Raw genomic sequence first — 72,089 nt, 5'->3', positions numbered from 1 at the left:
AGTCCTATTTAAATTTTAATAGTATTGTACCTATTTTCAAGAGAATTTATAATGAAAAATCCAATTTTTTTCTCTCTCTTTTTCTCTTTAAATCTTTTTTGGATTTCTACACAACTTTCATCCTCATCTTTAAATTTAAATTTAATAAAATAAAATAAAGGAAAGTTTGTAGTATCCATGGTAGCATGACCATGGTAGTGCTGCAGTCATGCACCATGACCATGGTGACCATCGTGGCCATGATACCACGGTAACTACTCTACGATTATGGTGTGACCACGATGGCGTTATCTCTCTCTTTTTCTCCCACCCTTTGTTTTTTTGTTTGTTTGTTTGTTTGTTTGTTTTTTTTTTTTTTTTTTTTTTTTTTTTTTTTTTTTTTTGTTGGGAGTGTGGAGTGTTGGGAGAAAGACAACGAAGTAGGAAGGGTAAGAATAGATGAAAATTGGTTAAGTTTGATATTTGGGTGGTTAGGAATGCAGGATTATGGTGTGGCCACAATGGCTCTCTCTTTCTCTCTTTAGTTTTTTTAGCAAGAGTACAACAAAGTCCGAAGGGTAAGAATTGATGAAAATTGGTTAGGTTTGATATTTAGGTGGATAAGGATGGAGGATTGTGGTGTGGCCACCATAGTGCTCTCTCTCTCTCTTTTTGTTTTGGCTTTGTTTTGTTTTTTTGTTTGTTTGTCTTTTTTTTTTTTTTTAATTTTATTTAGGAGTGGGGAGTGTTGGGAGGAAGACAACGAAGTAAGAAGTGTAATAATAGATGAAAATTGGTTAGGTTTGATATTTGGGTGGCACCATGGCTCTCTCTCTCTTTGGTTTTTTTTTAATTTTTTTTTAATTTTTTTATTTTTTATGGGAGTGGAGAGTGTTGGGAGGAAGACAACAAAGTAGAAAAGGTAAGAATAAATGAAAATTAGTTAGGTTTGATATTTGGGTGACCAAGGATGGAAGTAAAAGATGAGTACATTTCCATAAATTCTAGTATCCTTTTTTGTTTTAAAAACATAAGGACAAACGGGATATAAAAAGGGGTTTCTTAAGTACCTACACATATAATTACCTTGTCATTATTCGATCATTTGAAAGTTTTGCTGTCATACCTCTACGATCCATCCAACAATATCAATAAGACTCTGCTTTTTAATGAGAATTTAAATATTCCCTTAGTTTGGCCGCTTAGAATTAGGGTGAAACCTTTTAGTATTAATTTGGAAATCGAGCCAGTATGAAGCTTTGAATACAAAATACTCATTTTCCCTTCATTTTTTTTTTTTTTTTTTTGGAATTTTCTTGAAGTTTGTCTTTGTACCGACTTAGACCATGTATGACACCAAAACACGTAGAGCCTTGTTTTGCTTGGGTATATATAATAGTAAAAGATAATATCTATATATAATATTTGATAAAAAAAAGTGTATAAAATTTTAATTATTTTAAATAGATTTATGAAGTTTAAATTTTATAAACTTTGGTTCCCATTTTGTGATTTTTCTTTCTTTTTTCTTTTTTTTTTTGTGAATTTGTTTACATTAATTATTTTAGATATTGATACTTTGGTTTTTTATTGTCATGCTCCTTCCTTTCCTCCTACAACTACTCTTATATATTGTGAGTTTGTCATGGTTTTTGATTGTCATGCTGCTTCCTTTCCTCCTACAACTAAATATTAATATATTTAGTTACTATATATTTATTATTTAATTAGTATATCTCTTATTCATTTACTTATTATATTAGAATTATGTTCTTTCTTTTTAAAAGTAAGGGTAAATTAATCTTTATTTTTTTATTAGTCCTATTTAAATTTTAATAGTATTGTACCTATTTTCAAGAGAATTTATAATGAAAAATCCAATTTTTTTTCTCTCTCTTTTTCTCTTTAAATCTTTTTTGGATTTCTACACAACTTTCATCCTCATCTTTAAATTTAAATTTAATAAAATCAAATAAAGGAAAGTTTGTAGTATCCATGGCAGCATGACCATGGTAGTGCTGCAGTCATGCACCACGACCATGGTGACCATCGTGGCTATGATACCACGGTAACTACTCTATGATTATGGTGTGGCCACGATGGCGCTATCTCTCTCTTTTTCTCCCACCCTTTGTTTTTTGTTTGTTGTTTTTTTTTTTTTTTTTTTTTTTTTTTTTTTTTTTTTGTGGGAGTGTGGAGTGTTGGGAGAAAGACAACGAAGTAGGAAGGGTAAGAATAGATGAAAATTGGTTAAGTTTGATATTTGGGTGGCTAGGAATGCAGGATTATGGTGTGGCCACAATGGTTCTCTCTCTTTCTCTCTTTGGTTTTTTTAGCAAGAGTACAACAAAGTCCGAAGGGTAAGAATTGATGAAAATTGGTTAGGTTTGATATTTAGGTGGATAAGGATGGAGGATTGTGGTGTGGCCACCATAGTGCTCTCTCTCTCTCTCTTTTTGTTTTGGCTTTGTTTTGTTTTTTGTTTGTTTGTCTTTTTTTTTTTTTTAATTTTATTTAGGAGTCACTACAAGAAAATTTATTTTTTGTGACAAAAATTTAAGGGCAAATTCTACTTTTGTCACTAAAAGTAACTTTTACCGATGAAATTTAAGATGTTGTCAATAATGCCAATTTTCTACAAACTTTTCCTAACGAATTTGAAATTTTTGTCGTTGAAAGATGTGGCGGGAAAATTTGACGTTCTTTTTTTTGGCGCAAACACTTTTGTGACGAAAATAAACTATTTCCTTATGAAAATATTTATTACTAATTATAATTTTTGGTGATGAAAATAATTTCCTCACTGAAAGTTACAACTTTTTATCTATTTTTGCTTACAAAATGGTTTCATTGGTAATTATATTATTTCTTGACAAATTGAGTAATTTTGTCACCAAATAATGTTATTAAATTGTGATATTAATAAAGAATATTAATAAATAAGTAGATGATTTATACTATGAAATAATATAATATATATTTGTTGACACTTAATATTTATACTATAATATTTTATTTATATAAATAATAATAAAAATTAAGGATCCATAAAATTAAATACTAGAATGTAGATTTATTTAAATTTAAATGTTCTATTATGTAATAATAGTATTGTTATGAAATAACAAAAATGTAAATTATTTAAGCAATTAATATTTATAGTGTAATATGTTATTTATATTTTTATGTATATAAATAATAACAATAGATAATTCAAGATATGTAAGATTACATCCTATGATATAAATTTATTTAAATTTCAATATTATTATATGGTGCTACACATACATAAATACTACTAAATGATTTTTATTATATTAGGTAAAAGTTATCCATACAAGTCCAATGTAGTATTAAATTTATGTTAGCTATGAATATAGTCCTCTAATTTGTTATCATTCAAAATCATACCTTATCCACTCAATAAGTAAATTTATACTAACATTTAGTTACCTAGTTTAAATTAATAGATTTTTTTTTTAATTATTACTTGGTTTTTAAATAATTGGTCAAAATTAAATTTCTCAAATAAATTGTCTAGTGTCTATAAAAACATTCTACCAACATAAAATTCCAAATATTATTTATGTGTACGAAGATATCATATATTAATAATAAATAAATAAGTATAATTTAAATATTATATGATATAATATATTGCAAGTACTATATGTCTAGCTCTATTTTCATATTTACAAAATAAAAAATGTCTAATATATATAGCACATGTGAAATTCTATATAAATATAAAGTTTTTTTTAAAAGTTTTCAACCACATCTTTATTAATAATTGGTTATTTTATTTTTTATTAATCAATTATATATTTATTATTTTTAATTATTAATTACCAATTTATCAAAATTGATTAGTTATTAAGAATAAAATCTTAAATTATACCGCAAAATAGTAACTTCTATGGCTACTAACTTGTAAAGGAGTTTTTATACTTGTATGCACTTTTAATCAAATATTTAAAACAAATATAGTTATAAAAATAATTGAAATATATCATAAATTATTATATGATTTATATTTATAGTGTTTCATTATGTTTGATATTTTTGTTTGGAATAGATGAGAAAGGGAAAGAAAAAAAAAATGATGTAGAATCCTAATTTCATTTTGATCATTATTTTATTAATGTCAATATGAGTATTACACTTTGGCATTCTCCTAACATTGTCTTTCAATTGTACTTTTATTTTATATTTCAAATTTATCACTTTAATCCATAAGTCTGGAATTGAATTTATTCTAGCTATTAATAAACTATAGTCCTCTAATTTGTTCTCATTCAACATTAAGTTTGTTTAGAGGTGACAAAATTTGATATGACTTGTCTATATGACTTCAATCTAACACCATTTCATGATTTGGGGTTGAGTATAATTGAGTTCAAGTCAAATTCATGTCGACTTGCATACCTTATTTAATAAATAAATAGTGTTGGCCGTATGAGGGGGCCAATGACCACCCTAATGGACTATGGAGAGTGAACTTAAATAATATAAGGTCTCTGTTTTGATCACCAATTGGTTTTTAGAACAAATGAGGGTCTTGTCATAAAATACTTTGTGGTTAAGCATGTTGTAGCCAAAGAAATCTTAGGATGGGTGACCCACTGGGAAGTACAAAGCACCTCGATCAACAAGTGATATCACAATCTGGTCGTATGTTTGACGGGTGAGCTAGCACTGTGGGAGAATGGCGAAAGCCTGAGGACGTGGCCAAGTCAACTAACAGAATAGAGACAGTAGGCTATCACCAACGAAATTGATTTGTTACCAAAAATATTTGGCAACAAAAATAAAATTCATCGGCATTAAATATTGACGACTTTTGGGACAAATTTTATTTTTTTCGTGACAAAAATTCTTACTTTTGTTGATGAAATATTTCATTGGAAAACACCTTCAATGACAAAATTTTATTTCATCAAGGAAAACTTTGGGCGACGAAATAAGATTTTTGTCACGAAATTTTTAGCGACGGGTCTAGGGCAACGAACAAGGCACGAAAGAATTTTCGTTGGGGAATGTTTTTGTAGACAAAATTTAGACTTTTAGTGACAAGTCAATTTTCTTGTAGTGAGTGGGGAGTGTTGGGAGGAAGACAACGAAGTAGGAAGTGTAATAGTAGATGAAAATTGGTTAGGTTTGATATTTGGGTGGCACCATGGCTCTCTCTCTCTTTGGTTTTTTTTCAAATTTTTTTAAATTTTTTTATTTTTTATGGGAGTGGAGAGTGTTGGGAGGAAGACAACAAAGTAGAAAAGGTAAGAATAAATGAAAATTAGTTAGATTGGATATTTGGCTGACCAAGGATGGAAGTAAAAGATGAGTACATTTCCATAAATTCAAGTATCCTTTTATTGTTTTAAAAACACAAGGAAAGGCGGGATACAAAAAGGGATTTCTTAAGTACCTACATATATAATTACCTTGTCATTATTTGATCATTTGAAAGTTTTGTTGTCATACCTCTACGATCCATCCAACAATATCAATAAGACTCTGCCTTTTAATGAGAATTTAAATATTCCCTTAGTTTGGCCGCTTAGAATTAGGGTGAAACCTTTTAGTATTAATTTGGAAATCGAGACAGTATGAAGCTTTGAATACAAAACACTCATTTTCCCTTCATTTTTTTTTTTTTTTTTGGAATTTTCTTGAAGTTTGTCTTTGTACCGACTTAGACCACTGTATGACACCAAAACACGTAGAGCCTTGATTTGCTTGGTAATATATAATAGTAAAAGATAATATTTATATCATTAAAAGACAATACTTGAATGGTCAAATATTATATTTGATGAAAATAAGTGTATAAAATTTTAATTATTTTAAATAGATGTATGAAGTTTAAATTTTATAAACTTTGGTTCCCATTTTGTATTTTTTTTTTCAATAAGTGAGTGAAAACATACTTTTCACAAATTTAAAAAATAAAATAAAAATTGAAGACCCAAATTTATTGACAATGCTATATAACCCTTAGTGGAGAAGAGCCTGGCCCGAGTTCAAACACCACCCAAAAAATTGGGCTCTAAGGGTGGGCTATTGGTGGACACAACTGCCGCTGATTTACAATCATTTTGGATAGTGTATATGGTAGGCTATGCTCAAGACTGGGTTTATATTTTTTTCACGTGCATAGAAGAAGATCGGTTTAGATCCCAAAAGAGAAAAGGGCAAAAAGAAGTGAAAAAAAATATATATCGTAGGTGCACATGTAAATATATAATAATAGCTAGCCAAATATTTCCTATAAATGGAACCCACTTATATCAGTCGTTGGAAAGTTGTTAACCTTAGCTGTTTAAAGAACCAAATTATATATATAGCTTCTAGAGAATTAATCCACACACGTCACCAGCACCATCCTTGTAAATACTAATCAAATCCTTAAAGAATCTGGCTTTTCATAATAATATAATATATAAACTCTTCTTAATTACTATAACAACTATCACTACTATTCATGTATAGCAGTTGATAACCCTATATATCTATTGATAATGATCACATGGGACAATTGTGTTTTGGACCGGTTGAGTTCAAAAATTAAGTTTTAGTTCATATAAGTTCATTGTTTAAGTTTAAAACTAGAGGAAGTGTGAAAATTGAGAAGAAGAATATTAGTTTTTTATCTTTTTTACAAAATAACCTTTGCTCACTAGGAAAAAAAAAAAGGAGTAGAAAAGTATTAATTTAAATTTTATTCTTTTGTAAACCTTAATAAAATTTAGTAATTTGGAAAAAAAATACATCATTTTCAAAAAAAAAAAAAAAAATAAATTATTATTATTATTTAAAAATCAAACATCTTGGAAAATATATATATTTAAAATTGTGTATATAAAAAATAACTAAAAATATGTCAAATTTATTTTTTTTAAATGATATATTTTTATAATAATTTTTTTTTTAAATTTAGTTTTCTAAAAATAATAAATTTTCAGAGTAATTATTAAAAAAAGATTTAATATAAAAAAAGTTTGTGAAACATTGTGGTAGAAAATAGTTTTGAAGGATATATTGGTCTTTTCATATTTTATATCCTCCCCATCAATTATGTAATTTATATAGACGAAAACTTTATTTTTGGGTCCAATCGATTAAAAGGCAATTGTCCTTGATCACATTACTAGTTATGATGAGAGTGATTTCAGTAGAGAGAAGTTGGACCACACATTAGATAGCCTCATAAGTCGCTTTTCCTCATCAATGCACGATGCCCAATGGAAAAGTGGCATATCCAGAAGAATTATGTCAAATTTAGCAATCATTTTGGTGTAGAAACTGTCATTCGATCTTATGAAATCTGATTTTTGTCATTTCTTTTTGGAAAGTCGATCGATTCCTTCTAGTCCTTGGGGTTCCAGCAAAGATGTGTATTAGGCCAATCAATTTTATTCTTTTAATGAGTTGGGCACAATGAAAATAATGGGAATTCAGTTAGAAACTTAGATCTGTAAGCTCTATTGCTCCCAGCTTTTCTTTGTAATGGAACAAGACAGGTTATTCAAGAAAAGATGAAATCAAAAGTGGTGAGGGTGATGATTATCATCAGTATAATAATGAGAAGATATTTGCAAGCATTTCCTCTGAACGTGGCCCATCTACAAGAATGATGTCAACCATGTGGCTGACTATCTCCAAAGCAAACAATTGTGACTTTCAAAAACTAATTGGGCATCTCCTAAAAAATATAGCCTATCACAAGAACAATATTTCAAATTTGTGTCTAACTTGAATGCAAAAAATTGAGATCATTTGTGAACCCCAAGATACTTAGGAATTTTCAACTTCCTTGATCTAGCAAAGTCTACCCTAACAAATGGATTGTCATTTTATATATTTTCTCACCTTTATAAAGGCGTTGCTACCAAGCATTAAGGAGGGCCTAAGAAAGTTGGAGAAAGCTGTATACAGAAGTGAAGAAGCCCATTTGATGCCTGGGAAGCATTTCTAGGAATGTTGATAAATGAAAGGGAAACAAACGAGGACTATTGTTTAAGAGAAGTAGGTGAAACTCAACGGCTTCCTCTGGGCAATCGTTATAAAAGTACAGCTAAAAGAGTCTTGGTTAGAAGGACACACTAAGCCAGAGTGGTCCTGGAGAATCATTTTGTGGTCCTTGTCCTACAAAAGCAACTTCCACTGTTGAGACACTTGGATATGAGAAAGGAAAGAGAAAGCAAAATCCACTCAAAACTCACAAGCATGTGTCTTTGTGTATTTATGGGGTCCTTTTATGAGCATATGAATTATAGGTATGTATTGGGACACTTTTAAAAGCATGAAACCAACATTGAACCCTTCACGGATAATGTTATTGCTTGTTACCTATAATTCATGATGATATTTTCTCATATATGAACCTAATAAACCATGGATACCGTCAAATTAAATGCACTCATCAATGATGTTTCTGACTATTCAATTTTACCCTAGCTATTAGCTTTTCTTTTTTAAGAGACAAGACCGATAATAAATGTTCATGTTTTATTTTGTCCCTTTTTCTTTGGATGAAAATTTAGAGCGTCTTTAGCCGTGATAACATTTCTAATATTTCAAAAATAAAAATTTTTAAGTGTTATAAAAACTAAAAATACTTATAATCACTATCAAACACAATCTTAATGTCATATGAAATGAGTAGTTAGAATATGTTTAGTACAAATTGAAAGTGTTTCTAACCTTTTGATATAATAACTAATGGACTTACATGAATAAAAGGCCTGAGTGAGAATTAAAATGGGCTATTTTTGTATGTCTTATATACTTAGTACAATTATTTTATACATTCGGTGCAAATATCTTGTATATAATATGAAAATGGAAACAAATTGAAGATAAAATGTGAATAGATCAATGTGCAAATACTATTCACACTATACGATATCTAATCAAGTTTCATGGACGAAAGGCCCAAGTATGACTCAAAATAGGCTACCTTGTATAATCAATGTAGTTGCCTTGTATTAATATAAAAGCTTAGTATAAATATTTATATTTAACTTTAAACATAAGAAATAATATGACTTAATATATAAAATACATTGATTAATAAATGATAAGTATTAAACTTTCATAAACCACTCATATTTTATTTTAATTTTTATTAATTGTGACGCTATTTGTATTTTATTTGAGGTATTAGTAATTGTGATATCTTATGTGCATGAGAGATAATCATTAAATAAAAGGTTTCATCATTTTCAACTGCTTTATATTTAGTTATTTGAAAAAATATAATTTACTAAAAATTGAGGATGAAAAGACTAAGCAAGATCTTTATGAAGTGTTTAAGAAATCTATTGTTAAGCCGGAAGTTAAGAAGACTATAAATCCTTATAACCTTAATGAAATCTTAAACAGGTTTGACCAACAATCTCCCAAAGAGGTAAGCATTAAAGATCTTCATGAAGAAGTAAGGCAGTATAGGAAGGAAATCAAGGAGTTAAGGCAATTCACAAGTTTAGGTTTCTCGGACCTCCAAGGACAAATCAATAGAATTGTCAATAACTAGGAAAATCTTGTGGATATTCTAGAATCTTCACAAGTTAATGATGATGAGACAAATGTTTTTTTGAATACTGTTAGTAGGGTGATCTTCCAGAGGTGGGAAGTCTCCCTTACTATATTAGTTAAAGATAAATTTGTCTTTGACATTGTTGCTTTGATTGATTCAGGTGCAGCCGAGAATTGCTTTCAAGAAGGTCTTGTACCTATTCAATTTTGTGAAGAGACTAGTCAGTCTCTATTTGGAGCCAATGGCAAAAGGCTTGCCATTAAGTAAAAATTAACAGATGTTCATATCCGTAACCATGACATCTATATTAAACAAACTTTCATTCTTGTTAAGGACCTTAAGGAAAAAGCCCTTCTAGGAATCCCCTTTTTAAACTCTATTTATCCCATGTGGGTAGATAACCAAGGTATAAGAACAAAACTCTTTGATAAAGAAATTCTTTTTGAATTTGCCAATCTACATGTTATAAACATCATTCCTTGTGATCAAGAAATTAATCTTCTTGGAATAGGTGTTCCACCTAAGATAATAGGTACCCAACTCATTCATAATCTCATTGAAAAAGATATTTTAAACACTCCTTTATGTATTTCAAAATTTCAAATTGATATTTTGAACCAAGGATTTTTATTAAGAGTTATTTTCACATCTGCAAAAAGAAATAAGTATATAGCAAATTATTTTAAACTCTAATTTTCAAATTAAGTTTATTAAAGGAGAAAATTTCATTCCTGATTACTCAACTTGTTGACTCCAAAGCATTTTATGGAGAGAATGAACTTGACTAGATTGGGCTTTCTGTGGGTTCCACCTAAGATAATAGGTACCCAACTCATTCATGATCTTGGATGGCTTTGAGCTATTCAACAGTTCTTTTGTTATCCCCAGAGAACTTTCAGCTTTTCCACCTTTATTATTCTTTTTTAGTAAATTTGGCTTTGCTTGGATAGTCTAGTGGGACTACATTATCATTTCAGATGAATCAGCAGTCTTTCCAACTCTTGGAAGGACTTTTAAAACTAAATGGTGGGACGCTTTGAAAAATGATGCATCCCTAGAAGCAATCAAGCAATATTTCCTCAAGCATCCTACACAAGCTTCAACTGGTGATGATATGTCACAGTTTCTTCTCAAGAAACAACAGCTCCAAGTCATGCTCGCAACAGCAAAAACCCCTCAAGAATTCCAGAAAATCCTTGATGAAGGAAGCTCAAGTTTTTCCCAAGAAAACTCTTATGCAAAATCTGATGATTCAACAAGCTATCTTCCCAATAATGGTGATAACTGTGAAAGTATTCTTTCTCCGATAAGAAAATCCAAGTAATCTTTAGTTTCATGACTTCAAGATTGTTCCCTCCATCAAGCTCATTTAAGCACCAAAAGCAGTTTTGTCTTCCAGCATGTGTGTCCACAGTTCAATGAATGACCTGCCAGCCATTATTTCCAGCCGAAAGCAAGATTCTTTGCCGAAAAGTCTAAAGTGTTACAGTAAAATGGTACTATTCACTTTTACTATTCATGTACGGGTTAACTATTCACAACAGTTGGTCAAAAAGCAAATAGTGCTTTGTCTCTTGATTGGTACTATTTAGTATTCTCTTTTTGGCTATTTAAGGAGGTTTGATCCTCATTTGTAAGCACGACTCATTACCTCTCATTTTTTACTTCCAACTTATGCTCTCTCTTCTCTCTTCTTTCTCTCTCGTCATGTAAACCTTCCAAGCTCAAAGATTTCCTCCTTTCTCCCATTGTAAGACATTCATCTCCTTATATAACTATGTTTTATGTTATATCTCCTATTATGGATGGTTTTTAAGCTATGTAATTATACAAGTACGTTCTATGTTTTCATTTTACCTCCTATCATGGATGGTTTTCAATTTATGTAATTGAAAGTTTGTGGTTCCTTTTCTTTAAATTTCTTGTTAAATATCTTGTATATTTTCTTATTTCTCTTCTTTGTTTTGAATTTTGGCATAATTCATGTTTTCATTACATATAACCTTGTCCTGCGTGTCTATGGTGTATATATACATAGGATAATAGAACACAATTAACTTTTTATAGTGGGATGTTGAGTTATTTTAGAGGAGCTAGTGTTTTTTTTTATGTTCCAATGGTCCCTACTTGAGTTTGTATTCCTTAATGACATTATTTGTGAGGGTTATATGAGTTTTTAGTTCACTTATGTGTATATAGGCATTTTGATAAATATTCAAGTTGTACAAGAGTTTGTAAGCAACCTCTTTGGATCGAGTTAATTCATTAATTGAAATCCAATTGGGCTAGTTAATCAATTAGGACCATTTTAAGCTAGGTTAAATGACCTAAACCCATGGTGGGCTCAAGCCACTTAAGCCCATAGGAAGCCTATAAATGCCCTTCTTAAGGATTAGGGTTTGAGTCTTACTTCTTGTTCACTTAAAGGGAGAGAACTCTAGACTCCACCCTCTATGAGATTTTCACCATCTTAGTGTACTTTAGATTCAGGGAGGAGATAAAAGGAAAAAAGCTATTGTGTTTACAAATTTTATTTCGTTTTTGGCACATATTCACAAACTATAATTGATTTAGAATTAGATCTATTGTTGTTGATGACTTTTATTTCCATGTTTTCCACTATGCTTAGGTCAAAAGAGCCCTAGAAATAGTTTTTCATGCATTCCAACAATTTAGAGCCAAGAATAGAAAGATCCAAGGATTCCTTACACTTTGCATTTTATCAAATCTAGAAGAATTTGATATAACTAACTTGCTCTATCAAGGTAAACAATGATGCTTCAGCTCACTACAATGTCATATGGATAATCTATTAAAGAACTAAAAGTTTCTTTATCCATTGATTAGTCTATCTATACCCCAAAGAGTAGTATAACATGTTATGCAAAATTTTATTTTAATAAAACAATTTTACCATTGTTAATGGGAGGAAAAAGTCAATTCTAGAAGAAAAGTTTAAAATTTTGAATATGAATTGATGTTTCTAAAGAACAATTAACCAATACTATAACAAATAAATCTCAAATACATTTGAAGTGTGATAAATTAATCTCCTAGTGGGACAATTAGCCACTATAGTGGCAATTAATTAGTCTAAGAAAAGCTTGAAGCATGGAAACTACAACAAGAAAGGATACATAGAAAGACATGCATGCAAAGATTGACGTTCTTAAAGAAGCCATAAAAAATGGCTGATCAATCCAAAATTGATGAATACATAGCCGCAAAGAGGCATAAAGAAAAAAGAAATAGATCATAACAAGTACAAATTAAATATATGGCCCCTAAAGAGACACAAATGCCTCAAAATAGCGACATCACTATAAATCATATTAGACAAAAAAAAAAAAAAAAAAGGATTGAAATAATATTGTTATAAACAATATTTCCTCTTTCAAAGTAATATTTCACATCTAAAAAATGATGAGGATCCCAAACCACGAAATATGGTAGAATGTTGATACAAAAATGGTTGACCAAAATAGAAAGAAGTAATGTAGGTAGAGCTAAATTTGTTAGTGAAACAAGAAGTATTTAAACCTATAATTTAAGCGCTTGAAGATGTAAACATTGTTATAAATTAATGAACTTAAAGTATTAACAATCATTGGATACCAATGGATTATTATATAAAAGTGTATTTGAGATAAAACAAACATTATTGCTTAAAGTTTCCTATAAAGACCTCATATTAACTCTCATAATGATCTGATCAAATGATCAGTAATCCCTTAAGGATTTGATCTATACTTTATAATGTAATTATATATATATATATATATATATCAAAATCTCTAAAAGATTTAAAATGTTGAAAGTAAATAATTTCTTAAATGATTAAAATATATGAAATAATGATTAAAAAATTCGTATGACATTCTAGATCAAGTCATGATGATAATAGATTTGATCAACTTACATCCTTATATGGATTAAAGTAGTGATTTTTAATTGTTGTAATCTTGTTAGAACTTCTGAAGAGTTCATAAGAAAATAAAGGATATTAGAAATCAAAATTTTATCTTAGTTTGTAGATCAAACATTTTTCAAGGAATGTGTTAGTCTATCATTTGATGACATATATAAAGAAAGTCCTAAAGAACTTTCATATGGACAAGTCATACCCACTTAGCTCCCCTATGGTTGTTTGTTCACTTGAAATAAGTGAAGATATGTTTAATCTCAAAGAAGAAAATGAAGTAGTGTTCAATTCAAAAGTACTATATCTCAATGTCATTGACATATTGATATATCATATAAATCATACATGTTTAATTTGCTAGCAAGATATAGTTTTGACCTCAAAGGCATTAGAACAAAGCTAAACATATAATATAGTATCTTCATAGAAAAACTAACATGAGATTATTTGAAAGAATCATAATCACGATTGCTTGGGTATACATATGCTAGTTATCTTTTAAACTCTCACAAAGCTCGATCTTAGACAATTTATATATTTACATGACAATATAGATATAAATTGGAAATTGGTCAAACAACCAATAGTAGATACCTTCTCAAACTATCTAGAAATACTTGTTGAAAGTTATTTAGGTTGGAAATTCCAAACAAAATTCCTAAATGTCTTCTAACTTTCCAAATCCTTCCTTTGACTACTTGCCTAATGAAAATCAAAATGTCGAATTTGTTAAGAGACCAAGGTATTTAGTTAAGGTTATGTAAGTGGATGAAATAGAATTAAATGAATTTTTCAAATTGTTTCTTCTTAAACCATTTGTTTCTAAAAAATAATTAAGGAGGCTAGGACAATATTTTTGTCTAAGTATTTAAATGCCCCTGTTCTAGGATTGATCCAAATTTTGGTCAAATTGATTTAGGCAATTTTTTTCTTAACCATTAGATCAAGAGCTTCTTTATTTTAAACCTAAAATTGCTTCTTGTTTTAGGTGAGACATGCAATCACCCTCTTGTGTTCTCTTTGTCTTACCCAATTAAGGGTGTTTAGTTCCCAAGAAAATCCTCATTTTCATCTTGTTTTCCAATAGATTTTCTTAAAAAATGGTTTGATTCTTCTATTCCATTCATCTCTCAATTTATTATCTATTTGGGTTTTGGATGAAAACTCATTTTCTTCTTGATTGAGCTTCAAAAAGAGGTTGAGATCAAGTTTGGTGAAAAGTTCCAAGTATGTTTCAAAAAATGAAGGAATGTAGTTGAAGTGAGAAGGTGTTGGTCAAGTAGTCTATGGAGGATTAGTGGACTTGACTTATGTAAATCCTTGTACATATTGGTTGTTCTTCATAGTGGAATTTTTTATTCATTGGTCTATGGATTTTTTTATCTCTTAGGAGATTTTTGATGTAAAATCTAGTATCATTGTCTCTCTTGCTCTAATTCTACTCTTTGATTTATTTCTAATTTTTTATATCCTTTGTTACTTGAACATGTTTGTTAAAAGAATGAAATGTGAGTTTAAATTAGTGTGGTTACCTTTTGTATATTCTTGAATAATTTTTCTGTTCATATTGTTAATGATATCCAATAGTAAATGGAAATGTATTGGGGAGATAATTGTTCTTATGAATTAATGTTGGGGAGTATTGAAGTATTTGCATGTGCCCTACAATTCTAAATTGTTGGGAGAATGTTGTTGCATTCATGTTTGCTTGTGATTTTTGTCCTTTGTTGAATAGTTGTTGGAAAAGAGAAATATAAGTTGTGAGGATTCAAAAGAAAAGACAATATATGTTGAGGCGACTTTTTTTTATTTGTATATATATAACATATTCACCCCCTCACCCCCGTCTTGGTGTAGTACATCATTGAGATTCACTTTTACTTGTGATTCATGAAAAAAGTTATGAAAGTGTATAGTTAAAATATGTGATCTAACACATTCAAGTGTCATATCCCAATAGTAATACATGAAGATAATGTTGAATATATTGCACAAATCAAAGAAATATATATTAAAGATGATTGAATCAAACACATTTCATCAAATTCTTCTACACTCATGAGTTTTAGAAGAGCGATGAAATTAATGTTAAGATCGAGTTACAACTTAGCAAACCTATTCATAAAAGCATTGTTAACTGTAACACCTAAGAAAATCATATATAGTATTAAAATGCAATAGCTCAGAGATCTTGATGCTTAGTGTCACAACCACAAAATTCCTACTCTAATTTTTGTAGTTATGTGGTGCATATAAGCCCTTGAATCCAACCTACACTTTCTCTCACAAGATGACAACAAACAACAATCCCATACATGGCACACATAAGGTTTATAGGGCATTGACTCCAACTTGTATTTTATTAGCTTATTGAATAAGAATATAAGACATTAACTAGACTCTCATAATATCTAGTGAGTTCAGGTTTTGCTTATGATTTCTTACCCTAAATCTCTATTAGGAGGTTCTCTAGTCCTCCCTATTTGTAAAGTGGTGTCATCCTCCCTTTGTTAAACTAAGAGTACACATTCTAGTTCTACTTGGACTCTTTCTAATAGGCCATGACACCAACCACTCTTACTAGGACTCGAGAGTCCTAGTTCTTCTCAAACTACAATTACAATAGGAATTGAGACTCTTACTCATGCTTGACTTGCAATCCCACTTTGAGTTCAACTCTTCATATTGCTATCGCATGCATCTATATATATGGCTCATGTGCATGCTAAGCCCTCTCTTGGCTTGCATATCCGAATTGTGTTTGTGTAGAGGCAACATGCTTCTGCATCTGCTTCTTGTTGCAACTATGTGCCTTGCCCAAGCCCTTTTCTTGATACACCAACGTGTCATGGCTTTGTGCCCATGACTCCCCATGCACAAGGCATTGTGCCCTTGTGTATTCCATCTGAGTTGACATCATTTTTCTACATTGATATGCTCCATCTGAGTTTCTTTTGGTGTTGTACATGTCATGACATTGTGCTCATGGCTCACTAAGTTGTCTCCTTGCACAAAGTATTGTGCCCTTATGTCACCTTGCTACTTTCATAGGTTACTCATGAGGCTAAGGTGTTGCCTCAGAGGCCTTAGTGTCGCATGATCCATGTCAAGGGGCTAACACTTGTTGCTAAAAAAGTTATAATCATCTTAATATATAAGAGGAGCAAATTAATAAGGAAGTTACTACACTATACTCTTTTTTCCTTTGTCCAAGTTTTGTCTTACTAGGTTTTACTAACAAGGTTTTTAACAAGACAATCATAGTAGCCAAAAATATTAAAACAATATTGTACTTTTGTCTTTCCTCATAAGGTTTTAATAAGACACATTGTAAAACACATGACATCCAAGGGAAAATGTTATGAACAGGTATATAATTTCATGAATATCATCATTTCTTGTAATAAACTTTTATATTATCAGTGTAACCTTCACAATTATTAGAAAAGTATTTATTATAGTCAATGTAATTATAATCCTATAAATAAGATTAAAGTTACTAAAAATAATAACTCTAAATTCACTTTTTCTCATAATCTTTTCTTTGTATTCTCTACTTTTACAATACTTGTAAACATGATTCAAATTCAATCTACTTTTGGTGAATATGGGTTAAATATATAATTGTACTTGTATCAAATTTATGTAAACTTGTATAACTCGATTAATAATATAAATTTAATTCGAATGAACCTATTTAATAATATTGTTGATTAACTTAATTATAACTTTAAATTTTCTAACTCATTTTGACTTATTTAATTTTTTTTTTTAATAAATAGGTCAATTAAGCCATAAACATGTAGTTGAGTTAATAATCAAATAGACTTATACAAAACTTAACTTAACTTGATTATTAAATATGAAAATATGATAATTAAATAGGTTAAATGAGTTACACAACATGTTATCTCTATTTAATAATTTTATAGTATTTGAATTTGTATTTTTTAATATGATTATTATCATTATTCATGTCATATTTAACTTGGTCCGTTTAGTAGAATGTCTAGACTTTGAAATGATAGAAATGCGACCTACCAAAACTAATTGCTATCCCTACAAACACCTAAATACTTGCCTAATTGCCATTACCAAAACTAGTTGAGTTAATAATCACATAGACTTAGATGGTGTTTGTTTTTTTTTTAACTTTTTGTTGAAAGCAATTTGTTTTCAGAATTTAAGTTTTTTTTTTTCTATTTTTTTATGACTTAATATAAACTTTATATTAAATAGAAAAAAACCAAAATATGTAGCTTTTTCTAAATATAAAAAATAACATATTGATTTTTTTTTTACTTTTTAATATTTAATAGAAATAAAATATATATTATAAAAACAAGCAACCTAATATTTAACACTATTAAACTTTAAGGTTCTATTTAAAATTAAGTAAAAAAATAAACACCATTTTATACAAGACTTAACTTAGCTTGATTCTTAAATAAAAAAGTTATAATTATTAAATACAAAGATTTGATAATTAAATAGGTTAAATGAGTTACATAACATGTTATCTCTATTTAATAATTTTATAGTATTTGAGTTTATATTTTTAATACAATTATTATTATTATTCATGTCATATTTAACTTGGTCTATTTAGTAGAATGTCTAGACTTTCAAACTATAGAAATGCGACCTACCAAAACTAATTGCCATCCCTATAAAAACCTAAATTCTTGCCTAATTACCATTACCATCATTGTCCGTGTATCCGATTAATGATAGAACTATTGAATTTGAAAAGTTGATAGGATATATTCGTAATTCATAAATTTAGAAAAAAGGAAAATTTCAGGTTGCATTATCTTGTGGACAGGGAAGAAGATATTCCACCTTTTGAGACATTGAAAAGGAGCTTCTCCCATTAGGGGTGGTCCAAAGCAAGAACATGAGGTGGCTGCCCAATTGCCATCTCCTCTGGCATCTTTTATCAATTTTAGAATTGTTTGACTCGAAAATTTTCAACAGATCCCGAACTCTTCTCCGTGTACAGTTTGTAACCATTACTTTTGTATATATGGCAAACTAAAGAATTTTGGTCAAAGATTAAATTCAATTGGGAGAAGATTAGGATTTTTTTTTATATATTTTAATTTGATACTTAAAATAATAAGATTTATAAAAAAAATATAAAAAGACAAAAAAGACGGAGTAAAGGAAGGACAAGGTTTGACTAAAATTTAAATATTGTTGTTATTTAATAAATTAAATTCTGTCAAATGATTAAAAACCACATATTTGAACCGTCCAAAGTCATAAAAAAATAAATTTAGCATAGGGGTAATCAACTTTTTCAAATTTGGTTCGAATATAATAAATAATTTATAAAAAAAATGATTATATGATCATATTCAGACCTAATAAATAAATAGATTTGGGAGAGGTGGTTCCTAATAATTCTAAATTTAGCAAAAATCAAATCAGTCAATAATTAAAAATAAATAAAAATTGAGAACGTACCCTTGGATCGTCCAATGTCATAGTGGGGATTCGGCTTTTTATATTGGGTTAGAAATGAGTGAAACAATTATAAAGATCGCATATTGTTTGTTGCTGACTACATCGTGACTCACCCTATCTACCCACACGAAACGACGAGGGGGCAGCATTGATAGTTGAATGAGTCGCATTTTGATAATTTAACTATTTTATATTTTTTTTAAAATAAAAATAAAAAGAGAGAATAATGTAATTATGCATCATCACAAAAATTATATTTAATCATTTATATTATTATTTTTTAATTTTATTAAAAATTAAAATTTTTTCATACTGAAATTTATGCATCCAGGAACACAACCCTTAAAAACAAGATATCACATTTATATGAAAAAAAATATTATTTTTTTATGAAAAAAATAAAATTAAAGTGTATTAAAGTATTAAATCGAAAAGAATGTATAATTTTTATTTGATTTAAAAATAATTAGGGGATATTTGGTAAAACTTAATACTTATCACTTAATAACTTAAATTAATTTTAAATTAAAATATATTTAAGTTGTTGATTTAAAATTTATTACTTAATTTTTATTTTTAAGTACTAAAATTATTTAATACAATTAACTTTAAAATTATTACAAATCATCATATTGAAGTGGATTGTTTTTACTTATTATTTAAAATTGTTTTTGACTTAAAATCATATCATTAAATTATTTTAATAAATATATTTAGTAATTTATATTAAATTGTTAAATTGGTTTACGAAACACCCATTTCCTTTAAAAAAAAAAATTTTAAATCTAAATTCAACTATTGAAAAAGTTTGATGGTCATAAATTTAAAATCTTTCAAAATATTTTTTAAAGATATGAGATAAGTTTACATTTCTTGTACAAATGATTTTTACTTTTTATATAAAAGTTATTAAAATAAATAAGAGGAAGTGCATTCAAAGCACACCTCAATATTATTCCCTTCTATTTAAAAGAAAAATCAAGGGAGCAAATGATGTGAAATAGGTAAAAAAAAAAATCCCCAAATAGTATTATTTTTCCCACTAAGCTTATGAATGTAAAACAAAAACAATATTGTTAAAGTGGTTTTGTTACTTTTTGTGCCAAATTTAATGAACGTTTTGGCGAATTGAACACAAGATAGATTAGATTAGAACTCCTGAGAATTGTTTCAATGCATACAAACTTAATTTTCCCATTTTAACTCTCAAATATTTAGGGAAGGCATGTAGCTCATGATCGGAAGCAAACCTCCAATTTTCACTTGTGCTATTGTGATCAAACGTAGGTGGTGTTTGCTTTTTTGGCTTTTTGCTGAAAGCAATTTAATTTTAGAATTTAGGTTGTTTGTTTTTTTATTTTTTCATGACTTATTATAAAATTTTTACTAAATAGAAAAAGTTAAAACATATAGCTTTTTCTAAATAGAAAAAATAACATATTAGTGTTTTTTACTTTTTAATATTTAATAGAAATAAAATACTATAAAAACAAATAATTTAATATTTAACAATATTAAGCATTATGGTTCTAAATAGTAAAAAAAACAAACAAGTCTAACAATCAAATCACTTCACCGGAGGCTACACATATAGACTCATTGAAACCAACCCAACAAACCAATTATACAACCCCACGTGACTCACCGCCTGTTATCATAACACCCCGTGACCCCACGGTGCACATTATCATCATTCAAACTTCCATGTGCTTGCTAACATGTCCCTTTCTAGAAATTAACCTTAACAATGCTGATTGGTGGCCCTCCTCTCCCGTACCACCACAGGAAGGCCACCTCTCACGGTGGCCGTGAGCCCCGAATCGAACCGGGGTGCGACGTTGGCGTGAACAACGTGGATATCGAATGGTCGGAGCACCGCGGCCGCCACGCTTTTCATCGCCACCACTGCCATTTCCTTCCCTAAGCAAACCCTAATCCCAGCTTGAAAAACTGGGTACTTGAATGGGCTCTGTGGAAAGAATGTACCATTATTTAGCCACCTCTGTGGCTTGAATTCCGTGCAATCTGGACCCCAAATTGCTTCAATTCGACCCATTGCATAGGGATGGTAGGTAACCCTAGTGCCCTTCATCACGAATGTTCCATCTCGAAGAACATCGTCTTGTCGGGCAAACTTTGAATCGAATTGCACTGGTGGATAGAGTCTTAGGCTCTCATAAACAGCTGCATGGAGGTAGTGCATTTCCCTAATTTGTTCAAAGCTCGGGAACTCTTGATTTGGGTGCATGATTCGGTCTGCCTCGTCTCTGATTTTGGACTCAACCTCTGGGTGAGTGGCCACCAGCCAGAAGAATGTTGTCAGTGCGGAAGCCATGGTGTCGCGGCCTGCGAGGATGAAGCTTATAACAATGTCTTTCAAGTAGTTATCGTCCTTGATGCAAGCCATGAATCTTGAAAGAAGGTCTTGGTGTGTGGAAAAGCCTAGTTTTCTCTTCTGCATTATCACCTCCTTGGCAAGGACATTGACTTTCTTGATGGCCTCCTTCAGCCTTCTCTCTGAACCTAAATTCAACAAACGTTTGATCTTCCAGATCAATGGTGTGGCTACCATTGCTCTCTCTGCAGATAACTTGGTTGCAAGATCAAAGGATTCAGCGAATTGGGAGATGGGCAAGGCCAATTCGAGGCAACCGGGGTCCAAACCGAAGGAAAATTTACAAATATTATCAAAAGTGAATCTTCGAAAAACATCTTGTAAATCCAATACGCTGCCATCTTTCTCAGCATTTGATGATAAAAGGGGTAGAAGCCGATGTTTGATCTCGGCCATGACAACCTCAAACGCAAATGATCGTATAGAGACACTTCCAAGCTCTAGAGAAGCCATTTTCCTCTGAAACACCCATGAATCTCCGTCCACATTGAAGATACCCTTACCAAGGAGATCACCAAGAATGGTAGAGAATGGTTTTCCTTTTGGATAATTATCGAATCGGGTCTTGAGCATATACTCAACATTATCCGGATTTGCAGTGATGGTGTTGCCAAGAACATGTATATGAATGGTGTGGGTTGGGGACTTTTGGAGAAGATGAGTATACCAGTCACAGAGATTGCCGAACTCCATCAACCAGCTAGATGTGAGGTACCCACGACAAATATCACAATTGCACCAAACTTTCTGCCTCATGAAAAGAAGAAAGAAAGAGAAAATAGAGAAGGATATGGTGAAGAAGAAGAAGATGAAACAAAAAGATGCTTGCAGAGATTGCAAGAAAGAGAGGTTTTCAGAGTATTCCATCAAAGGATAATGGAGCAGAAACTTTCAAAGAAGAAGAAGAAGACGGAGAAGAACGAGAGAGTCAGTGCCCGGATATAGGGAATAATATGAGTCGAAAATGAGGGACTTTTTTTATTTGATGAGTGCTTTTGGTGACAGACTAGACAAAGCTTTCAATTTATGGGGATGGTAAGTTTATTTGTTTGTCAGAAGAAACGGATGGAAACATTGTTACTTTTGCCTGCGTGATTGTCAGTGGTGGTTACATATGGATCATCTTTCCACGCACACAAAAGAGGAAGTACCATATCTCAATTCGACCACATAAAATTCAATAATTAAAATTGATTTTGAAATACCTAAAAGCTAAAAATTTTAAGGTACGTGAGTCACCAACTTTTACATGTGATAGTCAATAAAATCAGTACATAAGTTAAAATTTTGGATTATGTTATTCTTTTTATTCAAAAGGAAAAGAATTTGATGAGAGTTAGGATGCTTTTTTTTTCCTTTTTTTTTTTTCAATTTAAAATTAATTCTCCAAACATTTCCCAATTTCAAATCAAACCCAAGTTATTTAAAAGAAAAAAAATGAACGATTGTAAGACTGGCATAATTTAATCATTCTTTGACAAATTGAACAATGTATATATATATATATATATATATATATATATATATATATATATATATATATATATATATATATATATATTCTAAATTATATATTGTTTATGCCTTTGAAGATGATTTTGATAAAATAAAAAAAAAACATTTTGGATGATAATTAAGCATCACCTCCTGAGGTTAAAAAAGGCAGGTCTGTCATACACAATTCAAATCATGGTGCATCTTTCGATTCCACAAATAATTTCATTTGATTGATTTTGCACAAAGTGCAAGACTGTGGGGGCATTTACGCAATTATCGGGTGGATTGAGTACAGCGATTTGGTCATGTAATAAAAAGAGATACAAAATATATGCTATAGCAGGCGACGATGGGGGTGGCTATGGTCCACTTCTGAGTGAAATCACCAAGAAAACACACTGAAATAGCACGAGTTTCGCCCGTAGAAACCACTGAAAGTGGGTCGTTTATACTTTATAAGACATATCTCAATCCACACGTCACGGAATATGTAAGTCTTTATATGAGTTATCCATCCAGCCACGTGCACAAAAAATTTATAATACTGTTTTAGGTTTTGATTGAATTCCGGTTAGTTGTTGGGAAAGAGTGTGGTAGATGGGGATCCTTGGTTGCACTGCCTTCAGATCAAGGTAGATGGGATTCATTGATGGCACTAGTCACTATGTTGTTAATTTTGCAATGCATGGCCAAAGTCTCTGACATAGCCATTACTGTAGCAAAAGTTTTACCCGATCATGAGCTTACCGTGGAAAAGGAAAAATAAATGAAAGTTGAGTTGTTCATGTTAGTTTGCCTTTTGGGTAACATCAGCTTTTTTTCCTTTTTTCTTTTTCCTTTATTTATTTTTTATTTTTTTTTATTTTTTGGTGTGTGCGATGAATGAATATATATATACCTTCTATAATTTAAAATTTGGCTTTAAAAGTATTGAACTTTTAAGTAATTTTACTTAGAAGAGCTTTTACATTTTAAGTCATTCTATTTTGAAGATCACTTAAGCAGTACTTAATCAAAGGTTTTAGATAATAAAAAAGTTATATCAGACAAAATTCAAGAGAATATGTGGCTTAAAACAATGTGAAAAGTTGTATCAAGATTCAATGTAAAATTTAGCAATACCTACTCTTTATGCACTTGATGTGGAAATGTTGAGTTTCCATGCAAGTATCTGTGACTAGTCCTTGATGAATGGCCTGAGTCCTCTATAGCAGATGGGTAATGATTTCTTCTTTCACCACCACATTGTCTTAAGAAAGGGCTTGTCAATTGGGCCTACCAATTCTAGTGCGAGGAACAAAGGTGGGTTAGGGCTCCACATGATGGAAATTGGAACTCCTTGCCTTATAGTCCAAAAGAGGTTTGGGTTTTTTTTCGAAGGCTGACTCCTGCTGGGAGATCAGCATATGCCCATTCTTTGGAAACAATGGTGAAAATCATGAAGGCTAGAGCTGAGGCTTCATTACTGGGAGTATGTTCTACAGTCAATGCTAAATAATTGACTTGTGGCTTGATAATTAAGCACCAATACATCACTATTCTCCACCCAGAACTATAAAATATAAACCCTGCAAATATGATCTGGACATTCGAAGGTGAGGGAACTGATTCCTTGTTATCATGATCTAAGCTTAAGAAAACAAAGTTGGTTTCAGAATGAGGATATGGAAATAGATTTCGTGCTCTCTTTCGGTTGATGCGACACTCATGTGGTTGGTTCGCAATTCTCTTCTTTTGGGCCACATGGCCTTCAATTAGGCCAATTGGAATAGGCTCCATATATTCCCTCTTTCAACCCCTATATGCTGCGATATATGACCAAATACATGACCCCATAAAATTCCTTTTCTGCAGTTCCCTTCTCTTTATCCAGTATAAGTTCTTCAAAACTAGAAAATATTTGTATATTAGGTTAACATGACAATAATTGTGAGAGAAGAATAATTTTGTATTGATAGAAAATTGTACGTACTGTAAGTAGATGCTTCTTTATTTTTCATCGAATCATAACTAGCAAGTTATAAAGCACCAGCAAATGGAAGATTTGACAATTCGACGGGAAGCCTGTTTTTCCTTGTCTTTTTCTTTTCCTTTCTTCATGGATATTCTGAATAATTGATATTGCTGAAAATTTGGGTACTCCGCCATATTTTTCCTCAATCAGAAATTCTTGACGAACACTCTTTTTAACTGTTCATTGTGGTTCTCTAGGGAACTTTACTTGAAGGTCTAGTGTATACATCATGCACCTATCCAGTGAGGGGATAATTAAAGACCTGTGTTGCTAAAGCAAAAACACTTTTAATGCTTTATGAGCAATACGAATCTCTAAAGAATCAATTAAAGTGAAATATGAACTTGATATTCGTCCATAAGGTGAATCCACAAATTTAATGTCTTGGAAGTATGGGCATGTCCTCAAAACCTATGCAAGTTTCATGCCTTGGTGATATCATTCTTTGAGTGGGTGTGGCTGTGCTCTAAGGAATAAACTATAGGCAAGGATTCCCAATTAGATAAGCATTACTGAAAATTAATTATCAGCTCCATACTTGCCCAAAGAATATGATGCATTCAAGAGGGCGTGTTCTCTCTTATAAATAGGTCTCCCTTGGCTGCTCTGAGACAAGCACAAGGTTCTTCACTAAAGACACATAAAGACCTTACATTAAGAGGACATGTCGAGGACAGCAAGCGCTACCACATGGCAGGCCGTGGAAACTGCACCACCCCGTCTTCTTAAAGTAGAGAGAAGGCTTAGTGTGGGGAGGAGATTGGAAACCATTGAAGAAGAGAGCGGTGAGAGCAGCAGTCGCACTCATACCTGCAACGGGAAACTGCCGGCCTTTGATTCATCCTCCAAGGCTGATTTTCCCAAACAGTTCCCCTCTATTGTGGCTGGGTAAAAGGAATTGATCACAGCTCTCTTTTATGGTTGGTAGCCTCTCTTCTTTGATGAGTGTGTATTTTCTGTTTAGAGCTCAATCTGTAACATGTATTAATTAGAAAAAGAGAAAAAGAAAAGAAGAATATATGTAGATGTGATGAATGAATAATAGGGTCCTTGAATCATGGAAATTAAAATTTTGGATGTTGCCTCCTCTTCCCTTCTTCTCTCTAAGAATTTGTAGTGTTTGGTTCTGTCGACTGACAGATATAATTCTCTAGTAGAATTATTTATGTTTTCACAGATGATTCTGGTTCTCAATTATGGGGAGAAAAAGGTCCCAATGAAATTAGTTAGAAGAGCTGAATGGGAAATTCAAGTATTTATTCGCAGTTTTGCTTATATTTTCAATAAAACATAGCCATTTAGGATGGCCTCTATAAGCTGGGAGTCTGACAAACTGCTGGAGGTAGGTTCAGCATTTGCCTATGTTATTGCTTAATCCTTCTCAACCTCTCTGGATTCCTCTGGTGAATGAACATCCAGAGTAAGGAGATATTCTAAAGGAAAATAGTAAATTCCCCAAAATCTTTATTAAAAATACCTCAACACATTCAGTGAGATTCAGTATGTCATGTGATTTTTTTTCTTTAAAATTGAAAATATTCAATTACTAAGTTTTTATCAAAATTCTTATATATTCAAAGTGGCTAGCATTCGTGAGATATATGAGTTTGTTTGAATCTCTACTTCTTGGTGAAGTTTTTAAGTACTTACAGCACCCATATATAGCATCCACTGAATGCGAATCCACACAGAATTTGTTCTTCCTGACAACTTGATTTAGAGACTTTCCATATGCAGAAAGATTCGTACTACGTATGCTCAACAGAGTTAATAGGATCTGATCATAGCACAAATGGATTAGTTCTATGGCTTGATAAGTTTGTTTACTACAATTCAAGTTTGAACAACTTAGTGATGACTATAGTGCATGATCTCCGTACTTGGTGGGTTGACTTATCTTAGTCATGGAGTGGGCCTTTGAGGTGGATATATTAGTGTGCATGTGTGGCTCATCATAGAAGACCTATGGAGATGCATGTCATGTGTGCTATCGATTAGAAATGCAATATCTCCTAGTTATATATTGCAGGTGCTCTTAATTTTGAGGGGTCATCAAGCTAACGTTTGGGTTTGTGATCACTTCGAGAGTGGTTGCATGAAAAAAGAAAAAAGGAAAAAGGGAAAAAGGAAAAATGTACATAGGAAGATTAGATATTCACCTTAAATTATTGAAAAAATAATTGTACATCTAGAAACCAATTGATTAAATATGCCAATGATAAAACTTAAAGGTGGAATATTTCTTTCTTTCTTTCTTTTCTCTACTTGTTTTTTTTTTTTTAAATTCTTAAAGTAAAACCACACTAATAATAGACAAAGACATCTTGAAAATTCACAAGAAGTAGGGATCAAGGCTTCACGTGGAATTAATTACTTGTCATTTAAGGGTCTAAATCACCCTACAAAATTTGGCACCCTCATTCTTGCATATCCGAAGACAAATCAAATGCAAGCATCTTGTGGTTGAAGTGAACTATAATTCCTTCTTTATACAATATAGACACCATTAATTAACTACGGGATTGAGAACTAATATTTAAATTTAACTTGCTAATGTGAAATAAATAAATTGGTTTAGAGCCTCTTTGGGTAATATTTTTAAAACGGTTCTTAAGAATAATTTTGTGTTTTCAAAAACAAGGAACTAAATTCTAAAACCAATTTTTTATTCTTAAAAAAAAACATGTTTAGTTAAACTAATAAAAAATAGTTTTACAAGGCAAATAAAAAAAAATTGTATTTTCTTTGATCAACTTAATGTTGTAAATGTAAATAATTTTTAGATAAAAAAATCTGTATCCATTTTTAAAATGGTTTTCATAAATTTTAAATTAAAAATTGCATCCATTTTTATATATAAAAATTGTTTTCCCTCTCCTTTCTTTTCCTTATTTTATTATTCCATTATTTACTCTTTCCCCAATTTTTTTTCCCATTTGCACAATTTCTTCTTCCCTCATTTTTTTTTTCCTTTCTGCACACTTTTTCTTCCCTAGATCTTTCTTACATTCTCTCTCCCTCTCTAAAACTTCACCTAATTCTCACATCTTTCTCTTAATAAGATTCTTCATATATCAATAAAGCTTCTCTCTCCAAATTAACAAAAAAACTCATGAAGAGGCAATTTTTGAGTTGGGAAGCCATTAAAGTAAAATTTTCCTTTTCTCCTTTCCAAATTATCCATCATACACAAAGGGGTGAAAAATTCCAAGGGCAATGTTGTTTTTTTCTTTGTACTTCGTTGTGTATAGAGCTCTCAAGTTGAGGAGAGGAGACATGAAAACACGGATACCTTTTGAAAACATGGAGAAAAACATTCCTTTTCCTTTTGAATAGTGTAAAAAAAGAGGTGAAAACACCTTTAAGATGTTCTCAAAAAAAAAAAAAAAAAAAAAAAAAGGGATTTTGAAAGCAAGAAAAATATGGAGAACATAAACAACATCACTTGCCAAACATGCATGTTTTTTGTTTTTCTAAAGTGAAGACTAATGTATAAAACCTACTATGCCTCAGTGATAATTCCATGTCTTGTAGAATCATCAAGTTGACCATAGCATTAGCATATCTTACCTACATGCTTTCAAAATTATGTGATTGGTGATGATAATGCCCTAAAAAGTGAAGAATTCATGGGTTTAGTTTTATTTAAAGAATGTGGTTCGGCTTAAATTTATGGATGAAGAAATTCATGCAATTTAAAAAATCAAGTACAAGCCAAATGGAGAAGGTGGTTGCTTCAAAGCAAGATCGGTAGTCAAGGTTATAAGGAAAAAAAAAATGTTATAGACCCCAAAATTTGTCCCAAACTTTAATTTAATTTATTTTCGTTTTTATTTATTTATTTTTATTTTTGTTTAATTTATTTATTTCTATTTATAGGACTTTTGGTTGGTTAGTTTTAAGTATAATCCTCTTGATTTTAACTCATTTTCATGCCCACTTGTACCCATTTTTAAGGAACCAATTTGGACCCTCCGTGTTTTTTACTTTCATCACCACCATCCAACCCTAAGACCCAAGAAAAAAGCCCAAACCGTCCCCCAACCCCTTTATCTCTTATTTTCTCATTCCTTTCCTTTTTTATTCTTCCTCTTCTCTTTCCTTCTTTTTCTTTTCTTCATCCTCCAAACCATCATACCCATGACGACTACTACTCTCACCACCAGTGATGCCACTACCAGCCAACAGTCCCCTTCAACTTCGGCAATCACCCCCCTCCCCTTGGCCACTTCTTATCTCCTTCTCTCTCTCTCTCTCCCTCTCTTTCACACCATACCCACGACTCCCACACCACCACCCCACCATGAGCACCACCATCACCATCCATGGTGAAGCTCACCACAAGTGGCTATTGTCACTTCGACGCCGACAACACCATCTCTCGACCATGACACCCATTCCCTCCTTTGTTATTTCAAAAGTTTAAAAAATGATAAGTCTTCCCTTCTTTCTTTACATCTTCACCGTGCATTGTTTGGAGACTCACGTATTGTTTATTGGGCTTTGGATTTTGTTTATAGGCTTTGAAGATATTGGGCTTGCATGGTTGTTGATTTGGGCTACTAACTTGTGTGATTTGGGATGTTAAATTGGGCTTGAGTTTGGGTCTGCTTGAATTTATTTGATTTTTGTTGATTGGGCTTACTTGTATTTGGGTTGGTGTTTTGACATTGCACTGAGGAGAATTGGTGCAGAGTGTATTAGTTGGAGGCAGTGAATACGCGTTGACCGAGTCAAACCAGCTGCTGATGCCCAAAATCCCTCCATTTCGCTTCTCACAGGACTTGAACCCCCGACCAAAAGAATGGGGAAGACACCTAGCGACCATCCAGCCAACATTGCAGTTTGTTTATAATGTGGCACCATACATATATATATTAAAAGTGTTCATATACACAAAATATTAAAACAATCTTTTAATTACGAATTAATTATAATTATTTTATAAGTAAATAAAATTTTTTCATTTAATTAAGTAGCAATAAGTTTTAATATCATTAATTTATTATTAATTAAATATTAAAAAATTATATATTTATTATCATTTAATACAATTAAATTAAATATATCATAATTTTAATATTAAATATATTTTAAAATTAAACATATTATAATCAAATATCACAATATTATTATTGAATAATATTTGATGTAATTTAATAATCAATGTATATATATATATGCATGACATGTTAGAATTTTTAACTAATATAATCGAGGTTTATTGAGTTGGGACCAATATTGTCTCCAACAGTAAGACGGGGTTCCTTCATCTATCAATCCCATTGAACCACATCGATCCTCATTTTGGTACTAAAGGGACATTGCAATGTAATGTGTATAAATTCTTGATATTTAATAAAATGAAGTATTTTATGTAACTTTATAATGAGAACAATTACAAAATTAACATTTCTTATAGATCGACATAATATAATTACATCTAATATCGTAAATTATATCATATGTATATCAATTCTTTCAATAAAACAACTTTAAAATGTTTATTATACTTCTAATTATATTATTATGAGGTTTTCCTTATATTTTCATGAGTTTTTAACAATTTTGAGTCTATCGATATTTTTTTCCAAAATATCTGCCGATATATCTCCGATATATTCGATATATCCGTAAAATCAAAAGTACCGATATATCCGTGATTACCGATATTTTCTTCCTTGGTTGGAGGCAGTTGGGATAGTTGGAAACAAGGTATGGGTTTGGGATAGTTGGAAACAAGGTATGGGTATGGGCAGAAAGTTGGTGGGACTTGATTTGGGGGCTTTTTTAACTTTTGCAGCAATTTCTAAAAATAATTATTAAAAAATGGTAGTTGAAAAAATATTGATAGATCTATGACAGTTTTGGCCACGTGGAAGGTGTCTTTTGAAGAAACATCTTTCACAATTTTCAAAATCATGATACATATTTAAAATAATTGAATTTAAGATAAATGTGTCTCTTGAAGAAACACCTTCTATAATTCCAGAAAATTTGATTTATATTAAAGGTGTCCCTTGAAAAGACACCTTCCATGTGGTCAAAACTGTCATAGATCTATCAATATTTTCCAAACTACCATTTTTTAATAATTATTTTTAAAAATTGCTGCAAAAGTTAAAAAGCCCCTTGATTTGGGATAAAAAGAGGGATTGGAGCAAGAAGAGGGGATGACTCTTAGATTTTCACAGCTCTCCTTGTGTTTTGAATTTTTTCTTTCATTCTAGTAAGAGAGTATGGAGATTGATTGTATATTTGGGCTTCATTTTGGAAGATGTTGAGACCTCTCGGGATTGGTATGTAAAGGGTATATTTTATTCATCATTGTCCTCCTCTTTACTTTGTTATTTTTGTATATACTAAATGTATTTTGTTTGTCATTTTGGTAAATATTGTTGCATGGATTCACTTTCATGCTCTTCTAAATATTGTAAATTTTTGTTAGTGGTTATTATTGTGTATGCATTAAAGTAATTTATTTATTTATTTATTCATTCATTCATTCATTTTGCATTCTTTCTCATTTTTAGATTGTTCTGTAAAGTAAATTTATCTTATTTATTTGTTTGTTTATTTTATAATAATAATTATTATTATACTAAAACTGAAGCTTTTTTAAGATTTAATTATTTATAATAACTTTTTTAAGTAAACTGAAATTCATAATTCTAATAAATCAAAATTTTCAATACATTTTTTAATAAACTATATTTTGTTTTTTAAAAAATAGATAAACATAAATCTATAGTTATCAAGATAAAATCTCTTTTTTAATAGATAAACTCAAATTCTATAAAATTGATTTTTTTAAAAAAAAAAAAAAACAAAATGCTCTTTATTTTAATAAAACCGGAAGAGTCTTTTTTCCTTTTTTGTAAAATAAAAAAAAAAGAAAAACTTTTTTTTAATAAAAAAACCATTTTAAATAAAAATAATAATTAAAATCAGAAATTCATGATTGTAATAAATTTGAGATTTTTTTTAATAATAAAGTTGACATTTCTTTTATACAAAACCAAAAATAACTTTTAAAAAAAAAAGTTACAAAGCTTTTCTAAATAAAATTGAAATTTTTTAATAAAGTAAGATAAAATGCTTTTTTTTTAAATTATTTTAATTCAAATATATATATATATATATATATATATATATATATATATATATATATTGTAAATAAAAAAGGATTGAAATACTTTTGTAAATAATTCTAAGAGTATTTTTTTAAGTTAAAAACCATTTTGGATTAGAATTAGTTTATAAATTAAATTACAAAAGTTCTCTTTTAAATAAATAAGAGATAACTAATTTTTTTTTAGATAAACTTGTATTTTAATTATTTATTTATTTAAATAAAAACAAAATTTCTTTCTCTTTCCAAGCAAATTTGTAAAAAGATATTCTTTTAATAAGTGTTAAAAAAATAAAAGACAAATTTCTTTTCTTAATAAAAGTTAAGCAAATTCCCTTATTTAATATAAAATTTTAAAAAGCATCTTTTTAAATAAAAATTGAGAGACTTTTTTCTTCATAAATAAATTTGTAAATGGGCTTTTTATAAATAAAATTGAATTGGAATTGATTTGTACATGAAATTTAAAAATCATTTTATGATGAAAGTCAAGTAAGACTCTCTCGAATGAAATTACGAAACTGCAAATTTATTTATTTTTAACTCTCAAATTGGAACCACTTTTTGTGAATAAAAAAAAAAAAAATTGTTTTCTTAAATAAAATTGGATAAACAACTTTTTATAAATTCCAAATCTTTAAAGATAAGTTATAAATTTGAAATCTTTTTTTATAAAATTGATGATATTGTGGACCCGAATTTTAAGTCGCTACTTATTTTAATTTATTTTAAAGGGAAAATAAAACAAAAAAGAAAACCCTGAAGAAGTGACTCCATAGTTTTTGGAAAAGCGTGTCTTTGAAAAACTGGAGTCTAGGTTTGGATATTAGGTTACCTATTGGGAAGGTACCTCTAAAAGGTAGCACCTCTCAAAGTCCTAATTAATTATAGATACCTAAGTAGGCTAGGTATTTAAAAAATATATATATAGCATGACAAACAAAAAAAACAATCACAAATATAAAGAAGATTTAAGATGTGTACCTAGACTACTTCTCAAGCGCTACCACAGAAACATCAAAGTTAGTTCAAATAAGTATATCACTTACCATGCGCAACATGGGTGCAGTTCACAGTGACAAGCATATTCACAGAATTTAGAAGATGGGCGTTAGGAGGCATACTCGGATAGCATAGATAACTTGTAACGTGCTTTCGCAAGTCATGAAGGGTTAGATAATAAATAATGAAATACAGAAATCCTAGCATGCTTGTTATTTAATTAGCATAGCAAAAATGATCAAAGTATACGACATCATCAATTATCTTATACATCTTGTATATAACTCCTAAAAAAAAAAAATAGATATGATTTCAAAAAATGGCAAAGGTGGTAGTAAAGACGAGCTAGTTTTGAAAATTTTTCTTATGTAGGGGTTCCATCAATTCCCCAATTGATATACACAAATCCAGCCCAGAATTATCCTATTTATTTAGGACCACAAGCTTGGATTCGTATTCCACTCAAAACCAAAATTTTTATTAAAAACTGAGAAATATGCAAATTGATCAAGACATAGTTGCATATTATTATTATTTTTTTTAAAAAAAAAAAAGATTTTGATTCTAAGGACTCTGAATGAAATTTTCTTTTAAGATAGATTTTCAGAGGGATCTTTTAAAAAAAGTATTTTATTTTTAAAATAAAATAAATTAATTTGAAAACAACAAAACATAAGAAACATGCAAAATAACCAAAAACAAAATCACAAAGTAGAATTTGGACAACCTAGCAAACTAACAAGGATGCAGTAGATTTCAGTGAATTAAAAGGTGTCAACTGGCCATTATCCGATTATCAACTTCAGAAGGGACCTTAATTCAACAAGGAGAAGTGTAAACAGTCTTGCAAAGATGATTGCCTCTGTGTGGTTGCTATCTATAACACTAACAATCAGTGTTGGAAGAAGAAGTTTCCTCTCTTAAATGGAAGACACCAACCTACACAAAATGTCTTCGAGTACTCAACTGCTCTCATCAAGGTACGGATTAAAAATGATACTATAGAGAGATGCCCAGACAAGTCTACCTTGATCCTTGTTGGGTCAGTACTCCTTGGCAGCTCTGTGTTCTTTAATCTCTTTCTGTTGTTAGCAATCCCTGCGGCTACTATTCTCTTCTACAACAAGAAACTGATGAATATCGAGTTCGTTTCAAGCAAATTCCCGACCACCAGTGTGAGAACTTATTCATACAAAGAGCTTGAAGAGGCAACCGGTGGATTCAAGGAGAAATTGGGTAGGGGAGCTTTTGGAACAGTTTATAAAGGGGTTTTGGCATCAGATGCTAAAAGATTTGTGGTAGTCAAGAAGTTAGATAAGGTGGTACAGGAAGGTGAGAAGGAATTCAAAACAGAAGTCACTGTGATTGGGCAGACCCACCATAGGAATTTAGTCGGTTTGCTTGGCTATTGTGATCAGGGTGTGCACCGGCTTCTGGTATACGAGCACATGAACAATGGATCTTTAGCAGACTTGTTGTTTGGAATATCTACACCTGAATGGAGCTAGAGACTCCAGATAGCCTTTGGGATTGCAAAAGGGCTAATGTATTTACACGAAGAGTGCAGCACCCCCATCATCCATTGTGATATAAAGCCTGAAAACATCCTCCTTGACGAGTACCTTACACCTAGGATTTCAAACTTCGGACTAGCAAATCTTCTGATGAGAGATCATACTTGGACCCTTACTGTTGAGGCCTCGCGTCCCTGTGATCCACGTAGCTGCCAAATGGACGCACAATCTCAACCAATATTGAGTTCTGGTTCAGTAGTCCCTGCAAAAGATGTCCGGACAGGGTGTCCGGACACACCCTCCGATGGTTTTGTCAGCCATGTATCTAGAGAGATTAATCAGTTGGCCTTTTACTAGGTATAGCAAGCTTACCTTCCTCCTTGCGTGAAGGTTCATAAATATAGTGACAGGAGCTCTGCCTCCCTCTTTAATGGTAGGGAGACTTTTTGGCTTCGTCATGATGCCTCTAGGTGGTGGCAGGGACATCACCACCCTACGGGCGGTTTTTCAGAGATCTTTGGAGGTGACTTGGCTGTCATAGATCGTGGGAGGTGACTTGCCATCATTCCTTTCCTTTCACTCTGCAGGCGGCGGAATGTGGGCTGTGGCAGGCTATCGGAATGACGTAGTAAGACTTGCTTACTTTGGTCAACGATCCAGACAACAATATATCCGGATAGGATATGGCGGTCGTCTGGATGTGGTGTTTGCGAGTGCCGTGTGCTTCTCCCTGAGGGAGTCCGGATAGGAGAAGCGCGTCATGTGTCCTCTTGGGCGAATCCGGATGGAGCTTATCCGGATAGAAATGCGTGCCATGTGTCATCAGGGGAAGGAGTCCCTACACTTACAACCATCAGAGGGACCAAAGGATACGTTGCACCAGAATGGTAATGGTTCAGGAGCAAGCCGATTATGGCGAAAGTGGATGTTTATAGTTATGGGGTTATGTTACTAGAGATCATCAGTTGCAGGAAGAGCGTACATTCACAGCCGAAAAATGAGGAGGAAGCAATACTTGCTTATTGGGCTTATGATTGCTATAGAGGGCACAGATTGGATAAGCTAGTGAAGAATGATGATGAGGCAGGAAAGGACATGGGGATGCTGGAGAGGGTAGTGATGGTTGCCATTTGGTGCATTCAAGAGGACCCTTCTTTGAGGCCCTCCATGGGAATGGTCATACTGATACTTCAAGGAGTTGTTGAAGTTCCTGTACCCCCTTGTCCTTTCCCTTTTAGCTCAACCTTTTGAAACTACACATCCCTAATACAGTATATACACACCTACTCGTCTTTGTAATCCTGGAAGTTCCATATATCATGAACTTCAATTGAATACATATGTTTGTTCTAATAGTGTTTTCTTTGTTAGTATGGTTCCATTTTCTTGTTCTAATAGTACAAACAAGGTTGCTACACTATGGTTATAAATTTCAAGGTGGTAGGTAAACATCTAGATGGTCTTCTTTTCTTCCAGTTGATGTAACATGATTCACCAGCCCATGGCTTCCCTCATATTCTCACCTTTACAGGTATTGGAAAATTGGCAAGCACTTGCCGCAAAAAGTGTATTTTCTAGGTGTTTAGAAAATTCAAAACCAACTGTAAACTCTATCTATATAGAACTTTTGGCAACTTCACCAAAAGCCTTTCAAGCTTTTGGAAGATTCAAAACATAGAAAACCACCCGGTGGTTTCATATATCAGTAGTATGAAAGCGTGTTGTGGACACGGAGCTTGCATTCTTATTTCAATCTTAGTTTGGACCATGCAATTAAACCCTTCTACTAGTTAGCCCAAGGTTTCTTGTAGCCATCTTTTGATGAAAATGAAATAAGAGGTTGGTATTTAATGTAATGTTTCAAAAAATAATTTCTCTCAGCCCCACAGTTACCAATTACCAACAACTTTGTCATGATGGTGATGACTTCAAACACCTACTTCCAGTCCAATCCTTCTTCCATTGGAAAATTTCATATGGGAAACTGCTTTACCAGTTGCTTGAATCCTCTCTTGATCTCCAAAATTTCAATGCTTTTTAGAGTAATGAAGGTGGACATGAGATCCTTGAAGGGAATACCACAGTTTTGGTTTTGTTGTATGCATCCCCTTTGCTCTCAGCTTCTCTTTTAAGGCTCCCATGACTCTGCTGGCCAAATAATTTGAGTCTGAGTTAATCTAATATTAGTTAACTAATTAATTATTAAATTGTATGCAGATCTCACTAGTTAATCTATTCCCTTTCTTTATTCTATAAAAAATCTAATTACAATACTATATGAATTTAGAAAATATTCTATATAATAATTTTTCATTAAAAATATATATATATTTCAATTAAAAAGTTGAGACACTTCCAACATATTTTAAAAAACAAATTAGAAAATTTGTTGATTATGATATTGGAAAAGAGTGAAAATATCAAACATTGTCAATATTTTCATTAAAAAAAGTATTGAATATTAGTGATGCATTTGTTAAAAAAGGTACCCATGTTTCAATGATATTTGATTATCTTCTTTATAACTATCATGTAGAATATTGAATATATTACACAGAGATGTGTAAAAATGAAAAAAAAGTAAAATAAAAAGAATTTGAAATCCATTAAACAATTCATGTTTTTTTTAACTCTTCTTTATTTTCTTTTTCCTTCTTAAATTATTTAATAACTTCTCATTAAATTATCTGTTTTTTCTTCATTTTTTAGTTGGCATCCAAACAGTGCATAGGATAGAATCAGGGACAACTCTCTCTTTATCTACAGTGTTTGACTATCTTTCAGTTTTTTTTTTTTTTGTTTTTTTTAGAATTCCTTTATTGAATGACTAATATCATGTGTATTTTTGTTAAACGTGGAGGATTCACATTTCTTTATTGACATGGTTTGAAATGTCGTGTGTGAGGGTCGACATGATTTTCGGCATCGATAATCGGTTCGGTAAAAAAATTCTGAAATATCCCCGATATTTCTGTATCTGTAAGTGTCCACGCAGCGCTTCAGCCCAATGGGAGCCCAAGCGGGCCAAGCCCTTCACTATAGCCCAGCAGCCAATGCCCCAAGCCCCAAGCCCCAAGCCCCTTCACATTTTTCTTGCAGCCAGACCTGGGTTGAAGGGTGGCTACCACTAGACCAAGTTTACTTAAGTGTTCACACTAAATATGTTAAACTTCATTATTAAAAAATAAAAGAATAAATTAATTCTAATTATTTTATTTTAAATTTGATTTAATTGATTAATAAAAGTATAAAAACCAACATTATAATTTTCATAACAAGTCTTTTTATATGATAATTAAATATAAAAATAAAAATATTAAAAATCATACACATCATTATTTATTTTATATTATTGAATGCATTTAAATTAAATAAATTATAGTTTTAATATTAAATGTATCATTATTTATCTCATTAATCCTATTTTAAAAAATTACTACCACTTCACTTTTTAAATTTTTTATACTTATCTTTCTAATTTTGAATATTTTTATTTTAAAATATTAAAAATATAAATTTATTAAAAAATATTAAAATACAAAAAAAATAATGAAGTTCTGTTATAAATTAAAATTAATTTGATAAGATAAATAATAAATTATATATTAAAACTGATATATCTTTACTTACCAATATTTTTATCCTTAACCATACTTATGTCAATTACACTTACAAAATAACTTTAATATATGTCTTTTTATTTATTTTATCATTTTTTTGGAGTTTTTTTTCAAATATTTCCATGACTTTTGAATAATTTTCGTTTTACCCATATTTTTGTCAAAATATCTACTAATATTTCTCCAATATTTCCGTAAAATCCAAGTACCCATATATCTGTGTTTACCATATTTTAAACCTTTGTTATTGATTGTGTATTTGATGTTTCATTGGACCAAAAAATGTATAAATTAATTATTTTGGATATACTTTATTCATTACATGTTTTAAAAGTGATACTTATTAAATACTTATATTTTGTAGTTCTTATTAATTTTCAATATAAGCATGCAAATCGAGAAGACTTCATGACTTTAGGACCTATACAAGAATTACTAGATGTAGAAAGGAATATAAGGATCAATAAACCAACTTCTTATTAATTTTATTACATAATTAATGTTGTTAACTATTTTATGTTTATATTTTAGATCATAAATTTATTTGTATGCAAACTCAGCACTTTTGTGATGAAATTCAAAGCAATACGGTCTACTCACTGCTCCTTACTCACCACATTTGCAGTATGTTCATCCATTTCTATTTACACATTACTTTGTCCTCGCCAATAATAATAATAAGCTTCTTATTCATATCATTTCTCAAATTGTTCATACCTTATTTTACATTATTTGTAGCATTTTTCACATTGTTCATATCACCTATCGTACCCTCTTTTACATTTTTCAAAAAACACTAGAATTGATTTTTGAATACTATAAATTATTTTTCAAAATTTTAAAAAGTGTTTCCTAAATTTTACCATATACCTATTTTTTTTTTCTTTCAAAAAGGCTTTTTAGGTTAAAAATGTTTTCTAAAATCACTATCATTCGAACTCTAAGTCGATGATTATTTTTGTTAAAAAAAAAAATGTTAATTATTGAAAATAATCCCTATTATTTTAAATCAATAGCTTCGAATAATTATTTTAAGATGGTTGTCAAGTTCATCAGAGGGATTAAAATTTCAATAAATAAAAGTGGAAAAGAAAGAATGGTAGACATCATCTTTTTGGCCTTTGGCTTTTGGCCATACGATCTCAATGCCGGCCTAGGATGCTTTTGCTTCTTTGGCATTGTCCGACTCCACCAAATTGACAATAATAATAATAATAATAATTAAAATTAAAAAAGGAAAGAGAAAAAATCGTCCTTACTTGGTGTTTGTTATAATGCCAGAATCTTGAGTCTGCCATCCACCTAAATTGATTCAAAGAAGATGCATGTTTGCAGAAAACTCAATAATGGACTCTATAAGATTATTTATATTAATATCAACTTGAAAATGAATTTTTTTGTTGATTAAATTCCAAAAATTAGGCCTTTGGTGTTAATGCCAACTTCAACCCAATATTCCGGGTTACAAAATTTAAGAAATACTATTAAAAATCTGGAAAAACATTTTTAGTATTGAAATATTACCTATAATGTTTTTTAGAGAAAACTTCGATCGGTGGTTCTCTTAAAACCTTTTATTTTTTAAAAAAAATAAAAAAAAGAAAAGAAAAAAAAAAACACTTCTACTATAAGCATTTCGATTATGTTTAGTTTTCAAAAACTTTGAAAGAAAATATAAATGACAAGTAGAGAAGAAAGAAAAAGTAGAGAAAAATAAAAAAATAGATTAGAAGTCATCAAATTATTTTTATTTACTACTTCAAACTTATTTTAACTCATTGATATAAAGATTAAATAATTTTAAAATACAAAAGTTTTTAATTAGTTTTAATTATATTTAATTTTCTTTGATATATTTTTCATAGAACAATCAAATATGAAAAAATCATTTTCATTTTTTTTATATATATATTTTTCAAGAACCAAACATAACCTTCCAAAAGAAGCATTGTCAAACATATTTTTAATTTAATTTTCAAATTTGCAATTGGAAAGTAAGAACTCCAAACATAAATAGAAATAAGATTATTAACTGTCTTATTTCTTTTCTTTTCGGTTATATTTGGTTCTAAAAAAATATTAGGGAAAGAAAAAATATATGTCAAGAAAAATAGTTTTCTTATGTTTGATTTCTGGAAAATATAAAAGAAAATTAATTATAATTCAAATTAATTTAAAATTTATATATTTTTAAATTATTTAATCTTACTATAATAGAAAAAAATAAGTAAAATGAGTTTGAAGAAATATATAAAAATAATTTATTAAATTTAAACTTATTTTTTTCATTCCTTATCTTTTTCCTTTTTATTTTCTTTCTTTCTTATTTTCTCTTAAATTTTTTAAGAACCAAATATAGTCTTTAGACATTCCAATTAAAGAAAAGTGACGTAACAATCCAAAAATTTTATTTGTAAATAATAATATCATTATGAAAACATAAAAAACAACAATTTTCATAATCATAATTAAATCTTAATTTTAGTGGTTATTTTTTAAAAATAAAAATGCTAATTATAGAAGGAATGGTAGGATGCTTTTGCTTTTGGCTTTTGGCCTTTGGCCATACCCTCTCAATGCCGGCGCCTAGGATGCGACTCCACCAAATCTACCCACCCACTCCACCAAATTGAGAAAAAAAAAAAAAAAATAAATAAATAAATAAATAAATCGTCCTAATCTTGGGGTCCACCACCCACTAAAATTGATTCAAAGAAAGAAGTACGTTCGCAGAAAATTCAATAATGTACTCCTTAAGATTATTTATATTAAGTATTTGACATAATGTTTATTATGATTTTTAAATCATCCGTTTTGGTGGGTTCAATATCCTTAGACTTGATATAACATAGATTTTAAAAAATGTTTTTATCTTAAAAAAGATTAAATATTTGAAAAAATTTTAAAAATACTATTAAGAATCTAAAAAATCACTTTTAGTATTAAAAATTTATTTCTAATATGTTTTGAAAAATTAAGATTTGCTATGCCTTTTAAGTTGGTTTTAAGGAATAAAATTTCAACAAATAAAATAGAAAAGAAAATTTTGAGACAATCAATCAGTTAACGTCTATCCACCTACTCCACAATTTTGGCATCTAGATTCATCGGGATTTCCCTCAATTTCGAGTTTTGGCTGAAAATGACCCATTAAAAAAAAAAAAAAAAAACAAATGTAACATCTAACCACTTTTTGAAACTTATGTTTAAACTGACCTTTTTGGCGACATGTAAACGTTGTCATTAATTTTTTTTTTTTATCATTTTATTTAAAGTTGCAGTTGACAACTATGACTTCATATTTGAACTAAAGCCGCAGTTAACAACTGCGGTTTCATTTTTGAATTAAAGCTGTAGTTGGCAATTACGGTTTCATTTTTTAACTAAAGCCGCAGTTGCCAACTGAGGTTTTAGTTAATTTTTTTTTTAAAATTTAAAATTTAATTAAAAATTATTAAATTACAATTTATGATTGAAATTTTAAAAATATACTTAAATAATAAATTATTTATATATAAATTTAAAAATTTAGTTACATATAAGTTCCATGTGAGATTATATATGTTTTTTTATTTTGCACTATATTAATGTTTAATGGATATTTTTTGTGACTTTAATTAAACTATTAAAAATTACATTTTGTAGTAGACTTTTTGTAATTAATTTTGTTAACTAATTTTGTAAAAAAATCTATATATGACAAATTTCCATAATGATAAATTTTTCATAATACAAATAAATTAATATTTTAAAAAACAACAAATTAAATATTTTAAATTAATAAATTATACAATTTTATATATTATTTATATGTTATATAAGTTTATTATTTTAAGATTATTAATTTATTAATAAATAAAACATTCATCTATAATATCTTCTATTTATTAATTTATGTTTATTGAACTAATACTAGATTCTTAAGTTTAAATATAAATAATTTATTATTAAAGTATATATTTTTAATTTCAATAATAAATTATAATTTAATAGTTTTTAATTAAATTTGAAAGTAAAAAAAAAAATTATAATTGAAATCTCAGTTACCAACTGCAACTTAAAAGTATACTATTATTTTCGATAAAGATAAATTTATCATAATACAAATAAATTAATATCTTAAAAAACAATAAATTAAATATCTTAAATTAATAAATTATACAATTTTATATATTATTTATATGTTATATAAATTTATTATTTTAAGATTATTAATTTATTAATAAATAAAATATTCATTTATAATATCTTTTATTTATCAATTTATGTTTGTTGAAGTAATATTAGATTTTTAAGTTTAAATATAAATAATTTATTATTTAAGTATATTTTTTAAATTTCAATCATAAATTGTAATTTAATAGTTTTTAATTAAATTTGAAAGTAAAAAAAAAAAAATTATAATTGAAATCTCAATTATCAACTACAACTTAAAAGTATACTATTATTTCAATAAAGATAAATTTATTATAATACAAATAAATTAATATCTTAAAAAACAATAAATTAAATATCTTAAATTAATAAATTATATAATTTTATATATTATTTATATGTTATATAAGTTTATTATTTTAAGATTATTAATTTATTAATAAATAAAATATTCATTTATAATATCTTCTATTTATCAATTTATGTTTATTGAAGTAATACTAGATTTTTAAATTTAAGTATAAATAATTTATTATTTAAATATATTTTTTAAATTTCAATCATAAATTGTAATTTAATAATTTTTAATTAAATTTTAAAATTTTAAAAAAAATTAACTAAAGTCTCACTTGGCAACTGCGAATTTAGTTCAAAAATGAAACCGCAGTTAGTAACTGCAGCTTTAGTTAAAAAATGAAGCCGTAATCACCAATTGAGACTTTAGTTAAAAAATGAAGACTAGGTATTAGGTTTTTTATTTTTTTGTGGTGATTTTACGGTGAAGCTGACTATTGCTCCCAGCACCAAGCAATAAGTGCTGTAAGATAAAACAAGAGGCATTTAAAAGTTGGATAATTGAAGAAGCACCTCGATAAAGAAGAAATAACTTCCAAAAAGGGAACAAATCTAAATCTAGCAAAATCTCCTAATTGAAGAAAAATAACCTGTATAAGGAAAATCTCTTCTGCAATAGTTTTCGGACAAGGCAATCAAATAGTCCGTATCTCCCCAGATATGGAAACGAGGGAATCTTCCCATATTGGGAACCATGCACAATGACTCATTCCCAAAAGGACCACTCTTTCTTCATACGACACCGTGATACGAAACCCACGTCAAGGAGCCAAAGAATTATATGAAAGCTGCATTACACATCCCACAAAAAGGGAAAAACAAATAGAGAAATTATAAATTTCGTTGGAGACCCACTTGTAGGTTTGGTAACAGTAACTGAAAAACCCAAATCAAAGCCAGATTTAGAACAAGCAAAGCGTGAAATTACGTCCGGAAAATGGTCCAGTAGACATCGCAGGCTCCACTAGATTTAGTTCAACTGCGGCTCTACCCACCTTACTCAACAGAGCCTGGCATCAGGTTTTTTTTTTTGCTGCTTTTGCTTTCCCCTTGGCTTTCTTTTACTCACCGGTCACCACTCAATTACTGTGTTTGGCAAAAAAGTCTGCATCTGGTCCACCACCATCAATGATTCCTTCAAGTTCAAGCCCTTGGCAAAAGAGACCAGTCCTTACTCTTTGCTTTGCAGTTTGCTGCTGTGATTCTGCATTCCGCTTACCTTCATTTTTCCTGTATTGAATCTCGCTGAATTCCTTTTGCAATGGCGGACGCACTCCTCTCCGCTTCACTTAAAGTTCTATTCGACAGGTTGGCTTCTCCGGAGCTCGTCAACTTCATCCGGGCACAAAAGCTCAGCCATGAACTCCTCAACAAATTGGAGAGGAAATTGCTGGTTGTCCACAAAGTGCTCAATGATGCGGAGATGAAGCAATTTTCAGACTCACTAGTCAAAGACTGGCTGGTTCAGGTTAAGGATGCTGCGTATCATGCGGAGGACCTGTTGGACGAGATCGCTACTGAAGCCTTGCGGTGCGAGATCGAAGCTTCTGATTCCCAAGCTAGCGGAACTCATAAGGCGTGGAACTGGGAAAAGGTCTCTACTTGGGTTAAGGTTCCATTTGCTAATCAAAGCATAAAGTCCAGGGTCATGGGCTTGATTACTGTACTTGAAAACATTGCACAAGAAAAAGTTGAGCTTGGGCTGAAAGAAGGCGAGGGTGAGGAACTGTCACCAAGACCACCATCCACTTCTCTGGTGGACGAGTCCTCTGTGTACGGCAGGAATGAAATTAAGGAGGAGATGGTGAAATGGTTGCTTTCTGATAAGGAAAATTCAACAGGCAACAACGTAGATGTGATGTCCATAGTGGGCATGGGCGGCAGCGGCAAGACCACACTCGCTCAGCTTCTCTATAACCATGACACGGTCAAGCAACACTTCCACTTGAAAGCATGGGTCTGTGTTTCCACTGAGATTTTTCTCATCAAGGAGGTGACAAATTCAATTCTCAAGGAAATCAGTTCTGAAACTAAACCTGATGACACCCTAAATTTGCTTCAGCTTAAACTCAAAGAGAGAGTAGGTAACAAGAAATTTCTTCTTGTTCTGGACGACGTCTGGGATATGAAGTCTCTTCATTGGGATGGCCTACGAATTCCACTCCTCACTGCAGCAGAGGGAAGCAAGATCGTTGTGACTAGTCGTAGTGAAACTGCTGCAAAAATCATGCGAGCGGTCCCTACTCATCATCTGGGGACATTAAGCCCTCAAGATAGTTGGTCCCTATTTACAAAACTTGCATTTCCAAACGGACACTCCAGCGCTTATCGACAGCTTGAACCCATAGGGAGAAAGATTGTGGACAAGTGCCAAGGATTGCCTTTGGCTGTTAAAGCACTCGGAAGCCTCTTGTACTACAAGGCCGAAAAAAGAGAATGGGAAGATATTTTGAATAGCGAAACGTGGCATTCCCAAACTAATCATGAAATTCTTCCGTCTCTTAGATTGAGTTATCAGTATCTCTCTCCTCCTGTGAAGCGTTGTTTTGCTTACTGTTCAATTTTTCCCAAGGATTATGAATTTGACAAAGAGAAGCTGATTCTATTATGGATGGCAGAAGGGCTTTTACACTCAGGACAAAGTAACAGAAGAATGGAAGAGGTAGGTGATTCATATTTTAATGAACTTTTAGAAAAGTCATTCTTTCTAAAATGTATTAGAGGAGAAAAATCATGCTTTGTAATGCATGATCTAATACATGACTTGGCTCAACATATCTCCCAAGAATTTTGCATTCGATTGGAAGATTGTAAGCTGCAAAAAATATCTGATAAGGCTCGCCATTTTCTCCACTTTAAAAGTGACGATGACAAGGCAGTTGTATTTGAAACTTTTGAGTCTGTTGGTGAAGCCAAACATCTCAGAACAATCTTAGAGGTGAAGAGATTACGACACCATCCTTTTTATTTATTGAGTACAATAGTTTTACAAAATATATTACCAAAATTTAAATCCTTGCGCGTGTTGTCATTATGTGAATACTACATAAAAGATGTGCCTGATTCAATACACAATTTAAAACAGTTGCGTTACTTGGATCTCTCTACAACAATGATTGAAAGATTACCTGAATCAATATGTTGTTTGTGCAATTTACAAACAATGATGCTGAGTAAATGTAGGTGTCTTCTTGAATTGCCTTCAAAAATGAGGAAGTTGATTAATTTGCGCTATCTTGATATTAGTGGGTCTAATTCATTGAAAGAAATGCCAAATGATATAGATCAATTAAAAAGTTTGCAGAAATTGCCTAATTTTACTGTGGCCGGAGAAAGTGGATTCAGATTTGGAGAATTGTGGAAGCTTTCAGATATTAGAGGAAAACTTGAAATTTCAAAAATGGAGAATGTGGTGGGTGTTGAGGATGCATTGCAGGCGCATATGAAGGATAAGAAATACCTTGATGAGTTATCTTTGAATTGGAGTCACTACCGGATTGGGGATTATGTTAGACAAAGTGGGGCAACAGATGATATTCTTAACAGGCTAACACCTCATCCAAATTTAAAAAAGTTGTCCATTGGAGGGTATCCTGGTCTAACATTTCCAGATTGGCTTGGAGATGGATCATTTTCAAATCTCGTGTCCCTTCAGCTTTCAAATTGTGGGAATTGCTCAACATTGCCGCCACTGGGGCAGCTACCTTGTCTTGAACATATAAAGATCTCAGAAATGAGTGGAGTAGTGAGGGTGGGTAGTGAGTTTTATGGGAATTCTTCTTCCTCGTTGCATTCCTCCTTCCCATCCTTGCACACTCTATCATTTGAAGATATGTCCAATTGGGAGAAATGGTTATGTTGTGGAGGCAGACAAGGAGAATTCCCTCGTCTCTAGGAGCTTTCTATAAGTGACTGTCCAAAACTCACTGGGGAATTACCAATGCACCTTCCTTCATTGAAGGAACTTAACCTTCGAAATTGCCCACAGCTGCTTGTGCCTACACTCAACGTTCCTGCTGCCCGTGCATTGCAGTTGAAAAGGCAAACTTGTGGCTTCTTCACAGCTAGTCAAACTTCAGAAATTGAAATTTCAGACGTCTCTCAGTTGAAGCAACTTCCTGTGGTACCCCACAATCTCTACATTAGAAAATGTGATTCTGTGGAGTCTCTACTAGAGGAGGAAATCCTGCAAACCAACATGTACAGATTGAAAATTTGTGACTCTTCTTTTTCCAGGTCCCCGAGCAAAGTTGGTTTACCCACTACATTGAGATCACTATCGATCTCTGACTTTTCCAGAGTGGACCTTCTTCTACCTGAGTTGTTCAGATGCCATCACCCGGTCCTCGAAAATCTATCAATCAATGGCGGTACATGTGATTCTCTCTCGTTGTCCTTCTCAATATTGGACATCTTCCCCAGGTTGACTTATTTCGAAATATATGGTCTTAGGGGGCTTGAGGAGCTCTGCATCTCGATTTCAGAGGGGGGTCCCACATCTCTTAGTAATTTGAAGATCTATGGGTGCCCTAATCTTGTATACATCCAACTGCCCGCTCTCGATTCGATGTGCCATGAGATTTGCAATTGCTCCAATCTCAAATTGCTGGCGCACACCCATTCATCTCTGCAGAAACTGAGTTTAGAGGATTGTCCAGAATTGTTGTTGCACAGAGAGGGTTTGCCTTCCAACCTAAGGGAACTTGAAATATGGACCTGCAACCAACTCACTCCACAGCTGGACTGGGATTTGCAAAGACTGACCTCTCTTACTCATTTCAAAATCTATGGTGGATGTGAAGGCTTGGAATTATTTCCCAAGGAGTGTCTGCTGCCTTCTTCTCTAACTCATCTTTCAATCGGGAATCTTCCAAATCTCAAGTCTCTTGACAGCAGGGGGCTTCAACAACTCACCTCTCTTCTACAATTACACATCGGGAACTGCCCTGAGCTCCAATTCTCGACAGGATCTGTTCTTCAACGCCTTATCTCTCTCAAGGAATTACGAATCTGGTCGTGCCGAAGGCTCCAATCCTTGACAGAAGCGGGTCTTCACCACCTCACGACTCTTGAAACCTTAAGAATCAGCGGCTGCCCTAAGGTCCAGTACTTGACAAAAGAGAGACTGCCAGACTCCCTTTCTTATCTGTTTGTCTACAATTGTCCTTCACTGGAACAACGGTGCCAATTTGAGAAAGGGCAAGAATGGCGTTATATATCTCACATTCCAAAAATATTGATCAATCGTGTGCTATTTTAATGGAAGTGGCACCGCACCAACACATGGGCAGGTAATTGTTGTGTGCTTAAAGTTATTTTCTTTACAAAATTTATGTTCCACCCAAATTTCTAATCTCAAGAATATGTCTGCTTAATTCCTTGCCTCCGTTCAAGAATCATTTAATCTCCTACATTGTTAAGGTTTTGACCTCCTTAAGTCTAAAATTAAGTGTATGTACTTCCTGGTTTTTGTTTTTAAAATCATAAAATAATAGTAACTTTTGTATTTTAACTCTTAAAGATTTACATTGAAAAATTAATAATTTTAAAATTTGTTTAAAAAAATGAAGGTATAAAAAAAAATTTAGGGCAAAAAATTTTGGTAGTGTTTTCTAAAATTTATTTTTAAGAATTGTTTTCAAATTAATAGACAAAAAATAGTTTTTTAAAATTTTTTTATAAACTAGAATGTTTGGCAAGATATTTTAAAAAATAGTTTTTTAAAACAAAAAACAATAATGTTGTTTAGGTTAAAGAATTTGTATTATTTTTAAAAACAATGTATTACTTTTATTTTATAAAATTAATTTATAATAATATGAAATCAAATTCAAGTTAAGTCTAATTAAAAAATAAAAATTAAATACATAATTATATATTAATTAAAAATAAATAATTTTGTTTTTAATTATGAAACAATTTTTTTAAAAACAAATGATAATTTTAATTGACAAATGATGATTTTATGTAGAAGAGAAATAATATAATGCATGTGTTTTTCTATTATTTTAAAAAACAGATGAAAATAATTTTTACTTATTTTCTAAAAGTTATTCTTTATTTTACTTTGTTTTTAAAAACGTGAAATCAAGAAGAATAACCAAACAATGTTATTAATTTTCTAAAACTGTTTTCTTTTTTTTTTTTTTTTAAAAAAATTATTTTTAAAAACTTTGTCCAATAGGCTCTTATTCTTTCAAATTTTAAATTTTTTTAAAATATAAGTTTTAAAGACACAAGGTAAATCTATACTCATTGTATAAGATGCTTTACTTATATATAGAAGCTTCTGATTTTAAAAACAAATGCTTCTTCTTGGTCTGTCTGTGTAGGAAATTTCTGATGACATTTGCAGCATAGACACTGGTAGCCATGGTAGTGGGATTTGTGGATTTAACAACCATTGTATTGCTTGATGAAGATGGGAGGTGGTCTAGATTGTTGCATGTATGGGTATTCTTTCTTGGATACGGATTTTAAAGAAATTTTTTTTTCAATTGCCCTGTTGCTAAGCAGATGAAGGGGGAGCAGAGAAGAATGTGGTACATGGGCTATTGATAAGCAAAATCGAGTTCCAGAGGGAACATAATCCCATGATCTTGTATATATGCAATTGCCCTCTCTCAACTCCAAAAATAGTGATCAATGGTCTGTTATTTTAATGAAAGTGGTACTGCATCAATATACAGTCATGTAATTTTTTCTATGCTTAAACCTATTTTCTTTAGAAAAGTTAAGTTCCAATTCATAAAGTAGTTGGCCAAGTACTCATGTTGCAAAATTTCTAACAATCTCTACAGTTGCATGTCTCCATAACTCATTTTTTAGTCTTCTTATTGGGAATTTGGTTATGCAGCATACTCAATCCTGTCTTTTTCTTTTTTTCTTTTTTTTTTTTTAAAGAATTTTCTAATGAAGTAAAGAAAGATTGACCCATGGTAATTCCTATTTTAAAGAAGCCAATTATCATATTTTCATGACACCAACAATTTACCTTTCGGAATGGGTAGAGATGACTCTTAGCTACTTGTGTATTTATCCCCTGTAAGAACATGTGGATACATTTTTAGGTAATTCATGGTTATTGAAATATGTATTGAATCTTACCCACATCATAATATGTACTTAGTTGGCTACATATGTAATATACATGTTACGACTTTGCTCCATTCGATATCAAAATAAATTGATCACTACTTTTTTCTTTTCTGTGTCTCATATTAAGTAACAAGGATCAGCATAGAAAGACTTACTATGAGAACAATGTTTGATATGACCATAGAAAAAAATATGAGGTAAACATCAATAACTTTATGCCAATGTATTTTTAAATTTGGGAACATTTGGAAAACTATAGTTCCAAAAGCAACATTTTTATGTGAGGTATTTTATGGTATTGAATTTATAGAATTTTTTAGTTATCTGAACTCTCTTTTGGTTCAGCAGCTAGCACTGATTGAGGGCCCCTGTAAAAAAAAGTCAGTCTATTTTGCACTAACCTCGTGGACCACCTTCAAAAGGTGAGCAGATTGACACAAATCTTTGTTATGTAGTTGCTACACATGTTTCTGTCCCAATTTTGATGTTCTATTGTTCTTGTTTTGGCTTTTCTTAGGTCTTGACTATGACCAAATGATCATTTGCAAAATTGGCATTGCCATGCCTATATACACTTCTGTTTGTGACTATGAGCATTGGTTCTCATTTTTCATTTGAGCAGGAGCCAATTGTTTATTCATGAAGAAAATTATAAAGTCCAAGTCTAAATGAAGGTCTATATCGCAAAATTCCCACGACGAATATTGTAATTAAATTGTCTTGACTATAAGACTTTTGTGGTTCTGTTTTTTATTTTGATGTTGTTATCATCTTAAAGTAGTTGAGTGCAATTCTCTCATTGAACTTTTTGATATTGTATAGAAATGATGATTTTGAGCTTATTCCCCATCTTCATGCTTTAGAAAATTTACTCTTCTATATTATGAGCTAATTCACCACCTCTTATGAAGAAGAGTTGGTTGTTGACTATATTAAATATTCTCCAGATTTATGTTTCTGAACTTTTTATGATACAAGGTTTGTTCTCAATCTCAAGAAAGTTCATTTTGAGAGCATATTTGACTACTAGTCAAGCTGGACTAGCCTGTGACTAGCCCGTGACTCAATTCCATTAACCAACATCAATGGTATCAACTATGCATGACCCTTGCTTGGTTGGGTTGAGTTACAGTCAAACTCAAGTATGTTCACATTGTAAGTTCGGAGATGAAAATTAAGTTGTAACTTGTAACCGTATTGTCACAAAGGAAAAGGATATTGAGAGAAGTTACTTGAGGAAATTAGTTTCAACACTGATTGACATTCTAATAATTTTCTTTTTCATACTTCTCTAGTAGCTCAAAATCATATTGAACGTACTTGTGATTGAATATTTAAGAGGCTAAAACCACATGTACTTGAATGACCTGCTCAAATTAACATGGTGATTTTCCAGTTTTTACATATTCTATGCTAATTCTATTATTGGTAACCAATTTTTTTTTTTGAAAATATGGCTTTAGTTATTTATGCCTGGGCGTGCTTCAAGAATCCCACTGATACCATCTTGCCACATAAGTTAGCCTCTTATCAGAAGATAGAGACTTTGGAAGTGATATTACTACAAGACAACACTTGATTTTGATTATATAAGCACCGAAAACAGAACACTGCAAACCATTGGAACTGCATTAATACTTCTTGGTATGTTCTACAGGCAATTACTGATGACAATTGCAGTGCAGCTGCAAGTGGCCATGGCGGCGGGATTTGTGGATTCAACAGCTATTGTATTGTTTGATGAGGAGAGGGGGCTGTTCAGATATGAGTGCCTGTGTAGGCATTCTTTCTTGGCTCCAGATTTTAAAGACCAAATTTTCCAATGCCCAGTTGCCAAGCAGATGAAGGGGAAGCAGAGAAGAATGCAATAGAGTTCATAGAATTAAACAACACAGACTGGCAAATCTCCAATTATGAACTTCGGATTGGATGCACTGTTGAAAAGGAGAAATTTTAAAGAGTCTCGTAAAGAGGATTGCTTCTGTGCAGTAGCCATTTATACAAACAATGTGTTGGCAGAAGAGATTCCTTTTCTCCTATGGAAGACAGAGCAAAAGGCTTGCAGACAGGCCCAGATAAGTCTACCTTGATTCTTGTTGGGTCACTACTCCTTGGCAGCTCAGTGTTCTTCCATCTTTTTGTGTGGTTAGCTATAGTTGGGCTTCTGTCTTCTGATACTTTAAGAAACTGATCAGTCTCCAGTTTGTTTCAAGCATACTGGGGACTAAGGAGTAACATTTGCAAGCACTTATTCCCTAGGCAATCCATGCTACTTCTCTGAATAAATTTCTAATTTTTCTTTTTTAATTTTTATCAATGTACTTGTTCCTCTACTGTCATTTTGTACCCACATTATGACATTGACACCCAAAGGAAAAATTTTTAAAAGTAGCATAATGTTGTTACCTTTTATGTTACATGCCATCTTAGAAGATGATTGATCAAATTAATTTTTTTTTTGAAGGGGCTAATTATATTCTTCTATATGCAATTAGTGAACATGAATTACCAAACAATAATTTGGTATGCAGATAAAGAAGTGGCAGAAGGGTACAAAGATTGAACTCACCAAAAATGGGGAGTTCAAACTTGTTGACAAGGGAGGATATGTGCTTTGGAGAACTCAGTCCGCTGTTAAAGGGGTTACTCATGCTGCTACGCTCGACAATGGTAACTTTGTTCTTGAGATGAGAATGAAGTGGAGTTGCCAAGCAGATGAAGATGAAGCGAAGAAAGCGAAGGATGAAGTGGAGTTGAAAGAATTAAACAACACAGATTGGTTGATCAGGAGAAGTGTAAAGAGTCATGTAAAGAGGATTGCTTCTTCAAAGTAGCCATTTATGGAGACAAAGTGTTAGAAGAAGATTTCCTCTTTCATATGGAAGACGGGCTTTTGGAATTTCTTTCTGTTCATCTCAAATCATTGCCTTTTTATCATTTGTACGAAAATTCATTCTTTTTACATAACATGAGTTCAAATAAAGGAGGGGATGATATATATTAATACTAAGATAAGATGTAGAATATGCATATCCCATATATAATAAATTTATTTATTTTATTAATTTTTAATTTTTTTATATTAGTTATTTTAGAAAATAAAAACTTTTATTATAAAATTAAATTTCAAATAAAAAATAATTAAAGAAAATATTTATAGAATATATTGTAAAATAATATTAACAACCATGGCTTTACATCCATGACTTATTTTATTTTATTTTTTATCATAATTGTTTTAAGTGTATCTTACAAATTTACAATATTTTAAGGTTAGATATTTAATAAACAAATATATTGCTTAAAATTAGTAAAAATTAATATAACTTAAAATTAATAATGATAAATATTCATTACAACTAACAAGGATAAATTTGTTAGTTTGATAATTTAAAATAAATTTCAGATTAATTTTACCAAACAACCTTAACACTTAAAATAAAAATAAATCAATAATAAATTTAAATTAACAACTTAAAAATAATTTAATTTAAAATTAATTTAAGCCATTAAATAATAAATATTAAGTTTTACCAAATGCATGCAAAAGTTTTTTAAATACCTCAATTTTTTTATTTAATTTTTAAAATTTATTACATTTTCAATACAAGTTTTGGAGAGTTTTTATATTATATATAAGAAAAGATTTCTTATATAATTAAACTTTTATGTTTCTTTTTTCTAAATTTATTTAATTACCTGTGCACAACAACAAGGGGTTTGGAGTCCAAATTTCAACACTCCATACTACAAAGAAAAATTTATGCTCACTTGAATCATTCATCATATTTGTATTAATAATGATTTTTTATGGCATCCCACTTGAAGAAAATCATCTAACCATAAAAATTTTCAATATGTAGAAAGTAATATCATTATAAAAATATAGAAAACAATAATTTTCATAATTTGATGCTTTTCAGTCATATATTTTTTTAATATAAAATTAATTAGGGTAATAAATTTCATAATTAAATTTGAACTATAACGGTGGTGAGTTTTATGGGAGTTCTTCTTCCTCTCCTCAGCCCTCCTCCCCATCCCTACAAATTCTTCATTTTATCAAATGTCCAATTGGGAGAAATGGTTATGTCGTGGAAGCAGACATAGAGAATTCCCTCGTCTCCAGGAGCTTTCTATAGTGATGTGTCACCAACTCATTGGGGAATTACCAATACACCTTCCTTCATTGAAGGAACTTTACGTTGAAAATTGTCCGCAGCTACTTGTGCCTACACTCAATGTTCCTGTTGTTCGTAGATTGCTCTTGAAAAGGGAAACTTGTGGCTTCACAGCTCTTCAAACTTCAGAAATTGAAATTTCAGATGTCTCTCAGTTGAAGCAACTTGCAGTGATACCCCACAATCTCTTCATTAAAAATTGTGATTCTGTGAAGTCTCTACTAGAGGACGAATTCCTACAAACCAACATGTACGGTTTGGAAATTTGTGATTGCTCTTTTTCCAGATCCCCGAGGAAAGTTGGCTTACCCATAACATTGAAATCACTATCAATCTCTAACTGTTCCAAATTGGACCTTCTTCTACCTGAGTTGTTCAAATGTCATCACTCTATCCTTGAAAATCTATCGATCAATGGTGGTACCTGTTAAGCCATGTGCAGTTGTAACTAAACCAAATTAGTTAGAAACCTGTATCTAGATGATTAGTTCTAGTATTGTTAAATAATTAGTTATAAAGTATAACTAACTTCAAATACATATAAATATGTTGAATCACTTCTCACAAAGAAGAAGAAATCTCAAGAAAATAAAGTCTTTCAGAAGTTCAAGAAACCTTTGTTTCACTTTGTTTTCAATTTTATTCCATTCAGCTTTCTTTCAATTCTCATAATACCTATGATAATTCTCTCCCGTTATCCTTCTCAATATTGGACATCTCCCCCAAGTTGACTAATTTCACAATCAATGGTCTTAAGGGGCTTGAGAAGCTCTGCATTTCGATTTCAGAGGGGGATCCCACAGCTCTTCATAAATTGGAAATCAATGGGTGCTATGATCTTGTATACATCCAACTGCTCCTCTCGAGTCGATGTCCCATTTGATTCACAATTGTTCCAAGCTCAGATTGTTGGCACATACCCATTCATCTCTGCAGAAGCTGCGTTTAGGGGATTGTCGAGAATTGTTGTTTCACAGAGAGGGCTTGTCTTCCAACCTATGTGAACTTCAAATCTGTCGTTGCAACCAACTCACGTCCCAGGTGGACTATTGGACGGGTTATTGACAAGCAAATTCAAGTTACAGAGGAAACATAATCCCATGATCTTTTATACATGCAATTGCCCTCTCTCAACTCCAAAAATAGTAATCAATGATCTATTATCTTAATGAAAGTGGTACTGCATCAATATACAATCAGGTAATTTGTTCTATGCTTAAACTTATTTTCTTTAGAAAAGTTAAGTTCTAATTCATAAAGTAGCTGTCCAAGTACTCATGTTTCAAAATCTCTAACAATCTCTATAGTTGCATGTCTGCATAATTCATTTTCTAGTCTTGTTGTTGGGAATTTGGTTGTGTAGCATTCTCTGTTTTGTTTTGTTTTATATTTATTTATTTAAGAATTTTCCAATAAAGAGAAAAAGAGTAAAGAAAGATTGATCCTTGGTAATTCACATTGTAATGAAGCCAGTTATCATATTTTCATGACATCTTCAATTTACCTTTTTGAATAGGCAGAGATGACTCTTAACTACTTGTGTGTTTATCTCCTATAAGAATATGTATATACATTTTTAGATATTTCATGGTTATTGAAATATGTATTGAATCTTACCCACGTCATAATATGTTCTTAGTAGGCTACATATGTAATGTGCATGTTGTTACTTTGCTCCCTTCGATATCAAAATAAATTAATCTCTACTTTTTCTTTTCTTTTCTTTTATGTGTCTCATATTAAGCAACAAGGATCAGCATAGAAGACTTATTATGAGAACAAAGTTTGATATGACTACATGATCACTTGCAAAATTGACATCGCCATGCCCACTCTTCTGCCTATGACTATGAGCATTGGTTCTCATTTTTCATTTGAGCAAGAGCCAATTGTTTATTCATAAAGAAAATTAAAAAAATCCAAGTCTAAATGAAGGTCTATACCACAGAACTCCCATGAAGAATATTTTAATCAAATTGTCTTGACTATAAGACTTTGTCATTCTGTTTTTTATTTTGATGTTGTTATTATCTTGAAGTAGTCGAGTGCAATTCTCTCATCGAACTTTCTTATTTTGTATAGAAATAATGATTTTGAACTTATTCCTCATCTTCATGCTTTAGAAAATTTACTCTTCTATATTTTGAGCTTATTCAATATCAGGAAAGTTCGTTTTGAGAGCATATTTGACGAATAGTTAGCCCAAATACTGAAGATGAGCATTTTATGTGACTCAATTCCATTGACCAACCTCAATGGGATGAAGTACGGATGGCCTTTGCTTGGTTGGGTCAAGTTACTATCAGACTCTAGTATGTTCACATTTTAAGTCCAGAGATGAAAATTAAGTTGCAACTTGTAACTGAAGGTCTTTAATATCGTCACAAAGGAAAAGGATATTGAGAGAAGTTACTTGAGGACATTAGTTTCCACTGGTTGATATTCTCATAATTTTCTTTTTCATACTTCTCTAGTAGCTGAAAATCATATAGAATATACTTGTTGAATAATTAAGAGGCCAAAACCACATGTTTGAATGGCCTGCTAAAATTAACATGGTGATTTTCCAGTTTTTACATATTCTATGCTAATTCTACCAGGTTTTTCTTGATTGGTAACCAACACAGATTGGCAAATCTCCAATAATGAACTTCGGATTGGACGGACTGTTGACAAGGAGAATAAAGAGGATTGCTTCTGTGCAGTAGCCATTTATACAGACAATGCGTTGGCAGAAGAGATTTCTACTCTCCTGTGGAAGACAGAGCAAAAGGCTTGCAGACAGGCCCAGATAAGTCTACCTTGATCCTTGTTGGGTCACTACTCCTTGGCAGCTTAATGTTCTTCAATCTTTTTTAGTGGTTAGTTGTAGCTGTGGCTACTGTCTTCTGATACTGTAAGAAACTGATCAGTCTCCAATTTGTTTCAAGCATACTGGGGACCAAGGAGTGACATCTGCAGGCACTTATTCCCTAGGCAATTGATGCGACTTCTTTGACATTCACACCCTAAGGAAATTTTTTTTAAAAAAAGTGGCATAATCTTGTTACCTTTTATGTAACATGGCATCTTAGAAGATGATTGATCATTTTAATTAGTTTTGTTTCAAGGGACTAATTATGTTCTTCTATGTGCAATTAGTGAACATGGATTACCAAACAATAATTAGGTATGCACACAAAGAAGTGGCATTAAGGGCCCAAGATTGAACTCACCAAAAATGGGGAGGTCAAACTCATTGATCAAGGGGGAGACGAAATTTGGAGACATAGTATGCTGATCAAAAATGGAATCTTTGTCAATTCATCTTGAATCATTGCCCTTTTTGATCATTTGTATGAAAATATATTTTCTTGTCTTCTTGATTATATTTCATTTAATCTTTTTAGATTTTATATAACAATATGCCATCTTAGATAAGTGATCAAGTAATTTAATTAGTCTCTATCAAGGGATTGACGTTCTTTTGTAATATGCAATTAGTGAATCCATATTACTATCAAAGATTTAGGTTATGCTCCATAATGAAAAAAAATATTTTAAAAAATTATTTTTTCATATTTGATTGTACCGTAAAAATATCAAAGATAGTAAAATATGATTAAAATTAGTTAATAACTTATACATTTTCAAATTATTTAGAAGTTAAATAAGTGAAATGAGCATAAAGTAACATATAAAAATAATTTATTAATTTTAAATTTATTTTTTTGATTTTCCTTCTTTTATACCCTTCTATTAATAAATTAATAACTTCATTGATTTGTATACTTAAATGGAAATTAATCTTTTATATTAAATAGTTAATTACTTCAGGTTTATTGTATGATTATTGTTAGACCCTATGATCAACTAATGAATCCACCCTTCATTGAGGGTTTAAAAAATCTTGCATGGGTTCATATTTCATACAATAATTTACCCTCATTTTTCTTGTATTGAATCTAGCCCAATTCCTTTTACAATAGGGGACACACTCTTCTCAGCTTTGCTTCAATTTCTATTTGATAAGTTGGCTTCTTTGGAGCTCATCAACTTCATTCAAGCACAAAAAGCTCGGCCATGAACTCCACAACAAATTGATGAGGAGAATCACATATCAAATCTTTTTTTAAAAAACATTATAAGTGATTTTCAACACTATTTTGTTTGATAGTGTTTTTAAAAAACGTTTCTAGCATTTCTAATACTTGAAAGTTACAGTATTAAAAATGTTAAAAACATTTTTTAAAATTACTATCAAACATAATTTAAGTGATTTTTTAGATTTAAAAAAAATGTTTCTTGAATTTTATTATACGCTAAATTTTATTTTATTTTATTTAAAAAAAAAAACATGTTTTAAGCTAATAATATTTTTAAAAATCACTCTCAAATAGGTTCTAAGTTAATAATTACTTTTTTTTCAAAAAAATGTTAATTATTGAAAATTATCCTAATTATTTTAAGATGGTTGTGAAGTTCATTGGAGGGATTAAAATTTCAATAAATAAAAGTGGAAAAGAAAGAATGGTAGACATCATCCTTTTGGCTTTTGGCCATACACTCTCAATGTCGGCTTTTTTGGCAGTATCCGACTCCACCAAATCTACCCACCGACTCTGCCAAATTGATAATAATAATAATAATTAAAAAGAAAAAAAGAAAAAAAAATTGTCTTCACTTGGTGTTTGATATTATGCCGGAATCTTGAGTCCACCGTGCACATACATTGATTCAAAGAAGATGAAATGGACTCCATAAGATTACATATAATAATATCAACTTGAAAAGGAATTTTGTGTTAACTAAATTCCAAAAATGAGGCCTTTGGTGTTAATATCAACCTCAACCCAAAACTCCGGGTTACAAAAAATAAAAGAAAAGAAAAGAAAAGAAAATTGATGCCCACTCAAATTATTCACAGAATATTTATTATGATTTTCAAATAGTATGTTTTGATGGATAGAGTTGTTTTGATAATGATCTTAAGAAATGTTTATACTTTAAAAAATGTTTTTAAAAAATTGAAGTATTTGATAAAATCTAGGAAATATTATAAAAAATATGAAAAATCACTAAATGTGTTGGAAAACTACTTATAATGTTTTTTGGAAAAATTAATATTTGATAAGTGATTTTCTTAAAACCATTTAAAAAAAAAACACTTCTACTATAAACACTTTGACTATGTTTGGTTTCCAAAAAAATTTGAGGAAAAATAAAAGGAAAAGAAAATACAAAGAAAAGGTATAAAGATATAAAAAATGAAGGAAAATAAAAAATAGATTAAAATTTAAAAAATTATTTTTATTTACTACTTCAAACTTATTTTAATTCATCAATATAAAAATTAAATAATTTAAAAATACATAAGTTTCTAATTAGTTTTAATTATATTTGATTTTCTTTTCTATTTTTTTATAGTATAATCAAATATGAGAAAATAATTTTTTTTTATATTTTTTTTCTTTTTAAATATTTTTCTAGAACGAAACATAATGTTCGAATATAAACATCATCAAAAGTATTTTTAATTTAATTTTCAAATTCACAATAAAAAAGTAAAAACTCTGAATAGTGATGGAAATAAGATTATTAATGATTTTATTTTTTTTTCTTTTTTAGACATCCTAATTAAAGAAAAGTAACGTAACAATCCAAAAATTTAATATGTAAAAAATAATATCATTATGAAAACGTAAAAAACTACCATTTTCATAATCATAATTAAATCTTAATTCTAGTGGTTACTGTTAGCCTAAGGGTTCTCCTAATCAGGTTTTGATGATAACAAACCATGGTTAAGTAACTAATTGGTTTAAATGTTTAAGAATCTCAGGTATAAACTCGAAAATTCATTAAAGGACCAAATGGATACAAGATCGAGACGCTTGGAAGACTTGTAATCATAGGAAACTAATGTAAGATGAATGCATGAGTGCACTTAGGATTTTCATACGTTTCATGCATCTTAAAAAACTCGGTTTATTCTTTAAAACTTTGATTCATTAAAACCCGAGTTTATAACTAATGTACCTTAGGCAAAATATTTTATAATTGGCTTAATAATTTACCTAAAGACCTTGCCTAAGTGTTAGAAAAGAAATGAATAAAAAAAAAAAAAAAGGTTTTCGGGGCCAAAAAGGCTCAACCGATCGAGGCTATGGCCAACCGGCTCAACCGGTTGAGGAATCGGTCGACCGGTTATGGTCGTCCGGTCAAGGACTGGTCAAGGGAGGTCAAAAACCTTTTCTCTCTCCCAGTAGCCTTCTCTTCCTGATCGAGGTGTTTCTCTTACCGGTTGAGGACCGGTCGAGGTCTGGTTAAGGCAACGGTAACCTATCATGCATTAAATGCTCTAACGGCTAGTGAATCGGTCGACCCCTAACTTGACCGGACGAGGTTACCTTTTGTTGTTTTTGACTCCCGAACTTAGAAACCTATAAATTGAGAACTCCACTTCATTTATTGATAAGAGAACACTTGCATTCAATAGCCTACCTACCTGTTTTTGATCAAAAAGCTCTCATTTCTTTCATTGTGCATTAAATCACCACTTGCATATCTTTTAGTGCACTCTTGTGTGTCATCCTAGCTTTGTCTTGTATTTGAGTTATCCTTAAGCTAGGTTGAGGGATTATATCTTGTAAAGATCTGAGTGTTAAAGCCTTCAAGAGGGTTGAATCTTGAAGAGGTTGAGTAAGAGCCCATTGGAGCCGGAATCAAAGTGTAAGAAGATTGGAAGCTTAGTTGAAGTTTCAAGTTAGTGGAACCCTCACTCGGTTAGGAGGTTGAGGAGAGTGAACGTAGGCAAGGAAGTGCCGAACCACTATAAACTCGAGTTTGAATTCTCTAAACTCTATCCTTTTACTTTGCTTATATTTTGTTTAAATTTGTTGTGATTGAAAATATTTTAAAAACCCAATTCACCTCTCCTTTTTGGTGTTTTTCTTAATTAAGCATAACTTTTGTTTTTTCAGTTACTTTTTAAAATTAAAAATACTAATCATTGAAAATGATTCTTGTAATTCCAAGTTAATAGCTTGAATGCTTATTTTACTATGCCTTTTAAGTTGGTTTTAAGGAATAAAATTTCAACAAATAAAATAGAAAAGAAAAAATTAAGACAATCCATCAATCAACATCCATCCACCTACTCCACCAAATCGGCCCAAATGATATAAAAATGCTTTTGACCGACCATTGAATTGAGACAATCAATCAATCAACATCCATCTACCTACTCCACCGTATTGATATAGAATAGCTTTTTGACCGATCTTTGAATTGTGGGGTTTGGTAACAAATCTTGGCATTAGATTCACCAAAATTTCCTTGAATTTCTTTTTTTATGGGTGTTAGCTTTTCTATGTTTGCTCATTGACTGTTGGTATGGAAAATGTTGATTAAAAAGAAATTAAAATCTTCAGCTTAGCTTTACTATAATAAATGAAAAATAAAAAATAAAAAATAAAATCTCCAATTTAGGATATTGACTCGTTTGTCCCAATTGGTGTCTCAGCGGATTCATATCCAGCTGGTGCTCTTTGATTGAGAGAGTAATCAACAAAATTTATAACCTATTACACCATGAACTAGGGTAGCAAAGACAAAGCTACTATAACATAGTGGCTTTAGGATCGTTCACTGGGAAGGGTTTTCAACTCAAAACTGATACAAATTCAAAGTAAATTGGTGCTTCTTCATTTCAAGGTTAGCTTTAAAAGAAAACATAAAGATGTTTAAGTGAAAAAGGTTTTGTCTTAAATTAACCAAAAAGAAAGTAATAGAAATTACTTATGAAGAAAAACATTCCTTGGAGATTTAGGTTCACAGGGGAGATTCCTGATGCAAAAATAGAGCTCCGGTCATTTGGTTCGTTTCCTCGCATTAGAGAATTAATATGTAGTCAATTCTCTAACCGGTGCTATACAGAGGTATCCTTTAAATGGATTCCAGCTCTAATTCCCTCTCACTGATGCAACTTGTAATGGCTCGTGCCTCTCACCTAGCATTTGCCATTCAAGGTGATCTTTAACCTTGGATTTCCCTTCTCAAGCTCGCAAGAGATAACTAATGGATGTCTCCTTGGAGTCCAAAAGCTTACCAAGTGTTGGCAATTCTAGAAAATCCTACCTCCAAGTCACTTCCCAAAAGCTCGCAAGAGATAAACAAGTGCATCTCCATGGACGGAGATCACTGGCCTTACCAAGTGTTGGCTCAAATGACTTGAAGGTGTTTTAAGTTAACTAAAAACATAGAAATCATTAAAGGAACACACTTTCTCTTCATTAATGGTTGAAACCACAAAGCTACTAATTTATGCACTTGGAACCTTTCCCGGCTACCTTAACTCCAAGGAACTAAAAGTCTAGCCACTCATTCTCTAAGGAAACTTCCTCAGAGCTTGTTTGGCTAGTAAGAAAACTAACAGGAAAATATATATCAAAGGAAAACAGAGCAAGTGCTCTGTACCATATATTTCTTCCTTCTACTGATTACATAATAGATTGATCGATCTCCCTTAAAGAAAATTACAAACTATATATATAAGGTTATTCGCCATTTTCCTTGCTTAAAGACTAAGGAATCCTATGATAGGTGGATTACAAGGAGACTTTGGGAATTTAGACAACAAATATCTAAAGCAAAATATCCCAAAATATCTCGACATGTCGGTCGGAAATATCAGGAAGCTTCAGGAGAACACTGTAGTGTGCATGTCTGACCGAGTAGGTGCTACCAGTAGATCCGGATATGTTTGACCGGAGAAGTTGAAATGTCCTCCTCTCCCATCCGGCTATGAGATATCCGGATGTAAAATGTCGGCGCATGGAATTCCTCTTCGGGCGGACTGAGCTATGCTGCGCAAAGGGGGACGGTCTGCGTGTGCAAGCTGTAAGGACCCCTCTCCTGGATGACACGGAGTGCGCAAGGCTTTATTCGGATCAACTCCATTTGGATTTCCCCAAGAGGACATGTGGCGCGCTCTCCTATCCGGACTTCCTCAGGTTGAAGCACACAATGCTTGTGAACCTCACACCCGAATGATAGCATATCCTGTCCAGATATGTTGTCCGGATCATTGTTCCGCCGCCATTTTGTCCGGACGCCTTGGCCGGACATCTTTTGCCATGGATTCCAAAGAATCTCTCCTCTATCTCGGATTGCTTTGGTGATCAAAAAGCTATCAAAACACCAAAACTTAACACATTTTTATTAGAATTGATTGCAAGGGTCCTTAATATGTTAATTGGGTTAAAAGGTGATAACTACTAAAAAGTATCTAAAAGAGTTATTTATAAGTTATGAAATAGTACTTTTTGAGTAATAATCAGATATGTTTCAATACATACAAACTCTTTTTTTTTTTTTTTTTTAAATAAAAAGATAGTAATAATTTTTATATAATATATAAAAACTTATTAAAAATATAAGAGCAAATTTCACTCATTAAATATACTCATCTTATCTTGGTCACAGTTGAGAAGTTTGTTTATAATTAGTTCATAGGTTTAGACAATTTATCAAAAGTCGTAGTATTGCACTACTTCATAATTGATATATTAGTATATATGGTTATATATTAAATAAGAGTTATGAAGGGTTATATGATTGAATTACTATCAAGTTGTCACAAATTCTCCTAGCTACTATGTTAAATAAATTCTCAATATTGAGAGAATATTGCATTAGTCATTAGATCGATAATTGATTTAACCTATAAGTGAGATCCTAAATTGATAATATATTTTTTATGAATTAGGTGACTCGTGGTATAAAGATGTGGCAATATATATTCTTAATAGAGATTCTATGATATTTCATGGTTTTAAGACATTATACCCCTTAAAATGATCACAATCATACAATTTATAATAAAATAATTAATGACATGAAATTTGACAGATATTCTTTGTAAGCAAGAGTGAAACAAATAATCATGACCTAAATGGATCTGAGAAATATCATGTAAAATATCAAATATATATAATGTAAAGAGAAATCCAAGTAGTCTTGTATTTATAATAAACAATGAGAAGAAATCAAAACTTATATATGCTCAGACTATTTTAGGATAATAATATCAACTTGTATTATTTTATGATGATATCATCATATATTATTTTATAACTCAATAGTACCATATCATACTTACATTAATATTTTAAAAACTCAATTTAATAAATATGTATTATTTTAAAAACATGCATGAATAAGATATAGATAAAACTATATATGAATTGAAAAGATCATGTGGGTGACAGATCATGTGGTTCCCTCGGGGTTCGGTGCAGCCCCATGTGCATTTTTTTGGATCTGCTTAGAATTCCTTCTGCAGCGCAACAGATATGGAGAATTAATAAATCTTTGGACACAAAAAATATTTCCTTAATGTTTTTGGTTACATGTTACATAGTGAAAAAACAAAAGGAACCTTTGGGGGTGGGTGCCGATCAAATAAGACTAGGATATAACCTAGTTGCCCACTTTAATTAATTTAACCTTGTGAGTGACGGATCATGTGCTCCTCTCTCTCTCTCTCTCTTTCTCTCTCTCTTGTTGGGCTTTGTGGAGCCTAGTTTTGTTTGATCCAATTTGACGACCCGACCCGAATAATATTGCATGGCTTTTTAATGGGAGATTTATTGAGGCCTGTTGGGCCGTTTAGCCCATTGTGGAACCACCCTTTATGATTAGGGTTTTTTAGTGTGGTGGGGTTGTCGTGTTATATATATAGAGAGAATATTGTAGCCGCCAGGTTGTACTCTGAATTCTTCCCTGATAATAGTGATATCCCTGCAACTCCGTGGATGTAGGCAAATTGCCGAACCACGTAAATACTGTCTTGTGCGTGTGATTATCTTTTCTTTGGCGTGTGTTTTCTTTAATTTTGTTTCTCACGGGTTGGGAATTCGGTTTAATTCCCTACAACTGGTATCAGAGCCTAGGGTTAGGTTTGAGTGGGAGCAATGGCAGAGGAAGCAGGAAAGGCGTCTGGAATAGAAAAGTTTGATGGCACAGACTTTGCGTATTGGAGGATGCAGATTGAAGATTATCTCTATGGGAGAAAATTGCATCTGCCTCTTTTGGGGACAAAACCTGAGAGTATGAAGGCTGAGGAATGGGCGCTTCTTGACAGACAGGTTCTAGGAGTTATTAGGTTAACTCTGTCTAGGTCTGTTGCACATAATGTTGTAAAGGAGAAGACCACAACAGATTTGATGAAGGCTTTGTCCGGTATGTATGAAAAGTCGTCCGCAAACAATAAGGTGCATTTGATGAAGAAGTTGTTCAATTTGAAGATGACAGAGAATGCATCAGTAGCACAACATCTGAATGAATTTAATACAATCACAAATCAATTGTCGTCTGTAGAAATTGATTTTGATGATGAGATTCGTGCTCTGATCGTCTTGGCTTCTTTGCCAAACAGTTGGGAGGCAATGAGGAAGGCAGTAAGCAATTCTACGGGAAAGGAAAAGCTCAAGTACAATGATATACGAGATTTAATTCTGGCTGAGGAGATTCGCCGAAGAGATGCAGGTGAAACCTCAGGATCTGGTTCTGCCCTAAACCTTGAGACAAGAGGTAAAGGTAATGACAGATATTCAAATCGGGGTAGATCAAATTCTAGAAATTCTAATCGGAACAGAAGCAAATCTAGATCAGGCCAACAAGTACAATGCTGGAATTGTGGGAAAACAGGTCACTTTAAAAGGCAATGCAAAAGCCCTAAGAAGAAGAATGAAGATGATTCTGCTAATGTTGTAACAGAAGAGGTACATGATGCATTACTTCTTGCAGTAGACAGTCCACTTGATGATTGGGTTTTGGATTCAGGAGCTTCGTTTCATACCACTCCACACCGAGAAATCATACAGAATTATGTTGCAGGTGATTTTGGTAAGGTGTATTTGGCTGATGGTTCAGCCTTGGATGTTGTGGGTCTGGGAGACGTCCGGATATCGTTGCCCAATGGGTCTGTTTGGTTACTGGAGAAGGTTCGACATATTCTTGACCTGAGGAGGAATCTAATTTCTGTTGGACAACTTGATGATGAAGGACATGCAATACTATTTGTTGGTGGTACTTGGAAGGTTACAAAGGGAGCTAGGGTATTGGCTCGTGGAAAGAAGACTGGTACTTTGTATATGACCTCATGTCCAAGAGACACAATTGCAGTTGCTGATGCAAGTACTGATACAAGCCTATGGCATCGTAGACTTGGTCACATGAGTGAGAAAGGGATGAAGATGCTGTTGTCAAAAGGAAAACTACCAGAATTGAAATCCATTGATTTTGACATGTGTGAAAGTTGCATCTTAGGAAAACAAAAAAAGGTAAGCTTCTTGAAAACTGGCAGGACACCGAAGGCTGAAAAATTGGAACTAGTACACATTGATTTGTGGGGGCCTTCTCCGGTTGCATCCCTAGGAGGTTCAAGGTACTACATCACTTTTATTGATGACTCAAGTAGAAAGGTATGGGTTTATTTTCTGAAAAATAAATCTGATGTATTCGAAACTTTTAAGAAGTGGAAGACCATGGTTGAGACAGAAACAGGTTTGAAAGTAAAATGTTTGAGGTCAGATAATGGAGGAGAGTACATAGATGGAGGGTTCAATGAGTATTGTGCTGCACAGGGAATTAGGATGGAGAAGACCATTCCTGGGACACCACAGCAGAATGGTGTGGCTGAGCGCATGAACAGAACTCTCAATGAGCGTGCTAGAAGTATGAGGTTGCATGCTGGACTACCAAAAACTTTTTGGGCTGATGCTGTTAGCACTGCAGCTTACCTGATAAACCGAGGACCATCAGTTCCCATGGAGTTCAGACTTCCTGAGGAGGTTTGGAGCGGTAAAGAGGTGAAGTTTTCACATTTAAAAGTTTTTGGTTGTGTTTCTTATGTTCATATTGATTCTGATGCTCGTAGCAAACTTGATGCAAAGTCAAAAATATGTTTTTTCATTGGCTATGGTGATGAGAAATTTGGCTATAGGTTTTGGGATGAACAAAACAGGAAAATCATCAGAAGTAGAAATGTGATATTTAATGAACAGGTTATGTACAAGGACAGGTCAACTGTAGTGTCAGATGTTACAGAGATAGATCAAAAGAAATCTAAGTTTGTCAACTTAGATGAATTGACTGAAAGTACTGTCCAGAAGGAGGGTGAAGAAGATAAGGAGAATGTAAATTCACAGGTAGATCTGAGTACACCTGTAGTTGAAGTTCGCAGATTTTCCAGGAACATTAGACCTCCGCAGCGTTATTCACCTGTTTTAAATTATCTCCTGTTGACTGATGGCGGTGAGCCAGAGTGTTATGATGAAGCCTTGCAAGATGAGAATTCAAGCAAGTGGGAGTTAGCCATGAAGGATGAGATGGATTCTTTGTTAGGGAATCAGACATGGGAATTGACTGAATTGCCAGTAGGAAAGAAGGCTTTGCACAACAAGTGGGTATACAGAATAAAGAATGAGCATGATGATAGTAAACGTTACAAGGCCAGATTAGTTGTTAAAGGGTTCCAGCAGAAGGAGGGCATTGACTACACAGAGATATTTTCTCCAGTTGTGAAAATGTCAACAATCAGACTTGTACTAGGAATGGTGGCTGCAGAAAACTTACATCTTGAGCAGTTAGATGTGAAGACAGCATTCCTTCATGGTGACTTGGAGGAAGACCTTTACATGATTCAGCCAAAAGGGTTCATTGTTCAGGGACAAGAGAATCTAGTCTGCAAACTGAGAAAAAGCTTGTATGGCCTTAAACAAGCTCCTAGACAGTGGTACAAGAAGTTTGACAGTTTTATGCATAGAATTGGGTTCAAGAGATGTGAAGCTGATCACTGTTGCTATGTTAAGTCTTTTGACAATTCTTACATCATATTACTGTTGTATGTGGATGATATGCTTATTGCAGGGTCTGACATTGAGAAGATTAATAATCTGAAGAAGCAATTGTCCAAACAATTTGCAATGAAGGATTTGGGAGCTGCAAAGCAAATCCTTGGTATGAGAATCATTAGAGATAAGGCTAATGGTACATTGAAGCTTTCACAATCAGAGTATGTGAAGAAAGTTCTCAGCAGGTTCAACATGAATGAAGCTAAACCAGTGAGCACACCCTTGGGGAGCCATTTCAAACTAAGCAAAGAACAGTCACCGAAGACAGAAGAAGAAATGGACCATATGAGCAAGGTGCCCTATGCCTCAGCTATTGGTAGCTTGATGTATGCTATGGTGTGTACAAGGCCAGACATTGCACATGCAGTGGGAGTTGTGAGCAGATTCATGAGTAGGCCTGGAAAGCAGCATTGGGAGGCAGTCAAGTGGATTCTAAGATATCTGAAGGGTTCATTAGATACATGTCTTTGCTTCACAGGTGTAAGTTTGAAATTGCAGGGTTATGTAGATGCTGATTTTGCTGGTGATATTGATAGTAGAAAGAGTACTACTGGGTTTGTTTTTACTCTAGGTGGTACAGCTATATCATGGGTTTCAAATCTACAGAAGATTGTTACTTTGTCTACTACAGAAGCTGAGTATGTTGCAGCAACTGAAGCTGGAAAGGAGATGATTTGGCTACATGGTTTCTTAGATGAATTGGGTAAGAAGCAGGAGATGGGCATTCTACACAGTGACAGTCAGAGTGCAATTTTTCTTGCCAAAAATTCGACTTTTCATTCAAAGTCGAAACATATACAAACAAAATACAACTTTATCCGTTATCTTGTTGAGGATAAACTGGTAATACTTGAGAAGATTTGTGGATCTAAGAACCCTGCAGACATGTTGACTAAGGGTATCACTATTGAGAAGTTGAAGCTGTGCGCAGCTTCAATTGGTCTTCTAGCTTGAGGACAGGAGGATGAGTTGTAGGGATGAGGGATTGTTTCTTGGAGGATAGCGGTTTGATGTTGGTGATTGGACTAGTCTCTAAGTGGGAGATTTGTTGGGCTTTGTGGAGCCTAGTTTTGTTTGATCCAATTTGACGACCCGACCCGAATAATATTGCATGGCTTTTTAATGGGAGATTTATTGAGGCCTGTTGGGCCATTTAGCCCATTGTGGAACCACCCTTAGTGATTAGGGTTTTTTAGTGTGGTGGGGTTGTCGTGTTATATATATAGAGAGAATATTGTAGCCGCCAGGTTGTACTCTGAATTCTTCCCTGATAATAGTGATATCCCTGCAACTCCGTGGATGTAGGCAAATTGCCGAACCACGTAAATACTGTCTTGTGCGTGTGATTATCTTTTCTTTGGCGTGTGTTTTCTTTAATTTTGTTTCTCATGGGTTGGGAATTCGGTTTAATTCCCTACATCTCTCTCTCTCTCTCTCTCTCTTTGGTTGTTGGTGACAGCCTGTGATTCTATGACTTTTTATTTTATTTTATTATTTTTTTATGATCTCCACTGTTTGGTAGGCATGATATTGCATTTGGTTAATACAAACCAGTCTTTTACAGTTTGGTTGTGATTCTGCATCTGCTTACCTTCGTTTTCCCTGAATTGAATCACTGAATTCCTTGTGCAAAGCAACAGTCAACAGATATGGCGGACGCACTCCTCTCCGCTTCACTTCAAGTTCTATTCGACAGGTTGGCTTCTCCGGAACTCATAAATTTCATTCGGCGAAAGAATCTCAGCCATGACCTCCTCAACGAGTTGAAGAGGAAATTGGTGGTTGTCCACAAAGTGCTCAATGACGCGGAGATGAAGCAATTTTCAGACGCACAAGTCAAACAGTGGCTGGTCCAAGTTAAGGATGCTGTGTATCATGCGGAGGACCTGTTGGACGAGATCGCTACCGAAGCTTTGCGGTGCGAGATGGAAGGTGCTGACTCCCAAACCGGCGGAACTCATCAGGCGTGGAACTGGAACAAGGTCCCTGCTTGGGTTAAGGCTCCATTTGCTACTCAAAGCATGGAGTCCAGGATGAAGGAGATGATTACTAAACTTGAGACTTTTACTCAAGAAAAAGTTGGGCTTGGGCCGAAAGAAGGTGGGGGCGAGAAACCGTCACCAAGATTACTATCCTCTTCTTTGGTGGGTGAGTCGTCCATTGTGTACGGAAGGGATGAAATTAAGGAGGAGATGGTGAACTGGTTGCTTTCTGATAACGTAAGAGGCAGCAACATCGAGGTGATGTCCATAGTGGGCATGGGCGGCAGCGGCAAGACCACACTCTCTCAGTATCTCTATAACCATGCCACAGTGAAGGAACACTTCGAGTTGAAAGCATGAGTCTGTGTTTCCACTGAGTTTCTTCTTATCAACCTCACCAAAGCAATTCTCGAGGAAATCGGTTCTACACCTACTTCCTCTGACAACATAAATTTGCTTCAGCGTCAACTGGAAAAGAGCGTAGGTAACAAGAAACTTCTGCTCGTTCTCGACGACGTCTGGGACGTAAAGTCTCTTGATTGGGAAAGTTGGGATAGACTACGAACTCCACTCCTCGCTGCAGCAGAGGGAAGCAAGATTGTTGTGACGACTCGTAGTGAAATTGTTGCAAAACTCATGGGTGCAGTCAGTACTCATCGTTTGGGAGAATTAAGCCCTGAAGATAGTTGGGCCCTATTTACAAAATTTGCATTTCCAAATGGAGATTCCAGCGCTTACCCTCAGCTTGAACCCATAGGCAGAAAGATTGTGGACAAGTGCCAAGGATTGCCTTTGGCTCTAAAAGCACTCGGGACGCTCTTGTACTCTAAGGCCCAACAAAGAGAATGGGAAGATATTTTGAATAGCAAAACATGGCATTCCCAGAGTGGTCATGAAATTCTTCCGTCTCTTAGATTGAGTTATCTGCATCTTTCTCCTCCTGTGAAGCGTTGTTTTGCTTACTGTTCAATTTTTCCCAAGGATTATGAATTTGACAAAGAGAAGCTGATTCTATTATGGATGGCAGAAGGGCTTTTACACGCAGGACAAAGTGATGAAAGAATGAAAGAGGTAGGTGAGTCATGTTTTAATGAGCTTCTAGCAAAGTCGTTTTTTCGAGAGTCTATTACAAGGAAATCATTTGCAAAAGAGTCACGCTTTGTAATGCATGATCTAATACATGACTTGGCTCAACATATCTCCCAAGAATTTTGCATTCGATTGGAAGATTGTAAGGTGCAAAAAATATCTGATAAGGCTCGCCATTTTCTCCACTTTAAAAGTGACAATGACACGGCAGTTGTATTTGAAACTTTTAAGCCTGTTGGTGAAGCCAAACATCTCAGAACAGTCTTAGCGGTGAACATAGGTTATCCTATTCGCATATTGAGTAAAAGAGTTTTACAAAATATATTACCAAAATTTAAATCCTTGCACGTGTTGTCATTGTGTGAATATTGGATAACAGAAGTGCCTGATTCAATACACAATTTAAAACAATTGCGTTATTTGGATCTCTCTGCAACAATGATTAAAAGATTACCTGAATCAATATGTTGTTTGTGCAATTTACAAATAATGATGCTGAGTAATTGTCAATCTCTTCTTGAATTGCCTTAAAAAATGGGGAAGTTGATTAATTTGCGCTATCTTGATATTAGTGGGACTGATTCATTGAAAGAAATGCCAAATGATATAGATCAATTAAAAAGTTTGCAGAAATTGCCTAATTTTACTGTGGGCAAAGAAAGTGGATTCAGATTTGGAGAATTGTGGAAGCTTTCAGAGATTCGAGGAAGACTTGAAATTTCAAAAATGGAGAATGTGGTGGGTGTTGAGGATGCATTGCAGGCGAATATGAAGGATAAGAAATACCTTGATGAGTTATCCTTGAATTGGAGTCGGGGGATTAGTCATGATGCTATACAAGATGATATTCTCAATAGGCTAACACCTCATCCAAATTTAAAAAAACTGTCCATTCAACACTATCCTGGTCTAACATTTCCAGATTGGCTTGGAGATGGATCATTTTCAAATCTTGTGTCCCTTCAGCTTTCGAATTGTGGGAATTGCTCAACATTGCCGCCACTGGGGCAGCTACCTTGTCTTGAACATATAAAGATCTCCAAAATGAGTGGAGTAGTGATGGTGGGTAGTGAGTTTTATGGGAATTCTTCTTCCTCGCTTCATCCCTCCTTCCCATCCCTGCAAACTCTATCATTTGAAGATATGTTCAATTGGGAGAAATGGTTATGTTGTGGAGAATTCCCTCGTCTCCAGGAGCTTTCTATAAGGCTATGTCCAAAACTCACTGGGGAATTACCAATGCACCTTTC

At 32.1% G+C, this 72,089-nt stretch overlaps 3 protein-coding genes and 1 pseudogene across 3 annotated transcripts in view; 3 read left to right on the top strand and 1 right to left on the bottom strand.

Moving 5' to 3' along the window:
* Positions 1–20,437: 20,437 nt before the first annotated feature.
* Positions 20,438–22,303, bottom strand: LOC117927924 (cytochrome P450 94C1-like). The gene has a single exon (XM_034847655.1). The coding sequence runs from the start codon at positions 22,168–22,170 to the stop codon at positions 20,650–20,652; it is 1,521 nt and encodes a 506-aa protein (XP_034703546.1). The 5' UTR covers positions 22,171–22,303; the 3' UTR covers positions 20,438–20,649.
* Positions 22,304–25,478: 3,175 nt separating this feature from the next.
* On the top strand, positions 25,479–35,713 carry LOC117928391 (annotated as a pseudogene).
* An 8,511-nt stretch (positions 35,714–44,224) lies between these two features.
* Positions 44,225–49,013, top strand: LOC117927752 (putative disease resistance RPP13-like protein 1). The gene is made up of 3 exons (XM_034847413.1): positions 44,225–44,584; positions 44,654–45,253; positions 48,924–49,013. The coding sequence occupies exons 1-3, from the start codon at positions 44,240–44,242 to the stop codon at positions 49,005–49,007; spliced, it is 1,029 nt and encodes a 342-aa protein (XP_034703304.1). The 5' UTR covers positions 44,225–44,239; the 3' UTR covers positions 49,008–49,013.
* A 20,404-nt stretch (positions 49,014–69,417) lies between these two features.
* The window catches only part of LOC117928390 (putative disease resistance protein At3g14460), a 6,765-nt gene continuing 4,093 nt past the window's right edge, over positions 69,418–72,089 (top strand). The window contains exons 1-3 of the mRNA XM_034848279.1: positions 69,418–70,104; positions 70,213–70,821; positions 71,470–72,089. The exon at positions 71,470–72,089 is cut by the window's right edge and continues 246 nt beyond it. Of these exons, the coding sequence (XP_034704170.1) occupies positions 69,418–70,104; positions 70,213–70,821; positions 71,470–72,089 (1,916 nt within the window). The remainder of the gene's footprint in view (positions 70,105–70,212; positions 70,822–71,469) is intronic.

The sequence above is a fragment of the Vitis riparia genome, chromosome 13 (assembly GCF_004353265.1).
Source record: "Vitis riparia cultivar Riparia Gloire de Montpellier isolate 1030 chromosome 13, EGFV_Vit.rip_1.0, whole genome shotgun sequence".
Classification (NCBI taxonomy): Eukaryota; Viridiplantae; Streptophyta; class Magnoliopsida; order Vitales; family Vitaceae; genus Vitis; species Vitis riparia.
This window is presented reverse-complemented; position numbering and strand designations above follow the sequence as displayed.

Coding starts and splice junctions, on each gene's coding strand:
- LOC117927924 (XM_034847655.1), bottom strand. CDS start 22,170: ATGGAATACTCTGAAAACCTCTCTTTCTTGCAATCTCTGCAAGCATCT.
- LOC117927752 (XM_034847413.1), top strand. CDS start 44,240: ATGGGCTTGATTACTGTACTTGAAAACATTGCACAAGAAAAAGTTGAG. Junction 44,585..44,653: donor AGATTTTTCTCATCAAGGAG/GTGACAAATTCA, acceptor AATTTGCTTCAG/CTTAAACTCAAAGAGAGAGT. Junction 45,254..48,923: donor GTAACAGAAGAATGGAAGAG/GTAGGTGATTCA, acceptor CTGTCTGTGTAG/GAAATTTCTGATGACATTTG.